The sequence below is a fragment of the Pocillopora verrucosa genome, chromosome 11 (genome assembly GCF_036669915.1).
Source record: "Pocillopora verrucosa isolate sample1 chromosome 11, ASM3666991v2, whole genome shotgun sequence".
NCBI classification, from domain to species: domain Eukaryota; kingdom Metazoa; phylum Cnidaria; class Anthozoa; order Scleractinia; family Pocilloporidae; genus Pocillopora; species Pocillopora verrucosa.
Window position 1 is genome coordinate 9,032,324 of NC_089322.1, and position 59,888 is coordinate 9,092,211.

Here is a 59,888-nt window from a genome sequence, read left to right on the forward strand (position 1 = left end):
AAACAATCCAGAGAAACATAAAGAGCAGTTTCCCAGCAAACAGGATTCTACGAAAGTAGTGGCTTTATAATATTTCAAGGAAGAATTTTCGTTTAACAAAGGGTTCGCGTGTGCAATGCTCACTTCGAAAGGACACAAATCATACCAAAACAACGAGCTAACAATGGATTCTCTGCAAAAACCAAGGTGACAATAACACCAAGAGGATCGCATTTTCGCGTCGAAGATATTGAGAAAAACAGAGCCAATCTGTGCAGAGGAAAATCGAGACTGTCGTCAATGAACTCTGTCACGCATACCAAATTGTCACACTCGTGAAACGAATTGTAACACTTGAATTTCTTGATCTCATGTTGTTGCATGTAGATAAATACTACACTTTTAAAAACGCCACAATATGAATGCACATTTAATCTATTCGCCAGAAAGTTGAATGTTTAGATATAAAGATTTGTAGATGCGATTTGACCGAAAGTAGATAATATGAAATATAAATATCTAAGTACAAATATGGCAAATACAAGAATAACGACAAAGCTACATGAAGTAGGAACGAACTTACAATTTGTGGCGTATCCAGATCCGACAGTAAAACTCCTAAACAAAAACAACACGGCGCTTGCAAAAACTAGCAAAACGACCTACCGCGTTGAAATAAGCTAACAATGAGAATTATTTAGCGAAAACAACGATCATACTGACGAGGAAGCACTCGAGAGACCGCGATCGAATTAAAGTAAAATTTCTTCCCTTCTTTTTGGTCAGCGATTTCTAAGAAACGAGTGAAAAAAATCTCCACGTCTGGAATATCATTTCTCACGTTTTACTTCACTCACGTTTATTTAATCCAGCATGCAATCTATTAGCTGCAACTGAAAAGAGTGTTTTAATGAACTGTCTTGGACCTTTTAGCTGTAGGAAAAACTGAACTGAAGTAAAGGTAACTCTGGAAAGCATAGAGTAATTTTTTTCTAAGAATCCTAAAGCTTCATCTGTTTCCGCGAAGTGCGCGATAGCTCTTGGCATGATGACTGCTTAAAAAAAATTCAAAGAAACATAAAGAGCAGTTTTCCTTTAATAGCTTCTTAGGAAATAAGATTCTACGAAAGTAGTGGCTTCATAATATTTCAACTGAAGAAGGACTTTTCGTTCAACAAAAGATCATCGCGTGTGCAATGCTCACTTCAAAAGGTCACAAATCATACTAAAACAACGAGCCAGCTGTGGCAAAAATCTTACTCTAGAAGACAATAACACGAAGAGGGTCTCTTTTCGCGTCGAAAAGATTGAAAAAAATCAAACCAATACATGTGGAGGCAAATCGAGACGGTATGGTCAATGAACTACTTGCTCTGCACAAACCGGTGAGTGGTTAACAATTTAAGAAAAACGAAGTCAAGAAATGTGATACACGATCTTTAAAAGAAAGAATAATCTGCATACAAGTCTCGTGCTAATTTAGTAGCACAAAAAACAGTAGTGATACAGCGTTAGACTGATAATCCAACCAGTCGACATTTTTATACAAACACATAAGAAAATCATCGCTATCGTGATTTAAGTCTGCAGGAAAAGAATAAGCTGTGTGTAAAGTATTAATCCATGAGTACATCGGGTTTTCCCGATCACATTTCAAATAACCCATCGCTTGAAGTCCAGTTTTTCTTGTTTAGTTTCATAATCCACAGGAAATCCAATGACGGTTTGATCAAAGGCTCTTGGAAGCCACCTGATGCATTGTACAATTACCGTAGAGATCTGGCACCGCTTAAGAGGAAAACGTGTTCTCTCGTGCAAATTTGATGTCAAACTCGGGGGGCGTTTCACAGCCAAGTATCAAAGTGAAAATGATTCAAAAAATCCATATATCCTTGCTTATATTTAGTTAATTTAAGTACTCAAGGCGATGACTGTAGTTTAATAACTTTCGTAAGATGTGGTGCAGCTGAGAGACTGAGCAGAGGGTCTGAATGGGGATACATCGATAACACTAAACACTTATTTTTTTACTGTATAACATTAAACAGTTAATTTTCAGCCATTTTAACATTAACATTAAAAAATTCGTTGTAACATTATTTTTTTCCCATAAACAAACAAACCACACCCTAAAAGGGGAAATATCTATGTTGGGCCTATGTTTATTTCTCAAAGAGGTTTTTTTGGCCATTTTCCAACAATTCGGGATTATTTCAAGACTTCCGAAGAGTGAGGAAGATATCCGAAAGCTGCCGAATATTTCCGAAAGCTGTTGAAGATGTCTGAAGGCTGCCAAAGATGTCCGAACACTGCTGAAGATGTCCACTGAGACTGCCAAAGATGTCCACAGACTTATGACCGTCGATATTTGAAGACTACCGCAGATTTGGCTTGTATAACTCATAACAATTCTATTCTTAAAGCGCTTTTACAGCAAGGATTCACCAACTGTGACCACTTAGAGAGAATATATTAGTAACAAATCAGATTACGATATGAGTCTATATTGGGTCTATGAATTGTAACTTCTTCGGTTACATTCATTACATCTGCAAACCAGAGTAGCATCAAGCTATGTCTGATTGTCCACCTGGTTGCCGCGTGAACTTTAATATATCCTCTCGGAATGTTACTCTAGTACACGATGGCGTACTGGAATATACAGCTGGCGGCAGGGCTCCCGCTTTTTCTTTAGTTGATTCACTTCTTACCGTCCTTGACAGGTCGATACCTGTCAACCAATTCCTTCATGGCTGCCTCAATGTTGGGGTCAACGTTATCAGCTGGAGGAGGTTTCATCAAATCTACGTCCCGTAACTCCACACTGGATTTAGGCACTGGATAATAAGACTTCTCAAGTGTGAAGTACTTCGCGCCCCACTTCGTTGTTCTCTTTAAAGATTCCTTTGAAATTGTTCCAAAGTCTTGAGCATACTGAAGAGCGGTGAAAGTCTCGTTTCGTGAAGTGGGAGACTGCATGAGGGTTCTCCACCTAAGTTGTTAGTAGCGTACGCAGGTCAATGTCACCAAGATAGTCCTCGTTTAGATTCTTAACGTTATCTCGTAGCTGTTCCATACCTCTTTCGAGAAGTACCAATGACTCCTGTGTTTGCTGGAAACAGTTCCCTCAGGGCCGTTTATTGTTGCCGTTTCTTTCATTTTATAGTGCTGCCTTACTTCAGCGACTGTGTTTTTAATATAAGCATTTACAGATGAAACATTGCACACAGCATCTTGAAGAGATAATTAGACCGCGTCGATCGCATATGCACCAATTCCAAAACTATCATAGAGACATTCGAGGTTGTGAAGAAAGGACACTTTGCCAGTAAGCCCCGAAGTTAGTTTGATTGTTTCAGCAGCTATATCGGAAACAAAAAAAATTTTCTACAAGGAACAGATTGCATGAAATTGTGTACATGAGCAGCTTTCTTCAGTTCCATCAACGGTTTCTTCATGGCCAGTACCCAACAAGGTCTCACCTGTTGCACTTAAAGGATTAAAGGTCTTAACCTTTTGATCTTTGTTGTCGGTGAAAACAATGTTGCCCTCATAACCATAAAGCCTCCTGATTTCCTTAAAAGAATCTGAAGAATTCCGCAAGAGTCGCTCAATCGAGGTTACAACCATATAACCCTCCAACCATTTAACTATACAACCATATAACCCTCCAGCTGCGCTAGTTGCAGCCAAGTATGCTGATTGCCGCAGAACATTAAGAGATTCAACACTTGTCACGTCATTGGAGTAGTTTATCTGTCTCAGCCTACTACCGATGATAGCCACTCCATTGTACTCTAACTCCAGCTGCATTATGCTTCTCTGCTCATCATCTGCACACAAGAGGATATCCTTACTTGCCATACAGATGGTTTGATTTATTTAAAGGTGGGTTAATCTGGACAATTTTTTTATTCAGCTCTCGACTTGTGCAGCCAAAGATCTCAGATGTGTCGTCAACCGCTTCTGTAGAACTGGACCTTTACCCTCAAGTGACAATCTGAAACGACCAAGTTGCGAGAGCAAATCAGGTCGCGATTTTAGGCGTCCGGGTTTGAAAATTACTTCGCCTTTCAATTCAATGAAACGGATTGCTGAGGAGCCTCTCTCTGCAGCGAAGACTACGCCATTGGTAAAGCATAGGTCCCGCGCATCCTTGAATACTTCCCTTCGAACATTTACATCGACTGGTCGGTGTAAAAGCAGTTCTACGAGACTATCGAGAGTCGAAATCGTAGTCTAACGCCAGCACTTTGCCTTGGGGCCCAATTTCAAGTGCAATTGGTCTTTTGCAAACACTACTTTGGTTGGATTTCCAGAAGCGGTACTTTTCAGGAACTATTGTGTGAATTACCAAACGTATCCCCTTGAGTACATCCAGTACTGAGGGTCTAGTAAGGCGGATTATCGGTTCTAAGGACAAGAGCATTTCAGCTTTGGCTCACTGTTCGCGAGTGATTTTCTTGATTTTCTTGCAGAATTTAAAAAAGCAGATAAAATTTGAAAATCCTTAAAAAAAACTTGGTCTCCTTTCAAACACTAAACAGTATTTTTTTTCAAGAACAGTAAACATTAAAAAAATGGCCAATTTAACAGTAAACACTAAAAAATATGGGCAAATAACACTAAACACTAAACCCCATTCAGATCCTATGAGCAGGGCTGGCTCTTAAAAAAGAACCGTTTAACTCAATTTTATCTCTTTTCTATTCGTCGCTTTCGCTGTCTGTTTGAGTCTGTTTCGAACTCGTTGTTTATGAAGTCTTCATCGCCATTTTCTTCTCTATTGCCACTTTAATTAATTCAATTCTGTCTCTTCTCTATTCTTCGCTTTCGCTCTCTATTAAAGTCTGTTGCGAACTAGTTGTGTATGAAGTCATCATCGCTGTTTTCTTCCCTATAACCACTTCTTTCTCACACTGCCTCGCCTTCGGGTCTCATCGAGAGTATTCTAAATGCCACAGGTCTTTAATGACTCCATGATCAACTCTGCTGGAATTTTCGAAACTCCGATGCGAATGTAAGCAGCTCCGCTGAAAAGCAGATGCACAGTAACGTGAGACTTGAGTGCATGAAGTACCCTTAACATAAATGAGCAGATGAGAGTCCAAGACAACTTTCATTCGAAAGTCAGATCAATTTCGGTATCTTGACAACTGGGATCCATATCAGTCTCTGGGCAACTGCCCACCTACCCCTCCCCTAACTTAACAACGGTCAAGGTTAATATTGGGTTAGGGGAAGGGTAGGTAACCAAAGGCTCCTTGGCGCTACCTCATGCATAGGGTTTCAACATTCAAACGTACCCTATAGATGACTCGTTGATAAATGACTTTAAAAGCGTCATCTGCAGCACTTAAAAGAAACGATGCAAAAACGCGTGATTCGTGAAATTGTAAACCAGCCTAAGGCGTGATTTGCCTCTTCAATAACCTTGAAACTTAAGATCTCCCTGAACCTTGGTTCTTAGGTAAAGAGATTTGAAGACTTCTCCTTTAAATACGTCACGCGTTGGCCTGTGTGACGCGTGAATTTTTTGTGTCTACTGCTTTTGAAAGCATTGAACATTACAGTCGTTGAAAAAGTCGAGCGCGTAAGTAAACAATAGAATCACTCTGTAAACAATCAGTCTCATGCCTAAACAATTGAAAAAAAGAACCGCTTTGCGAATTCGGGAATTTTCGCTTGCAATCAAAAATGTTCCAACCGATCTTCGTTCCCGTTGGGTTAGCACATAAGTCGCTGAGGAATGCCAGGTATAGCGCGTCCCTGCGGCCAGTTTCAAGTCGGATTTTCCGTTTTTTTCCGATCGAATTAGCTCTTTTGGAGCTCAAAATGAAAGGGAACAATGTTACAGACTACTCTGCGTAAAAAGAAAAAAATTGATATCAAAGTCTTTAAAGCCACAGAATAAGCTTTCGAGTTAAACGACAATTCGATTCACCGAAGTGATGCGAATTATGGCTTGAAGGGAAAATTGGAGTTTCGGACTTCGTGTGAGGCTTAGTGAAAATTTGACGAATCCAAGGCCCGCTAAATATTATATTTAAATAATGAAATGTCGGAGAGGTTTTATTTTTTTTATTATTATTTTTTTTTAATAGAAGAGTTTGTGAAAGCGTACAACTTTCAGAATTTTCAACATGATACTACGCAACTTCTGGCTGTGAGGTCAAGTACATAATGATCTAGGCGTGGTGAAATCTACAGCGTGGGTTTCTTACCCTGTAGAAGTTCGTTTTTCGCTTTTAACGGCAAATCATAAAACTGTTTTTGAAATCTCCAATACCACATTTTAAAGATCACTTCATGGAGTATACATAATGGTGATGCTTTCTATGACCAGCTCAATTATTGCGGTTAACGGGCGTCTTGTGAACGATAGGTTTTCCAGACTCAATTGCTTAGCCAGCGGTGTATGAAATACAAGAAGAACCAACTTAAGCAACAGTAAAGTACAACGATAACAAGGCAGGTAAATGAAAGGCGAACAAAGAAAAGATAACAAGGACATACGTAACAGTTAGGATACTTGTATAAAACGACATACAGATACTCTCTAGAAAAATTTGACCAATTGGCGCGAAGCTTATTCGATCTACAAATGTTGCGTGGAGATGGAAATTAGGAAACCGCTGAAAGACTTTTCAACAGGATCCATTTTGAATCCTGGTCAATTCTAGTTACAGGGGGGGTAGGGAGAATTCGAGAAAGTTCTGGGAACCCAAAACGCAGTCGAGGGTTTTCATGACTTTCTTTAGCGTCTCACGGCTCCCCAACTCCAATTAGCTGAGGCTATGTAAACACGGAAAAGCCCTCTGATGTTCAAATATCATGTATTTCTTCCTATTTCTGATAAAAAAAATATATTTCCACAAATGATATATCCAAGGACTCGCCTGGTCGGCTGTTATGGGAAAATCTCAACCGGCATAGCTGTTTCGGCTTCGCTGCTTGCTGATTAACATCATTCTGGTTAATAAGAAGTTAACTGGTTATGCCTTTATTTTTATTCCCTTTTTTTGTTTTGTATTTAATGTTATACAGTTTTTCTCGTCGGAAACGTTACCACCTTTACTGACGTCAACGTAGGCTCCTGTACTTTCAAGGAGTACTTCTGCAGAAATCGTAAATGCCAGACTTCTTTTCATAAAGCATTTCAGAAAGACCCAAACGCAGATTGTAGGTAAGTGGGTTTAAAGAGCGGCGTTTCCTAAAGATGTTTGCATGCCGAATACCAAACAGCTTTTGTAAGAAATCTGTGGAGCTCAGAGTAGCATTTTTTCCAGGTCTGATTTATTTCTGTAGTTTATTATATCCGTTCGCTTAACTCTTCTCTATCCTCAGCCATTCTGATTTCTTTTTGTGAGATTTTGTCTTTTTTATATTCTCCTTTTTTTTTAACCTCTCTGTTTTCTTTTCTTTCTTTCTCTCTTTCTCTATTCTTCCTTTCTCTCTTTCTTTCTCTCTTTCTTTCTTTCTTTCTTTCTTTCTTTTCTTTCTCTCTTTCTTTCTCTCTTTCTTTCTTTCTTTCTTTCTCTCTTTCTTTCTCTCTTTCTTTCTTTCTCTCTTTCTTTCTCTCTTTCTCTCTTTCTTTCTCTCTTTCTTTCTCTCTTTCTTTCTTTCTTTCTCTCTTTCTTTCTTTCTCTCTTTCTTTCTCTCTTTCTCTCTTTCTTTCTCTCTTTCTTTCTCTCTTTCTTTCTTTCTTTCTTTCTCTCTTTCTTTCTTTCTCTCTTTCTCTCTTTCTTTCTCTCTTTCTTTCTCTCTTTCTCTCTCTTTCTTTCTTTCTTTCTTCTTTCTTTCTCTCTTTCTTTCTTTCTTTCTCTCTTTCTTTCTTTCTTTCTTTCTTTCTCTCTCCTTCTCTTTCTTCTTTCTTTCTCTCTTTCTTTCTTTCTTTCTTTCTTCTTTCTTTCTTTCTTCTTTCTTTCTCTCTTTCTTTCTTCTTTCTTTCTTTCTCTCTTTCTTTCTTTCTTTCTTTCTTTCTTTCTTCTTTCTTTCTTCTTTCTTTCTCTCTTTCTTTCTTTCTTTCTTTCTTTCTTTCTTTCTTTCTTCTTTCTTTCTCTCTTTCTTTCTTTCTTTCTTTCTTCCTTTCTCTCTTTCTTTCTTCTTTCTTTCTTTCTTTCTTTCTCTCTTTCTTTCTTTCTTTCTTTCTTTCTTCTTTCTTTCTTTCTTTCTTTCTTCTTTCTTTCTTTCTCTCTTTCTTTCTTTCTTCTTTCTTTCTTTCTTTCTTTCTCTCTTTCTTTCTTTCTTCTTTCTTTCTTTCTTTCTTTCTTCTTTCTTTCTTTCTCTCTTTCTTTCGTTCTTTCTTTCTTTCTTTCTTTCTTTCTTTCTTCTTTCTTTCTTTCTTTCTTTCTTCTTTCTTTCTTTCTCTCTTTCTTTCGTTCTTTCTTTCTTTCTTTCTTTCTTTCTTTCTTCTTTCTTTCTTTCTTTCTTTCTTCTTTCTTTCTTTCTCTCTTTCTTTCGTTCTTTCTTTCTTTCTTTCTTTCTTTCTTTCTTTCTTTCTTCTTTCTTTCTTTCTTCTTTCTTTCTTTCTTTCTTTCTTCTTTCTTTCTTTCTTTCTTTCTTTCGTTCTTTCTTTCTTTCTTTCTTTCTTTCTTCTTTCTTTCTTTCGTTCTTTCTTTCTTTCTTTCTTTCTTTCTTCTTTCTTTCTTTCTTTCTTTCTTCTTTCTTTCTTTCTCTCTTTCTTTCGTTCTTTCTTTCTTTCTTTCTTTCTTTCTTTCTTCTTTCTTTCTTTCTTTCTTTCTTCTTTCTTTCTTTCTCTCTTTCTTTCGTTCTTTCTTTCTTTCTTTCTTTCTTTCTTTCTTTCTTTCTTTCTTTCTTCTTTCTTTCTTTCTTCTTCTTTCTTTCTTTCTTCTTTCTTTCTTTCTTTCTTTCTTCTTTCTTTCTTTCTCTCTTTCTTTCGTTCTTTCTTTCTTTCTTTCTTTCTTTCTTTCTTCTTTCTTTCTTTCTTTCTTTCTTCTTTCTTTCTTTCTTACTTTCTTTCTTTCTTCTTTCTTTCTTTCTTTCTTTCTTCTTTCTTTCTTTCTTTCTTTCTTCTTTCTTTCTTTCTCTCTTTCTTTCTTTCTTTCTTTCTTCTTTCTTTCTTTCTTTCTTCTTTCTTTCTTTCTTTCTTTCTCTCTTTCTTTCTTTCTTTCTTTCTTTCTTTCTTCTTTCTTTCTTTCTTTCTTTCTTTCTTTCTTTCTTTCTCTCTTTCTTTCTTTCTTTCTTTCTTTCTCTCTTTCTTTCTTTCTTTCTTTCTTTCTCTCTTTCTTTCTTTCTTTCTTCTTTCTTTCTTTCTTTCTTTCTCTCTTTCTTTCTTTCTCTCTTTCTTTCTCTCTTTCTTTCTCTCTTTCTCTCTCTTTCTTTCTTTCTTTCTTCTTTCTTTCTTTCTTTCTTTCTTTCTTTCTTTCTTTCTTTCTTTCTTTCTCTCTTTCTTTCTTTCTTTCTTTCTTTCTTCTTTCTTTCTTTCTCTCTTTCTTTCTTTCTCTCTTTCTTTCTCTCTTTCTTTCTCTCTTTCTTTCTCTCTTTCTCTCTCTTTCTTTCTTTCTTTCTTTCTTTCTTCTTTCTTTCTTTCTTTCTTCTTTCTTTCTTCTTTCTTTCTTTCTCTTTCTTTCTTTCTTTCTCTCTTTCTTTCTCTCTTTCTTTCTTTCCTTCTTTCTTTCTTTCTCTCTTTCTTTCTTTCTTTCTTTCCTTCTTTCTTTCCTTTTCTTTGGAATTGAAGACACTTTTCCGTGCCGCAAAAAATACATCATACCCTCGCGGCTCGACTCTTGGCCATCATAGTTTTTGTCTTATCCCTACAGCGCGGAGGTCAGCAAATTTAAAAATTGTATGGTTGACGTGATGAAGTTTTGTATGAAAGACCTCTTGAACGAAAGCCAAATCAAAGTGATCGTTAAAGCCAGCGTGAAGAAAGATCAACTTTGTGACGGAGGTTATTATGCGGAATCCCCCACTACGCCACCAGGCAGTACCATTTGCTCCGAATCATATAACAATGGTGTACAAAATTGCATGCGATCCTTTCAACAAAAATATATCAAGGACAGATCAGATCCCGCTCTTTGCCCGTAAGTTGAATGAATATGCATTTATATCTTTGATTGGAAGTGAAGTGAAATGAGATGAAGGGGAAAGCGGAAGGAGGGGGGAGAGGGGGGTGAAGGGGGATGGGGTTAATGTAACCCGGTGCCAGTTTTTGTTTGCTATCCTTGCTTGAAACATATGCGATTAATGTTGAGCCCAACTTCACACCAACCAGGCAAAAGACAGAATACCTTTCAAATTGGGTAAATACACAGCTTTTTTACACAAGTTAAATGTCGCATCACAACGTTATCTTCAATATAATCCCGTTCTTCCTCTCTTCCAATCCCTTCATTGTCATCATTGGATTCTATTGCTTTTCATCCAATTAAGATTCGAGTCCGTCATGGTAAACACTTATTTCTTTCCTCCCTTCTCCCGCCGAATTTCCTTCGATTTCTCTGACAGTTCACCTGTATTCTTTCCTATTCCTGAGTGGGTGGGATAAGGGTGAGAATTCAGTATATTCCAATGACAACTTACAATGACCAACCGAGGGCTGGACATTTTCCGCTCTTTAAAGAAGCCAGCGCGCCTAACAGTATGCCACCACTTTACTCTTTAGAGAGCTTTCACTTTTTCAAGTAATCTTCCTGAACAATTTATTTATCAGAGGATATGCTGAAACAAAGAAGTGTTTAAAGGACCTGATCGATTCTGCCTGCAACTACCCAGCCGAAACCAAAAAAATGTTGGACTTTACGTCTTATGGTGTCTACAATCCTTTCTGCGCGGACAATCGGGACCCTGGGGCCACCAAAAATGATCAGTGCTATGGCGTGCTGGATGATGACAATGCAGCCGCTGGAACCAAGCCAAGCGTATTCCAGACGCTGATGCTTACTATCTTTCTGTTTTTGTTCCTCTTTAAAGCTTAAAAGACCTAAGCATCTTGTTTATCTTAATTTACAGAAGAGTTTCTAGTCTTATGGGTTTAGTTTGAACAAAATACAAAAAAAAAGCAGCAACAACAGCAACAACAGTGAAGTAGAATTTTTAACATGATCACAGAAGTGCAGTTCATTTTAGAATCTGAGTTAGCAACAGTTGTAAAAGTTAAGTTTTAGAAGTAACGAACTCCTGGTTTCAGTAAAATGTTTGCTTTCATGTTTTGTTATCCTTCATTTTTTTCAAATAATAAATCATCATTTATCGACGGGCTTCTTGCCAAACAAATATCAGAGGGTGTATTTTGGGATTACTTGAGTTAAATTTGGCAACTTTTGTTAAAGGCTTCTTTAATTTGATTAAAGATCTTTTAGTGAGAATTATATTTCTGTGTACAAGTGAACTTTTTTCTCTGTTTTCTTTGACAGAGGACAGATCCGATCTAGAGTTTTTCTTGTGCTTTACAGGTCCATTTTGTTTTCCTTTCCTTTATCCACTGACTTGTGACTATGGCTGTTCTTCCCTCTCCTCTCCAGAATTTTCCATAATATTTATCCAGCGCAAGTGATCGCACCAAAAAACACGAATCCAACAGCTATGATAGCCATAGTAAGGCGTTTTATTTAACCGTCAAACGTGAAAGCTACCCCCGCTGAAAGGGAAAGCTGAAATTTACAGCTTAGCAACTCAACAACGATTCGCCTTAGAAGTAACACAACTATTGTCCAGAGACGGACAACAGAGCTAGTTAAGCGCTAAAACGTTTTCTGAAATAATGGCTAAATGTGTACAGTTAATCGTTGAATCATTTTATTTTTTAATTATCGAACTAGAGGCTCGCAGTGTGAGCTGTAAAAGCAAACTGAAACACTCCGCGTAATCAAGGGAAGGAGGTCTATACTGATAGATGATACGACCGAGTTCGAAGAGCGTTTGCTCGAAACTGGAGTTCATACCCTTTTTCCGTTATGTAATCCACAATTTTGAATTGTTAGCTAGGCTGATTAACAATGGACTCTCCGTCTGACTCCCGTTATTTTCTCCCCGTTTCCCGTGTGCTGTTTCTCTTCTCCTTTTCTCGTTTGCGGTTCCTGTTTCCAGTTCTCCATTCTCTATTTTCTGTTCTCCTTTCTCCGTTCTCTGTTCTCCGTTCTCCGTTCTCCGTCCTCCGTCCTCCGTCCTCCGTCCTCCGTCCTCCGTCCTCCGTCCTCCGTCCTCCGTTCTCCGTTCTCCATTCTCCGTTCTCCATTCTGCTTCCTCCGTCCTCCGTTTTCCGTTCCACGTCCTCCATTCTCCGTTCTCCGTCCTCCGTCCTCAGTCCTCCGTTCTCCGTTCTCCTTTCTCCTTTCTCCGTTCTCCGTTTTCCATTCTCCGTTCTTCATTTTCCGTTCTCCGTTTTCCGTTTTCCGTTTTCCGTTTTCCGTTCTCCGTTCTCCGTTCTCCGTTCTCTGTTCTCCCGTAGACTGTTCATAAGTCACCTTACATAAAAAATAATCTATCCAAGCGTTGCTTAGCTAAATTTGGCCTTTTGCCTATTGTCCATAAGCGACGAAGCGTACACTAGTTGGTTTTATTAGTCGATAATATTGCGCAAGAATTATCGTGTGTGCTATTGTTTCGTTTCATCGCAGATCTTCCCGAATTTTTTTAAAGCGGGCGCTTCAAAATACTGTAGCTTACTAAAGGCCGTTTGCACTTGGATTTCTGCCAAAGGCACTTGCATGCCAAAATTTTGCTGAAAATTGTAAAATCAATAAAACGTCACGTCATTGCAAACTTTCCCGGCAACTTTTCCCAGTTCAGGATCTAAACATCTACAGAGTTTAGCCGCTCGATTTGTGGTCGCATGGGCTGGAGGGCAATTTAGAAATAATTTGTCCGAAAAAAATTACAAAAATTGCGAAAATTCTTGTGAAATTAAGCAATTACTAATTTATCACATAAAGGGCAAAATTTTTGAGGGAATTGCATTCGCGCACGATGTCTGCGCGATGTGGCTCTTTCAATGCTTCCAAAAATGTCAAAACAAACGTAACTGACCAAGTGATTCAATGAACAATTTATTTTAAAAATTCAGTTGAAAACTTTACATGGTTTCAATCGTAGTTAAACTGTAATCCATAAATCGTTGCCGCAAACAGCAAACAAGCTCAATCAAAATCAGCATTAAGTAATCATGCCCTCTTGATTACCAAAAGTGCCCTCGTACTGTACGATACGTTAATTATTCTCAATTTGATTGACATTTATATGGGATTTCGTTTATTTATACATAACTAAATAAACCTGTATGTATCACGTGTTTTATCGTCCCATATATGGCATTGTTCCTCTACCTCTACCTCTGAACGATGCCTTGATTCAAGTCTGGATAATTACCGCTAAAGATGGAACAATAAACTGCGCTCATTGTTTGGGATGCAAGGCAGGCCTCACCGAATCATGCTCGCGCATAGCTAGTGTGCTATTTTACCTTGAGGCTTGGACAAAGGTCAATGGAAGGCTTTCTTGTACGCAAATTAAGTCCCCTTGGATACTTTCCAGTTTTGCAAACAAGGTGGAATACTCTCGTGTCCGAAATATTAACTTTAAATCCGCTAAAAGAAATGAAAGCTGACCTTGACGAAACGATAGAGAACCTCAAGGAGGGAATAAAGGTCGAAGTCTTTACTGAAAGCCCCGTTCAGAAACCGGAAGTGCCAGTGCCGACGCAAGCGGAAATGGCAAACTTTTACCTTGACCTCAGCAAATGCAAAACAAAGCCTGTATTGCTGAGCTTGATGTCCTTTGTTACATAGCCGAAAACTCCCAACTGTAATGGATTTGTTTGTTGAGAAGAACTTAAAAATGCCCTACAGTGAGCTGATAAAAATTTGTCAAAGCATCAACATTCAAATGACCAACCAACAGATTGATCAGGTGCAAAAAGACACTAATGCACAGTCAAGTGGCACAAACGTTTTTAAGCATAGCGCAGGCAGGATTGGTGCCTCACATAGTAAGGCTGCAGCTCACTCAGACCAAGCATTGTCATCACAGTCACTGATACAACGGATTTGTTACCCTGAACTGCACAAAGTAAATACTAAGGCTGTGCTTCATGGGTGCCAGCATGAAGCCTCTGCAATCTGTGCTTTTGAGGAATCTTTAGAAGAACTTTTTGAGTCATCAAATGTGGTCTCTTTGTTAATTAAGAGCATCCTTGGTTGCATGCTACCCCAGATTTTCTTATGTTCATGTGATTGCTGTGGGAAAGGTTGTGGAGAGATTAAGTATTCCCTCTGTTTAGAGAACAGTGATTTTAATTCTCTTGTTTTAAAGCCCTCCACTCGTCTAATTAAAAAAGAACAGTGCTGGGGAATTCATACTGCTCATTACACATGAATATTATTACCAGGTTCAGCAACAACTATTTTCAACTAAGTTGAACTATTGTTACTTTGTTGTTTGCGCTGTTTTCTCAAATGAACTTACGCAACTATCACAAAGATTTCTTCCATACAGAGACCACTGGAGTAAAGTTGTACCAAATTTTGGAGGATTTGTGTTTTGCCTGAGGTACTTGCTCGATGGTACACAAGAAGAGAGAGTCTTGTAGAGGATGGGTTCCACTGGCTAATGCAGTGTGCTATTGTAGAAAGGAAACTGACGAGGATACTGTCAAGTGTTGTAATCCGAGTTGTGCTATAGGGCAATTCCTCTTGTCTTGTTTGGGTATCAACACTTTTCCCAAGACCTGGTATTGCCCCAGATGTAGAGCTTTACCAGAATTTAAGAAAAGAGGCTCTAAACAACACTCGGCAAATTCCAAGCCAAAACTCACATATGTCTCAAAACACACCAAGCAAACAGTCACACAAACTTCAACAAACACGAGGCCAAACCTCACACATGTCACCACAAACACCAATCAAACAGTCACACATGTCACATCACACTCTAAGCAAACAGTCACACATAACACAATACACACCAAGCAAACAACCACACACATCTCAACCAACACCAGGCCAACAGTCACACATGTCACAACAAACACCAACAAAACAGTTACTAATCCCACAGTCAGTTCTGGCACTGAAGAAGTAACAATTCTGTAAACCGTCTTTACAAACACGCCTCCTCGTGACAAGCATGAGACAGAAGGAAGACTACGACATCATGAATATGGCCTTATTGCTTCCCCAAGTGGATGGTTGGACTGTGTAATCATACACGAGGCGCACATGATACTGAGGAGAATCAATAAAGGCATACAAGGAATTCAGAGGCCTACTCTTGGCTGAGTTCGACAATTTAGTATTATGACTGGACCATTTTTTCAAATAGTCCACATTAATAACAATCACTGGGTATGTCTTAGTAACATAAATAATCCTCCTGGTTATGTTGATGTCTATGATAGCCTTTCACCCCCTGTGACTCAAGAGTTGGGGGAACTAGCTTTTGATTTGACCGGACCAGCCTTTCAGGGAATTCATTGTGTTCCAGTGCAACATCAAGCAAATGGTTCTGACTGTGGTGTGTTTTCAATAGCGTTTGCGACAAGTTTGGTTTATGGACAAAATCCTGCAAGTGTAACATTCATTATTAGTCAGATGCGTCCACATTTACTGCACTGTCTAAGAAGAGTACTAGTAGTCATGACTCCTTTCCCTACCACTTCAACTTCTATCGCAGAAAAATGTCATGATTAGACGAAAAAAATCATGTGGCATGGTTGGGATATGATCATCGCATAGCCAAAGTTGTTTGACAAAAATACTAACTTTTTTAGGACATGGACTGTACAGTAAAATCCTTTGCAATCATACAGAGTATGTCTTATCAGACTTAAATAACAAAAAAATATCAGAATACAAGTAAATGTTAAGTACCATGTCATTCTCTTTAATAAAAATATGTTATTTCATCAGGAACCTCTGTCATCTCCTACTCATTAGTGTCTTGTAGTGACAATAATACCAATACAAATAATTTATTTATCAAGGGTGAAATACCTTATTACTGGTGGCCCAGTAGTTTACATAATGGCCCTCAACTAAAACAAAAAAACACAAAAACAAAAATCATACTGATCCTACTAATTATTACACTTTCAAACAAATTAATAAAATTCATTATAAAAACCAAAAAGTCCTGCTAATCTTAAAATGTTCTTGTGAAGAGTTTTCTTTGATAAAATTATTCTGTTGCATTTTTCTGAAATTTGAGTGGGAAATTATCTTTCTGTATGTGCCACCTAGATTATTCCATAGACAACATGCACTTGAGTGGAAATTCCTGAGCCCTGAGTTTCTTTTACATGATGGTGTCAAATTGCAGATCTAGTTTAATAACCATGTGTAGACCTAACATCTTTAAAATATGAGGTGAAATATTTAGGACACTGACCCTGGCTAACTCTGTGTAGCATAAAAAGTTTTCTAACAATACTAATAATAATAATGTTAATAATAATAACCTCTTAAAACAAGGTAAGGATTTAAGCATTGCAGCTTGTGGGGTCATGTGCAAATAGATAAAATGAATAGATAGTTGCATAGTTCCAAAATAAGGCTGAAAAATCTACTTAAATGTTTAAACGTAAAATAAAATATCTACAATGTCAGTTCCTATCTGATTAATGTTCAAATTTATGATTAATAATTTTACTTAACTAATAAAATTACTTAGCTAGAAACCTCTTAAAAGGAGCAGCTATCTTCTGTGATATAAATTAGTAAAGTCAATGTTCCTGACCAAGGTTCATGTGAGATAGTCAATCATCCTGGAAAATTTTCACACTGTTCACCTTACGACACTCGATAATAACAGTAACGAGAATGATCTTTAAATACCCTGATATTTTAATCCAAAGGTACAATACCACTGAAAAGGTTTGTCAAAGCTGCACGAACTATAATAATTCTGTCAATCATTGGAATTTGAGCCTCATGGAAACCATTAGGGTAACACTGTAAGAAATCAATGGGTAAAATTCCAGAAAGAATGTAGTACTTTCCCCTCAGTAAGCCAATGATCCTTTCCACATGTATTTGAACGTTTGCGATTCCACGGGTCCGCTCAACATCTACAGGGTCTAGCTGGTCTTTTCCTTTAATGAATGCTGGTATAGCAAGCTCAGCTCTGTGGTACATAAGGCTTTCCCGAATAGTAAAGCCACGGTCTGCCATCACCTAATCTCCAGGTACTAGCTGTTCTAGAATGCCACACCTCTCAGTTAAATACTTATCTGAGGTCCTTCCTCCTCAAGCGTCAGAGACGAATAAAATACTCCCTTGTGGAGTTATTCCAACCAAAATTTTGACCGTATTTTGATTCCTATAGATGGAGAAAGTTTGTGCCCGGGCCATTAGATTTGAAGGTTTAGAGATAAACATCTCAAAACAGTCGATAATTACTGTAGTTTTGTTGCCAAAAACAGCCTGGAAACATTGAGGCATGGTTCTCCACAAATCCTCACGTTCTGGCCACCTTATTAAAGGTGCTAAACGTGCAGAAAGAACAACCATCTAAGCCGAAAATATTCTCGAAACAGTTGATAGAGAAATTCCAAAGCGGTAGGCAAGATCCTGCATTGGCATGTTTAACTTAAGTTTCATCAGCGTGAGAATAAATTCTTGAAACTTGGATAAAGTTAGAGACTTCCTAATGACAAATGTCGAAACATTCGTGCACACCGTTTGTAGCACGTCATAGGCAGGCAATCCAATGTAAAACCGAACCTTGTCACTGTCATGGGCAAAATAAACTTCATCGAATGGCTGTTTCACAGCTGGGGTGTGAGGCTTTGTTTATATTTTTTTTTCATCGACGGTCAAGTTTTCTTTAGTAGATTATGTATAATGTTCGTCGCCACTTAGCATCGAGGTTGCATGTCTACCAAACTCGCTCAGTTGTATATGTCGTTCACAAAGTTGGCTAAGTAACTTTCGTTGATCTACTGGCATTTCGAGATTATATTTTTCTGTCTTTTCGGTCAGTGATTTCTAGGAAACGAGTCTTAATGTGGCATGTCAAGGCAATCATCTCTTGAAACACTAGAGTGATCGCAAATTGAAGCAAAAATTTCCCCCTTTAGTAATTTCTAAGAAACAAGTCTTAAAATTGCATGTCCGGACAACCTAGTTGCACGTTTTTACTTTAATTCAGCCGTTTATTTAAATTTAAAAAGCCACTTACACATAAAAAAACGAGTGTTTTGATGCCAATGTCTTGGATTTACCATTGTAGGTGAAATTAACTGAATTCAGAGGCAATTTTGTAAGTCATAGAGTGTTTTTTCCCAAGAATCATAAAGCGTCATGTCTTTCCACAAAGCACGCGCGATAGCCCTTTGTATGACGACTGCTAAGACAATTCCTAGAAACATATAACGCAATTTTCCTTTAATAGCTCCCCTAAAAATAAGCAGAATGTTTTTAATGTTCTTCATCCTAGAGCGTGGAGGTTAAACGAGTAAAAAATTGTCTCTGAAAAATCATTTCTCAAGCTCATGTTTTCAATCCCGTTTATTTAATCCAGCATGCAATTTATCAGCTTCGAAAAAAAGTGTTTTAATGACACTGTCTTGAATCTACGAGCTGTAGGTAAAATTAACTGAAGTAAAGGTACCTTTGGAAAGCAAAAAGTATATTTTTTTTCCAAGAATCGTAAAGTGCGCGATAGCTCCTTGCATGCTGAAAACAATCCAGAGAAACATAAAGAGCAGTTTCCCTTTAACAGTTCCCAGGAAATAAGATTCTACGAAAGTTGTGGCTTTATAATATTTCAAGGAGAAATTTTCGTTTAACAAAGGGTCATCGCGTGTGCAATGCTCACTTCGAAAGGGTACAAATCATACCAAAACAACGAGCTAACAGTGGATTCTCTGCAAAAACTAACGTGACAATAACACGAAGAGGATCAAATTTTCACGTCGAGGATATTGAGAAAAACCGAGCCAATCTGTAAGGAAAATCGAGACAGAGTTGCGTCAATGAACCCTGTCACGCAGACAAAATTGTCACACTCGGGAAACGAATTGCAACTCTTGAATTTCGTGATCACAGGTTGTCGCATGTAGATAAATACTACACTTTTAAAAACGCCATAACATGAATGCACATTTAATCTATTCGCCAGAAAGTCGAATGTTTAGACATAAAGACACGTAGATGCGATTTGACTGAAAGTAGATAACATAAAATATAAATATCTAAGTACAAATATAGCAAGTACAAGAATAGCGAAAAAGCTACATGAGGTAGGAACGAACTTACAATTTGTGGCGTATCCAGGTCCGACAGTAAAACTCCTAAACAAGAACAACACGGCGCTAGCAAAAACTAGCAAAACGACTTACCGCGTTGAAATAATCTAATAATGAGAATTATCTAGAGAAAACAACGAGCATACTGACGAGAAAGCACTCGAGAGACCGCGATCGAATAAGACTAAAATTTCTCCCCTTCTATTTGGCCAGCGATTTCTAAGAAACGAGTGAAAAAATTCTCCATGTCTGTCCATGTCATCATTTCTCACGTTTTACTTCAATCACGTTTATTTAATCCAGCATGCAATCTATTAACTACAACTGAAGAGTGTTTTAATGAACTGTCTCGGACCTTTTAACCATCGGAAAACTTAACTGAAGTGAACATAACTCTGGAAAGCATGGAGTAATTTTTTTTTCGAAGAATCTTACAAAGCTGCATCTATTTCCGCGAATTGCGCGATAGCTCTTGGTATGATGACTGCTAAAACAATTCAAAGAAACATAAAGAGCAGTTTCCCTTTAATAGCTTCTTAGGAAATCAGATTCTACGGAAGTAGTGGCTTCATAATATTTCAACTGAAGAAGGACGTTTCGTTCAACAAAAGATCATTGCGTGTGCAATGCTCACTTCGAAAGGGTATAAATCATGCTAAAACAACGAGTCAGCTGTGGCTTCTCTGCAAAAATCTTACTCTAGAAGACAATAACACGAACAGAATCCCTTTTCGCGTTGAAAAGATTGAAAAAAACCCAGCCAATACATGTGGAGGAAAATCGAGACAGTATTGTCAATGAACTACTTGCTCTGCACAAACCGGTGAGTGGTTAACAATTTTTAACTGTGATGGAGGTAAATATCCACTACTTTCACCAAAGCTGGGGTAAATAATTATTTAGTATATACTACACAGAAACCAAGGTTAGTTAATTCCAGTCGATAGACCAAAAAATGGTGGGAAATTAAACTCTAGAGTGGAAATTTGTCTCCTCGGTTGCATGGAAGTGAATACCCGAGAGAAGATCTGGAGCGTAACAGAGCCGTAATCCGGCCTGACTGCGATCCCGCATTTAAGAGATTGAGAAAAACTAAGCCGATCTGTGCGGAGGAAAATCGAGACGGAATTGTCAATGAACCCTGTCACGCAGACCAAATTATCACACTCAGAAAACAAGTTGCAACACTTGAATTTCGTGATCCAATGTTGTTGATAAATACTACACGTTTAACGCTACAAAAACGAACATTTAATCTATGTGCCAGATAGACGAATATTTAGATGTAAAGATGTGTAGATGTTATTCGACTGAAAATAAGTAATTTGAAATATAAATATCTAAGTTCAAATATAACAACAACAAGAATAACGATAAAGCTACATGGAATAGAAGCGAACTTGTAGCGTAACAAGGTCCAGCAGTAAAACTAAAGAGCAACACAGCGCAGGCAAAAATTAACGAAACAACTTCTCTCCAGTCTTTCTGATGATTTCGATGTTTTCAATGGCTTCCTTTCCTTTTTTTTTTCCATCGAGTATCAAGTTTTCTCTAGCAGATTACATGAATAATGTTCGTCACCACGGCGCATCGAGGTCGCATGTCTACCTAAAAAAACTTCTACCAAAATCGCCCAGTTGTGTATTTCGTTCACAAAGTTGGCTAAATTACTTTCGTTGATCCACTGGCATTTTAAAGTTTCACTTTGTGGTAAACATATTTCTTCAGACCTTTCTTAAAGCGCTGGAAAGATCGCAAATCGAAGTAATATTTTCCCCCTTATTATCGGTTGGTGATTTCTCGGAAACGAGTCCTAAAATCGCATGTCTGGATAATCATGTCGCATGTTTTCACTTCAATTAAGCCGTTTAATTTAATTCAGCATGCAATTTATTATCTAAGAAAAGAATGTTTTGATGCCACTGTCTTAGATTTACCATTGTAGGTTAAATCATCTGAGGTAAAGGTAACTTTTGAAGGCTTAGAGGTTTTTTTCCCCCAAGAATCCTAACGCGTCATGTCTTTCTGCGAAGTACGCAATAGCTCTTTGCTTGATGACTGCAAAAAGAATTCTAAGAAACATACACTGAACGCAGTTTTCCTTTGATAGTTTCCCTGGAAATAAGCAGAATGTGTATAATTTATTTTTGCATTGTTTCGAGATTTCACTTTCTTGTTGACATATTTTCTTCAGACCTTTCTTAAAGCACTCGAGAGATCGCAAATCAGAATAATATATTTCTGCTTTCTTTTCGGTTGGTGATTTCTAGGAAACGAGTTGCATTGCGTCGGGACAATCATTTCTCACGTTTTACCTCACGCACCTGTATTAAATCCAGCATGCAATTTATTAGCTTCAAAGAAGATTGTTTGAATGGCATTGTCTTGGATCTATGAACTTTTGGTAAAATGAACTGAAGTAAAGGTAACTCTGAAAGCATAGAGTATTTTTTTCTAAGAATCCTGAAGTGTCATCTCTTTCCGCGAAGTGTGCGATAGCTCTTTCCATGATGAATACAAAAACAATTCTAAGAAACATAAAGAGCAGTTTCCCTTTGATAGCTTCCCAGGAAATAAGATTCTACGAAAGTAGTGGCTTCATCATATTTCAAATGAAGGAGGAATTTTCGTTCAACGAAAGGTCATCGCGCCTGTAGTGCTCGCGAAAGGGCACAGATCATACCAAAACAACGATTGAGCCAACTGTGGCTTATCTGCTAAAATATTACTCGAAGGTGACAATAACACGAAGAGGATACCTTTTTGCGTCGAAGAAATTAGGAAAAACCGATCCAATATGTGCGAAGGAAAATCGAGACAGTATGGTCAATGAACTACTTGCTCTGCACAGACCGGTAAGTGGTTCATACTTTTTCACTGTAATAGAGGTCAACATCAACTTCTTTCATCAACACTTAGATAAATAATTATTTAGTTTATACCACAGAGAAACCAAATTTAGTTAAAGTCAGTCGATAGATCGAAAAATGGCGATGGGAAAATTCTTTGTCTGGAGCCTAACAGAGCCGGAATCCGGCCTGACTGCGATCCCTTTTACGCTTCGAAGAGACTGAGAAAAACCGAGTTAATGTGTGTGGGCGAAAATCGAGACAGTATCGTCCATGAAACCTACTACGTAGACCAAGTTATCGCACTCAGAAAACATTAATGTACATTTAATCTATTTGCCAGATAGAAGAATATTTAGATGAAAAGATGTGCAGATGTGATTCGACTGAAAATAAATGATTTGAAATATAAATATCTAAGTTCAAATACAACAACAGCAAGAATAACGACAAAGCTTCATGAAATTGAAACGAACTTGTAGCGAACCAAGGTCCAGCAGTAAAACTCAAAAGCAACATGACGCTACCAAAAACTAACGAGACGACTTACCCAACTAAAATCAATTAAGAACTATCTATAGAAGACAACGAGCATACTGGCGAGAAACAAATCGCTACCGGAATTACTTAATTCTTTCATATACTCATGCAAAAACGCGACCTGAATTGGATGGAAACAGACCATCACAATAGTAGTTCAGTGGAAAGAAAAACAATATAAAATCATTTCGCAGTTATTTCATAATAAATAAAAATGTATATTCTAGTAGCTACAGTGCGGATTGAGATTTGGATGTAATAAATTGAAGCCTTCAGATGACGAATTCAGAGTTATATTTACTTGCAACTCAGTTACGTCTGACAAAGGATATGAGTTTCAAGATTTTCTGGTGTCAAAGAAAGTTTCCTTAAGTATTCCTCATTCGTGAGATACAAGAATCAGTTGGATCCAATTGGATCCAGGCGAAGAAACTTGGTAATTTGCTTTACTGCTTGGCCATGTAGACAAGGCGATAGAAAAGTGAATGATACTCAATATTCAAAAATAAATTTTTCCTTACGCCATGGCTGAAGATATAAAAAATGTGGATGGTACACTTCATTTAAACTAAGGCCTCCTAATTCTTTAGAATTTCTTATACAAATAAAGGTTCGAAAGCAAGTATGACACCGTAGACTGTATTGTCACCTTTGAATGTCAGAACTGTTATAGTCATTGGTCAGATTACTAACTAAACAATTAGTTTATTTCTGTCTATAGACTGAAAATAGGTGAGAAATTAAACTCTTGATATGTAAGTTTTGTCTCTTCGGCTGAATGGAGGTGAATACTCGAATGAAGATCTAAAGCCCGATAGAGCCGGAATTCTGCATGATCGTGGCCTGAATACTGTTTATAGATCTAGACATCGGCATGACACGAGCCGTACAAAAACACTGCGTGGACTTGTGAAAAAAAACAAAAACAAAAAACAAAAGACAAAAGACAAAAACAAAAAACAAAACAAAAAACTAACATTTGAATCGGTTTTTGTGCGAGAGCTTTAAGTGTATGCATATCGTAAGCGTCTATAGCTGAATAACGGGCAGCCGGCCAAGATAATCATGTAACGGTCGGGAAAAAAAAAATGACAAATCGGGAGAATCTAGACAGTTCAAACTTTTATACATCTACGAGTAGACGATCGGAACTGCTAAGCGTTTCCCGAGGACATTCATAAATCGCTTGTCTAACGCTCCGTTTTCGCTGGACTCAGAATATACCCATGGATATTGACACTTTGCGTGAGGTTGACTGCTAGTCACGGTTCTCAAATTTCTAATTGACCGGCGGTCGGAATTTTTTCTAAGATTTTTTTCCTGATAGGAAAAAGCATATGCCAATTTTATAATAACACAGTGAACCTTTAGGTAGCTTTGTACTCCAGTTAAATCGAGGTTCCGTCCTTGCATTTTGCATTTATACATTAAGAACTTGACTACTAAAATGCTATAGTTAAAAGAATATTTACATTGCGAACAGTTTGGGTAGCCTCCAAGGGAACAGATTTGAAGTTCCTCCTGCGGTTAATGTATGTCCACTTTCCTTTGCCGAAGCCAATAGTATCAATGTTCAGTGTTGCGACTCACGAGGACTAGATTCGCTTTAACCAAGTTATTTAAAGCGAAAAAATTCATAGCAAAATGACTTATAGCGAAACAATTATGTCGATCTAAAAAAACAGCTTTTAGAGACTTAGCTGTTTCCTTAGTTCATCCCAATGTTTGAACCTGACCAGCCACGACTAGTTGAAGGTATGAGGCTTTCCGCAGATACTAAAAAATTAATCCTCTTTTTGTTACTGAAATAGAACCATGGACGCCTTTCTATACCGACACTTGAGGAACATCCTCCACTGAATCTCGGATTTCCCCCTCTCTTGGATAGCCTCCTCGTCCGATTTATCAGCAGTCCTCGTCCGAGCTTTACCCTTTAGGGCTTTTTTTTCCTTTAAACCTTAAAACACCTCGCCAGCTAGCTCTCCTGTAATGACTTTTTTAAAGGGCAAGTATGCCCTTTGATTTAAACGGTTTAGCTTTAATATTTTCACGTTTTTTTTTTTGTTTTCCTGGTTTTTTTTTTTTTTGATGCGCGATTGCGGATCCATCTCAACTGATGCGAGAGCGAAACTTCCTTTTCAGGTGTATTAGGGTTGTCGACAGCCTATTTGAGGCCTCTTGAAATTCTTCGTGAATATTTTGTGATGTTTTCTTGTAATATTTCGAGAGCACTAATCGATGACGATTTCACAATTAATAGACCTTAGCTAACGCAAGGAGAGAAGATCATTAGTATATTTTATGACCAATTTCATAGTTATTCAGACAAAATCCTTTTCTGATAAAACCGCGGCGAAAAATCATTGACCTCTCGTCAAAATCGTTACCACGGACGTCAAAACAACCCTCCGCCATATACTTGAAATGTTTGCCATCCCACAGTTCCAGAAACCTTTGCGCATGACACAAAGATCCAATTAGTAGCATTTCAAACATTTGACTTAACCCGACGCTTAAATTGGGTAGTACTCTTAACAGAACTCAGTCTGAGCAGAGATCAAGTCCACAACGAACAGGATGAAAATGATTTGCTTCAGCATTTTATTTGCCTTTGGTAAGTCAATTCACCTTTGCAATCAATTTCAGATTATTATCGTTGTTTTGCGTTTCGGGTGCAAAGCATTTGCAGAGGGGTAAATACTTTAAACAGAGGTTATCAGTGCATGCAAACAAATAAACCATGGTTTACAGTCGAGTTTGTCAATGTAATATTTCTCCATTAGTGCTATTGGCTTATTTTCAGTCTGTACGATGATATCGATTTTTGCGATGGCTTCGTTTCTAATTTTTCTATCGAGTCTAAACTCTTATGTAGCATAGTATGAAGAATGTCCGTCGCCCTAGAGCGTTGAGATTGCATGTTTTCTTAACTGGCTTGGTTACGTATTTCATTCACATAGTTGGCAGGGTTACTTTCGTTGATCCACTGGCAATTTCACTTTCTTGTTAAAATATTCCTCCAGAAATTTTTTTAAAGCACTAGAGAGATCGCAATTTAGAGTAATTTTCGGTAAGTTATTTCTAAGAAACGAATCTCAAAATTGCATAGCTGACACAAACGTCCCCACGTTTTTACCTGATTAAGCCATTCATTTCAATTCAGTGTGCAATTCATCATCTAAAAAGAGTGTTTTAATGGCACTGTCTTGGATCTTTACATTTTAGGTGAAATTTACTGAAATAATGGTACCTTTGGAAAGAGTAGAGTATCTTTTTCCAAGAATCGTAGAGCGAATATGTAAAACGTTCGTCATCCTTCAGTCAAGGTTGCATGTTTACCTAACTCGCTCACTTGCTTATTCCTTGTACAAATTTGTCTTAGTTACTTTTGTTTATCCGCCGTCATTTTCAAATTTCACTTTCTTGTAAACGTGTTTATTTAGACCTTGCTTTAGACACTCGAGGGATCGCCAATCGAAGTAGCATTTGTTCTCTTCTTTTCAATCAGTGATTTCTGGGAAACGAGTTTTTAAATCGCATGTCTGAACAATCATTCACATGATTTTAATCGACTCCCCCCTATTTAAATCCAGTCTGCAGTGTATTTTCTACAAAAAGGGTGTTTTTATGTCACTGTCTTAGATCTATAAACTGTAGGTGAAATTAATGTAGTAAAGTTGGGAAGGCATAGAGTATTCTTTTTCAAGAATCCTTATTCAATATGTCTTTCCCCGAAGCACGCGATAGCTCTTCGCAGATGATTGGAAAGGCAATTAGGGAGAACCATTCAGAGCAGTTTTCCTTCAATAGCTTCGTTGGAAATGAGGAGAATTTGTCTCGTGTTTCTCGTTCTAGAACGTGGGCAGGTTGCATGTTCGCGTTCAGTTGCGTATTTCGATCACAAGGTTGGCTAAGTTACTTTCGTTGATCCACTGGCATTTTAAAATTTCACTCTCTTGTTAACCTTTTTTAAAACACTCAAGAGATCTCCAATTAGAATGATATTTAAAGATATTTATCCCCTTCTTATCGGTCAGCGATTTCCACGAAACGAGTCAGAAAATCGCATGTCTGGAGAAGCATTTCGCAATTATTTCTTCTTCACTCACGTTTATTGAATCCAGCATGCAATTTATTATGAACAAAATAAAGTGTTTTAATGGCACTGTCTTGGATCTATGAATTTTAGGTAAAATTAACTGAAGTAAAGGTACCTCCAAGAATTCTAAAGCGCCATCTCTTTCCGTGAAGTGCGCGATAGCTCTGCGTGATGAATGCAAAAACATAAAGAGCAGTTTTCCTTTAATAGCTTCCCAGGAAATAAGATTCTACGAAAGTAGTGGCTTCATAATATTTCAGAGAGGAATTTCCGTTCAACAAAGGGTCATCTCGTGTGCAGTGCTCACTTCGAAAGGGCACAAATTATACCGGAACAACGAGCCAACTGTGGCTTCTTTGCAACAATCTTACTCTTAGGTGACAATAATGCGAAGAGGATCCCTTTTTTATTTGTCGAAGAGATTGAGAAAAACCGAGCCAATCTGTACGGAGGAAAATCGAGACAGTATGGTCAATAAACTACTTGCTTTGTACGGACCGGTGAGTAGTTAATAACTTTTTACTTTAGTGGAGTTGTATGAAATAATTATTCAGTATATACCACGCAGAAACCAAATTTAGTTGATTTCAGTCTACAGACCGAAAAATGGTGGGAAATTTAAATCTTAGCATGGAATTTTGTTTCTTCGACTGCATCAGGAGGTGAATAGAGATCTGGAGTTAACAGAGCCGGAATCCGGCCTAACTGCGGCCTGAATACCATTCATAGATCCAGATATCGGACTTACAAGAGCCAGACAAAAAAAATTGTCTGGCTCGCAGTTTCTGAACCGCAAGAAAACGTTACGCACTTGTCAGGGTCATGACCGGCCGGAGAAAGCTTATAGAAGGAGATGGATAAGAGCCAAACAGCGCTGAATACCTTTGCACATTTATAAGCTGACATGAATCCATCAATGGGCTTGCTTTCAGAGCCTAACAAGACACTGCGGCGAGCCACACAAGTTAAGTTTTAAATATAAACTGTGCCCAAGAAACCTGCTGTTACTTGAATAACATGATATAATCACACAACAAGCTTTCCGTGGGTTATTGAGTTCTCAGAATGAAAATGAAATTTATATCAGAGTCGTTGAAAAAGCTTATGCATTCGAAAATTCTATGAAAAGTGCAGTCATTTTTAAGAATCCGAAACTGTGATACGATTGTGAAGAGCTCCACTGAAAAGCAGATGTACAGTAACGTGAGACTTTGCCATCTCCTCTCAAAATTGCGTGACGTACACTTGACATCAATGAGCAGATGAGAGTTCAAGACAAAGTTTATTCGAAAGTCAGATAAATTTCGGGATCTCAGTGACAACCAACCGCTTTATACGGTGCCGCTAAAAACAGGTTTCACTGTTGTGTTACTGGCGTCATACCATGAGGTAGTCAAAGGCTCTTTGGCGCTACCTCATGCATAGGGTTTCAATATTCAAACGTACCCTTTAGATGACCGGTCGATCAGTGACTTTAAAAGCGTCATCCGCAGCACTAAAATGAAACGACACAAAAAGGCGTGATTTGTGAAATTGTAAACCAGCATGAGGCGTGATTTGCCTCTTCAATAACCCTGAGATAAACGTGACCCGTGAATTGAGATTTGAAGATTTCTCCTTAAGATACGTCACGCGCTGGCCTACGTGACGAGTGAATTTGTTATGTCTACTGCTTTAGAAAGCAATGGACATTATAGTCATCGAAAAGTAAACAATAGCATAACTCAGTAGACAATTATTCTGATGGGTAACAAGTTGAACCAAAAAAAAACTGCTTTACGCATTCAGGAATTTTCGCTTGCACTCGGCGATGTTCCGACCGATCTTCGTTCCAGTTGGGCTAGCACATAATTTGATGAGGAATGCCAGGAATAGCATCCTCGCGGCCGACTTTAAATAATTTCAAGTCGTATTTTCGGTTTTTTTTTTTTTTCCGATCGAGTTAGACCTTCTGGAGCTCAAAATGAAAAGTAACAATGCTACAGAATACTCTGCGTAGAAAATAATGGATATCAAAGTCTTTAAAGCGACAGAATAAGCTTCCGAGTTAAACGACACTTCGATTCACCGAAGTGATGTGAATTATGGCTTGGAGTGAAAACCGAAGTTTCAGTCTTCATGTGACAATTTGACGCTTCCAAGGCCCGACAAATACTGCATTAAAGTAATGATGTGTCAGAGAGGTAGAAGACTGTGAAATCTACAGCGCGGGTTTCTTAACCTGAACAAAGTTTGTACTTTTTTTTGCTTTTAACGGCAAATAAAAAACTGTTTTGAATCCAGCTTTTGTCGAGAAATATTTCTCGTCTAATTAATTATTCATGTAAACATGAGATCACTTCGTGCACTAGAAATATTTGGAATTTTACTGTGAAATACGATCCGTTTCACTCAAAAGCGAAAAATTCAGCAATTTTTACCTTGACTTCTGATTGAAACTCTAGACGTAACTATCGTTTTTGTCTCTGAAAATAAGTAATTTAAATGATCTACTTTCATCGGAGCATTTTGTTGTTAAAGGTACTATATATGAATTTACTGCGCATTTTGTTTTAACGATTTCTCGGAAATTTTAACATGTCCATAGGCAAGCCAAACACTCAGGTGCTAATTTGCCAATGAAACTCAAAGTTTGACAGGTATTGAAAGAAGTGGAAAAAATTAGGACAGCTTGAACGAAGAGCAAATCAGTCACAACCTTTGGTAGATTCGATTTCATACCATTGCATCTGAACGATCACTTTACATAGCAGTTTCTGTGACAAGTGGTGGCGTTAAAATATAACAATGAAATATCATGAAAAAAAAAACACCCTCTCAACAAAGCATTTAAGTGCGGAGGATATTTATTTATTCATTCATTATTTTTTTTTTTGGGGGGGGGGGTGGGGGGAGGTTGCAAATGCCCTGAGAGAGACCAGACATGAAACAGTAAAAACAGTGAATAAGTTAGGGCACAAAAAGTAACTTTTATAGTAGCTGTAAGTCAACAAAAGGAGGTTTTGCTGGGAGCTGCATCCCATTTTTGGCAGCACATACTGGAATTTCAGTTAAATTCCAACCGGCTGCAAACATCTGGACCACTTGTCATTTATCTGGACCCCATACAAAAGTTTCAGTTCGATTAAGGGTTGTAAATCCTACTAGGAATTATTTGTGGGGTTTTGAAATGTAAAAGACCACTGCATGGAGTTTACATAGTGGTAATGCTTTCTCTGACCAACAGCCAGTGGTGTCTGAAATGTATGAAGAACTGACTTGAATAACAACAATGTACAACGATAACAAGGAAATGAAAATCGAACAAAGAAAAGACAGTAAGAACATGCCTGACAGTTAAGATACTTATATGAAACGACATACCAACACAATAGGAAAATTTGACCAATTGGCGCGAAGCTTATTCAATATGCAAATGTTGCGCGGATATTGGAAACTAGGAAGCTGCTCAAAGACGTTGCAACAGTATAGGGTTTGCATAAATTTCTTGAATTCTCCCAGCTTCCTAACTCTAACCTGCTGAGCTTATGTAAACACGGAAAGTCCTCTAATGTTCAAATATCATACATTTCGTCCTATTTCTTATAAACAATATATTTGCGTGAACAATATATTCAAGAACTCGCCCAGCCGGCTGTCATGGGAAAATCTCAGACGGCATAGCTGTTTCGACTTCGCTGCTTACTGATAAACATCACTCTGGTTAATAAGTAGTCAACTGTTGATGTCTTTCAATTTTTATTCACCTCTGGGTTTGTTTTGTATTTAATTTTAAACAGTTTTCCTTGTCGGAAGCGATGCTACCTTTTCTAACGTAAGTTTGGGCTCATGTTCTTTCATGGAATACTACTGCAGTGCTCGTAAATGCAATACTGCTTTTTTTAAAGCATTTCAGAGAGACCCAAAGGCAGATTGTAGGTAAGTGGATATAAAGAGTGGCGGGTTCTAAAGGTGTTTGTATGCGGAATACCAAACAGGTGTTGCAACAAATCTGTGGAGGAAGGAGTAGCATTTTTCAGGTTTAATTCTTTTCTGTAGTTTGTTATATCCATGGCTTAACTCTTCTCTATCCTCAGTCATCCCGATTTCTTTTGGTTAGTCATTGTCTCTATTAAGTTTTCCTTTTTTTTCTTTTCACCTAGCTGTTTCTCTCTCTCTCTCCCTCTCTCTCTCTCTCTCTCTCTCTCTCTCTCTCTCTCTCTCTCTCTCTCTCTCTCTCTCTCTCTCTCTCTCTCTCTCTCTCTCTCTCTCTCTCTCTTTCTCTCTTTCTTTCTTTCTTTCTTTCTTTCGTTCTTTCGTTCTTTCTTTCTTCCTTTCTTTCTTTCATTCTTTCTTTCTTTCTTTCGTTCTTTCTTTCTCTCTTTTGTTCTTTCTTTCTTTCTTTTGTTCTTTCGTTCTTTCTTTCTTTCTTGCTTTCTTTCTTGCTTTCTTTCTTTCTTCTTTCTTTCTTTCTTTCATTTTTCTTTGGAAGAGGAGGCATTTTTCCGCGCTGCAAAAAATACATCAAAACATCGCGGCTCGAATTTTGATCATGATGTTTTCTGTCTTGTCCCTACAGCGCGGTGTTCACCAAAATGAAAGATTGTATTGGCGACCTGATTAAGTTTTGTTGGAAAGACCGACTGACCGAAAGCCAAATCAAAGGGATCGTTGACGCCAGCTTTAAGAAAGAAGAATATTGTGGCCAAAATTATATGGAACTCCCCACTTTGTCACCAGGCAGTAACCTTTGTTCCGCATCATATAACAATGATTCGCAAAATTGCATGCGATCATTTCGACAAAAATTTATCAAGGACAGAGCAGATCCCACTCTTTGCTCGTAAGTTGAATGAACATGGCTTTTAGTTCTTTGACTGGAAATGGAGTGAAATGGGCAAGGGGGGGAGGGTGGGGGTGATGGTGGTAAACAGGAGGAGTGATTAATGCTGAACCCAACTTCACACCAACTAGGCAAAAGAGAGAATACCTTTCAAACCGGGTAAAATACACAGTTTTTTTTACACAAATTAAATGTTGCACCACAACTTTATCTTCAACATAATCCCGTTCTTCCCCTCTTCCCATCCTTTAACTGTTATCATTAAGTTTTCATAAGTATTGCTTCTCACCCAGTTAAGATTGGAGTCCGTCATTGTAAACTCTCTCTTTTTTCCTTTCCCACACCCACCTCGAATTTCGTTAGATTTCTTTACCAGTTCACCCGTATTATTTTGTATTCCTGAGTGGGTAGTCCGATGTTCCTGCCATCAAGCTCTCGAGGGTTCAATAGTCGACCAGCGGGCAAGTTTTTATTGCTCTTTTTGAACTGACCTATCATGCCAAATGCAATTCTATCAATCGCTGGAACTATTCAACAAGGTCACGAACATTTACAGTTTTGAATGTGATACATAGCTTCTAAAATTAACTAGTGATTTCCTCATTTGTTCTTGTTCTCTCCAAGAAATGTTAGTTATAAGACGAACAAATCACAGATATATTAAATTACCGTCGTATAGCTCTTACCAATTTCTACTTCCTGTTAAATTAGCTAATATGGTTAGCAATATTAGTATAATAATTTAAATTTCGTTCTTAGTGTTCACACAATGATCAAAATCCAGAACAAAAGAAAATAAAAATACCTTCAACATCGTAGAGGCTATTTACCTTTACTATCAATGTTTTATTTTGCTTTGATGTACATGACAAATCGTTAGCGATGTAACTTAGAAAACCTGAAATTAAAAAAGAAATGAGTTGACTTTTGCAATACTTTTTGCAAATGTATGCGGTTGTGCAAATAAAGCTTGTTGTCATTGCTTTTATATTTCTTTCGTCCCCTCACAGCACTTTACCTGCTATTAGCAACCGCTCGTATGCATTTTAAATCTTTAATTGGAGGGGGGTAGGGAAAGGGAGGCGTGCGGACCAAAAGAGCTTGATACTCGTTCTTACAGCTTAACTATATATGCATACAGTGGTGGGACTCTCGTTAGATGGCCAGTCTGAGTGGAGCTGTAAAGAAGTAGACAATGGTTTTCTAACCAATTTGTCGATGTGATATTTGTTTCATATCTGTATGTAAGTGTCAGCTGGCTTCTCTCCAGTCTTACCAATGATTTTTATAATTCGATGACTTCGTTTCTAGAACTTTCATTGAGTGTCAAGTTTTCGCAGGCAGATTATCCATAACGTTCGTTGCCACGGGAGTATTGCGGTTGCATGTCTACCAAACTCACTCAAATGCGTATTTCGTTTACAAAGTTGGCTAAGTAACTTTTGTCGATTCACTGGCATTTCGAAATTTCACTTTCTTGTTAACATATTTCTTCAGACTTTTCTTAAAGCACTCGAGAGATCGCCAATCAGAATGATAATATCTCCTTTCTTTTCGGTTTGCGATTTCTTGATGACTGCAGAAACAGTTAAGGAACATGAAAAGCAGTTATCCTTCGAGAGCTTCCCTGGAAATAAGCATAATGTGTATAATGTTTGACATCCTACAGCGTCGAGGTTGCATGTTTACCTAACTCTCTCAGTTGCATATTTCGACCACAAAGTTGATCAAGTTGCATTTGTTGGTCCAGCAGCATTTTAAAATTTCAATTTCTTGTTAACATTCAGACCTTTCTTAAAGCACACAAGAGACCGCGAATTAGAGTAACATTTATCCCCTCCTTTACGGTTGGCGATTTCTAAGAAACGAGCAAAAGCAAAAAAAGATCGCATGCCTAGAACATCATTTCTCACGTTTTACCTCACTCATCTTTATTTAATCCAGCATGCAATTTATTAGCAACGAAAAAGAGTGTTTTTATGGCACTGTCTTGGATCTATGAACCGTGGGTAAAATTAACTGAAGTAAAGGTACCCGGCTCTGGAAAGCATAGAGTATTTTTATTTTTTTCAAAGAATAATTCTGCGAAGTGTACGACAGCTCTTGGCATGATGCCTGCAAAAACCATTCAATGAAACGTAACGAGCAGTTTCCCTTTGATAGCTTCCCTGGAAATAAGATTCCACGAAAGTGGTGGCTTCATACTATTTTAAATGAAGGAGGAATTTTCGTTCAACCGGAAAAAGTCATCTCTTGTGCAGTGCTAGCTTCGAAAGGGCACAAATCATAACAAAACAACAAGTCAACTGTGGACTCTCTGCAAAAATATTACTCTAAGTTGACAAGAACACGAAGAGGATCCCTTTTTCGCGTCGACGAGAGCGAGAAAAACCGAGCCAATCTGCGCAGAGGAAAATCGAGACAGTGCTGTCAATGAACCCTGTCACGCAGACCAGATTATTTCATTAGTTCTGATGGATTTGTTTCTAGTTTTTCTATTCATTTTTTAGTTTTCTTAAGCAGATTAGTATAATGTGCATCGCCCTGAAGCCTGAAACTTGTATGTTTACCTAACTCGCTCATTGCGCATTTCACTCGAAATATTGGCAAAGTTCATGTTGTTGATCCGCCAGAGAGATTGATTACTTTCTTAGATCTTTCTTAGGCCAATCGAGATTTCGCGAGTCGGAGTAATTCTTCTCCTTTGTTTTTGGTAAGTGATGTGGAAGGAACGAATCTCAAACTCGCATGTTTGGAGAATCATTACTCTCGCTTTTACTTCAATTTATTTTAAACACGTATGTGCTTCATTTTCTACAAAATGTCACTATCTTGGATTTACAAATTGTTGGTGAAATTAACTGAAATAATCAACAAAATGTCACTATCTTCTCTATAAACTGTTAGTGAAACTGAAATAATGGTACCTTTGCAAAGCGTAGAGTATCTTTTTTCTAAGAAACCTCGCGCGTCACTTCTTTCCGTGGAGAATCAAAACTGAAACTGGCCTCTAATACACCTCGTGGTGGATTTCATTGCAGTCTGTTTCTGGCAGCAACATAATCATAGAAACTCAAACTGAAATTTTCCTTTATCGGCCTCTCAGGAAGTAAGAATCTACAAAATAAGTGCCTTCATAATTTTTCAGGGAAGATTCTTGTCCAACGAAGAGTCAATAAATGCAGTGCTCACTCCGAAAGGGGCATTAAATCGTTCTGAAACAACGTGCCAATTGTATTTTCTCGGTAAAAGTCTCTTACTAAAGTGACAAGATCCCTTGTTCACCATGAAGGGGAGAGAAAACTCGAAGAGAAAGAGGGAAACGAGCCAATCTGTGCAGAGGAGAACTGAGTCAGTATTGTTAATTCAGTTAACTGAACCAGTCAAGTCGCCCTAAAGTTATCTCTCCTGTAGTTTTGTCGCCCGGAATTAGAGTTATTTCACCCGAGAATTTAGATCAGGCTAACCGACTTAAATTTGGCAAGAAGATTTGGTTGAGAAATCCTTATCACTTAAGTTGCAGTTTCCGTTTCCTAGCGTGGGCTCTTGTACTTTCATGGAGTACTACTGCAGTGCTCGTAAATGCAGTACTGCTTTTCTTAAAATTTTCCAAAAGACCCAAAGGCAAATTGTGGGTAAGTACATTTGAAGAGCGATCGTTCTTAAGGACATAAGTATACCAAATACTGTTTGCTACAAATCTGTTAGGCTACGAGTAGAATTTTCCTCATATTTGCTGTTGCTGTCATTCATTTACAGAACTTCATAGCTAGGTCGCATTTGCTTCTGTAGTTTCTAATTGCCCATTCCTTCCCCATCCTGATTTCTTTTAGTTGGTTATTGCCTTTTGTTAGTTTTTCTTTTATCTTTAGCTGTTTTTCTTTTATTTTTTTAAATAAAGGTCAGTGTACTGCCCCACGTATTGATACATCAAAACATCGCAATTTGGTTCGACTGCTTGACCATGATAATTTTTATCTTCTTCGTATTACAGTGTGGAGCTTAGCCGAACTGAAGAATTGTGTTGTCGACGTGATGATGGTCTGTATGGGAGATTCACTGCGAGAAAGTAAAGTCAGAGATGTCGTTGATAAGATTCGTTTAATGTGAAAAAAGGCTTTAAAAGAGGTGGGGGCACTATGGGTGTGGGCACCCCAACCCCCCCCCCCCCGCCCCCATCCCCCCGTCCCAAATATGCCCCTGACCCTGCATTTATAAATGTCAATCATTGCATATTTAACTCTCTGTTGGTTTTTCTTATAGTGTCTCCTTCAGCATGCTTAGGGACACGATACAATTACTCAGACGAGACCCAGTGAAAACTTTTCTTTATATTAAGGCGCCAGCGCACCAAACGGTATAGCACCATTGTGCTCTTTAGAGAACTATCATTATTTATTTATTTATTTATCTTATTTTATTTTTTAATGAACGTTGTGAATTTTTTTCTTCCAGGGAAAATGCAAAAGTAAAGAGGTGTTTAAAGAACCTGATAGATTCTGACTGCAACTTCGCCGCCCCGGCCAAGGAAGCGCTAGAATTGGCTTACAGCGACTACAGTCCTTTCTGCGCAAACAATCGGGATCTTGGGGCCACCGGAAATGATCAGTGCGATGGCGTGCAGGATAAGAACGGTGATGCATTGAAATATTTGAGGATGAAATATTTGATGATGATGTTTGTTAGTTAAATGTTAAAGTTTAGAAGGCTTTAGCCCCTTGTTTGTCTTGAGTTACAGAAGAGTTTCTGGACTTAGAAAATTTAAAATGACATTCGACACTTGTAAGAGGCGTGTTTCAATAAATTGTTTGCGATACTTTTTTGTTTTTGTATTGGTTCGTTTTCTTTCGTTCTTCAAGGAACACATCGTCATTTATAGGTCGGGGTTATAGCATGACAAATATCTAAGATTATTTCGTAAAAAAGGTTGTGGTTATTCATCTTGGTGAATAACAATAAAAGCTAAGTTTTTTCGTTTGTCTCACGATGTAATCATGTGTGATGATGTTGATGTCGTTAGGGTGAAGTCTTATATGAACTGCCTCTTTGACTCTGCGCGTGTAGTACTAAGGGTCACGATCAATGAAGGCAAGTCTGACACCACAATTTTAAGAGAACCAGACGGCCAACTCGCCACCAGCGTATACAGGAAGCCCACGCACACCGATCAATACTTAGCGTACGATTCACACCACCCTCGATCAGTAAAACGCGGTATTGTCAAGTGCCTTTACGAGCGCGCCAAAGGTCTCGTCGCACGTTGTTTTCAAGTCGGAGACTACGCTAAGATCTCAGTTAGTACAACCAAAAGACGACCAAAAGTCATCTATTGAAACACTCGAGAGCTTGCAAATCGAAGCAAAAATTTCCCCCTTCAGTAATTTCTAAGAAACAAGTCTTAAAATCGCATGTCTGCATGAAAATTAAAATCACTCTTTTGTTAACCTAATTCTTCAGACGTTCCGACTTGAAGCACTCGAGAGACCGCGAATTAGAGTAATATTTCCACCTTTCTTTTCGGTCAACGATTTCTAAGAAACGAGTGAAAAAAATTGCATCTCTGAAAAATCGTTTCTCAAGCTCATGTTTTACTTCACTCCCGTTTATTTAATCCAGCATGATTTTTATCAGCTTCGAAAAAGAGTGTTTTAATGGCACCGTGACTGTCTTGGATCTACGAACTGTAGGTAAAATTAACTGAAGTAAAGGTACCTCCAGAAAGCAAAGTGTATTTCTTTTTCCAAGAATTCTAAGGTGCGTGATAGCTCTTTGCATGATGAAAACAATCCAGAGAAACATAAAGAGCAGTTTCCCAGCAAAGAAGATTCTACGAAAGTAGTGGCTTTATAATATTTCAAGGAGAAATTTTCGTTTAACAAAGGGTCCGCGTGTGCAATGCTCACTTCGAAAGGGCACAAATCATACCAAAACAACGAGCTAACGATGGATTCTATGCAAAATCTATGTGACAATTACACGAAGAGGATCACATTTTCGCGTCGAAGATATTGAGAAAAACCGAGCCAATCTGTGCAGAGGAAAATCGAGACTGTCGTCAATGGACTCTGTCACGCAGACCAAATTGTCACACTTGAATTTCCTGATCTCATGTTGTTGCATGTAGATAAATACTGCACTTTTAAAAACGCCACAATATAAATGCACATTTAATCTATTCGCCAGAAAGTCGAATGTTTAGATATAAAGATGTGTAGATGCGATTTGACTGAAAGTAGATAATATGAAATATAAATATATATATATATATATATATATATATATTTATATTTCTGAGTACAAGGTCAGCGATTCCTAAGAAACGAGTGAAAAAAAAATCTCCACGTCTGGAATATCATTTCTCACGTTTTACTTCACTCACGTTTATTTAATCCAGCATGCAATCTATTACCTGCAACTGAAAAGAATGTTTTAATGAACTGTCTTGGACCTTTTAGCTGTAGGAAAAACTTAACTGAAGTAAAGGTAACTCTGGAGAGCATAGAGTAATTTTTTCTAAGAATCCTAAAGCTTCATCTGTTTCCGCGAAGTGCGCGATAGCCCTTGGCATGATGACTGCTAAAAAATTCAAAGAAACATAAAGAGCAGTTTCCCTTTAATAGCTTCTTAGGAAATAAGATTCTATGAAAGTAGTGGCTTCATAATATTTAAACTGAAGAAGGACTTTTCGTTCAACAAAAGATCATCGGGTGTGCAATGCTCACTTCAAAAGGGCACAATCATACTAAAACAACGAGCCAGCTGTGGCAAAAATCTTACTCTTAAAAAACCAAACCAATACATGTGGAGGCAAATCGAGACGGTATGGTCAATTAACTACTTGCTCTGCACAAACCGGTGAGTGGTTAACAATTTTTCACTTTATTGGAGGGAAATATCCGCTACTTTCACCAACACTGCGGTAAATAATTATTTAGTATATACGAAAGAGAAGTTAGCTAATGTCAATCGATGGACCGAACAATGGTGGGAAATTAAACTCTTGACGTGGACCGTAATCCGGCCTGACTGCAATCTCTTTTCGCGTCGAAGAGATTGAGAAAAACTGAGCTGACCTGTGCGAAGGAAAATCGAGACGGAATTGTCAATGAACCCTGTCACGCAGACCAAATTATGACGGTCAGAAAACAAATTGCAACACTTGAATTTCGTGATCTGATGTTGTTGATAAATACTACACGTTTAGCGCCACAAAATGAATGCACATTTAATCTATTTGCCAGATAGACGAATATTTAGATATAAAGATGTGTAGATGTGATTAGACTTAAAATAAATTATTTGAAATATAAATATCTAAGTTCAAATATAACAACAATAAGAATAACGTTTTAAGCAAATGAAGATCATCGCAGTATATACTCAACTTAAGCAGTTGAGAAATAAGGCCTGAAAAAAAAAAAATTCAGGCCTGAACGGGAATCGAACCCATGACCTCTGCGATACCGGTGCAGCGCTCTAACCAACTGAGCTATCAAGCCAACTGGGAGCTGGTCAATTGTGAGTTCGTTATATACCCGTAGATGGAGAAGGTGTGATAAGAATACATGAAAGTCATATATTTGTACTGCGGAAAATACATTTTAAGCAAATGAAGATCATCGCAGTATATACTCAACTTAAGCAGTTGAGAAATAAGGCCTGAAAAAAATTCAGGCCTGAACGGGAATCGAACCCATGACCTCTGCGATACCGGTGCAGCGCTCTAACCAACTGAGCTATCAAGCCAACTGGGAGCTGGTCAATTGTGAGTTCGTTATATACCCGTAGATGGAGAAGGTGTGATAAGAATACATGAAAGTCATATATTTGTACTGCGGAAAATACATTTTAAGCAAATGAAGATCATCGCAGTATATACTCAACTTAAGCAGTTGAGAAATAAGGCCTGAAAAAAAAAAAAAAAATAATAAGGTCTATAATAAGAATAACGACAAAGCAGTACATGAAATAGAAACGAACTTATAACAAGGTCCAGCAGTAAAACAAAGAGCAACACGGCGCTGCCAAAACTAATGAAACAACTTCTCTCCAGTCTTTTGATGATGTTGATGTTTTCCATGGTTTCTTTTCTTTAGCAGATTTTATGTATAATGTTCGTCGCCACGGCCCATCGAGGTCGCATGTCTGCCAACTCGCTCAGTTGCGTATTTCGTTCACAAAGTGGACTAAGCTACTTTCGTTGATCCACTGGTATTTTTGTGGTCAACATATTTCTTCAGGCCTTCTTAAAGCGCTCGAAAGATCGCAAATCGGAGTAGTATTTTCCCCCTTGTTTTTGGTTGGCGATTTCTCGGAAACGATTCCTAAAGTCGCATGTCTGGACAATAATGTCGGACGTTTTCACTTCAATTAAGCCGTTTATTTTAATTCAGCATGCAATTTATTATCTAAGAAAAGAATGGTTTGATGCCACTGTCTTAGATTTACCATCGTAGGCGAAATCAACTGAGGTAAAGGTAACCTTTGAAGGCTTAGAGTATTTTTTTCCCCAAGAATCCTAAAGCGTCATGTCTTTCCGCGAAGTACGCCATAGCTCTTTGCTTGATGACTGCAAAAACAATTCTAAAAAACATACACTGAACGCAGTTTTCTTTTGATAGTTTCCCTGAAAATAAGCAGAATGTGCATAATATTCGTCATCCTGAAGCGTCGAGGCCACGTATTTCGACCACAGAGTGTGATTGAGTTGCATTTGTTGATCCACCGCCATTTCGAGATTTCACTTTCTTATTGACATATTTCTTCAGACCTTTCTTAAAGCACTTGAGAGCTCGCAAATTAGAATAATATATTTCCTTTCTTTTCGGTTGATGATTTCTAGGAAGCGAGTCTTAAAAGTCGCATGTCTGGACAATTGTTTTTTCACGTTTTACCTCATTCACCTTTATTCAATGCAGCATGCAATTTATTAGCTTCAAAAAAGAGTGTTTTAATTGCACCGTCTTGTATCTATGAACTGTTGGTAAAATTAACTGAAGTAAAGATACCTCTGAAAAGCATAGAGTGTCTTCTTTCTAAGAATCCAGAAGCGTCATCTCTTTCTGCGAAGTGTGCGATAGCTCTTCGCATGATGAATGCAAAAACAATTCAAAGAAATATAAAGAGTAGTTTCCCATTGATAGCTTCCCAGGAAATAAGATTCTACGAAAGTAGTGGCTTCATAATATTTCAATTGAAGGAGGAATTTTTGTTCAACTAAAGGTCATCGCGTGTGCAGTGCTCACGAAGAGGCACAAATCATTACAAACAACGATTGAGCTAACTGTGGCTTATCTGCTAAAATATTACTCGAAGGTGACAATAACACGAAGAGGATCCCTTTTTCGCGTCGAAGAAATTAAGGAAAACCGAGCCAATATGTGCGGAGGAAAATCGAGACCGTATGGTCAATGAACTACTTGCTCTGCACAGACCGGTGAGTGGTTAACAATTGTTCACTGTAATGGAGGTAAATATTCACTTCTTTCATCAACACTTAGGTAAATAATTATTTGGTATATAACACAGAGAAACCAAATTAGTTAATTTCCGTCGATAGACCGAAAGATGGCGATGGGAAAGTTCTCTATCTGGAGCCTAACAGAGCCGGAATCCGGCCTGACTGTGATCCTTTTACGCGTCGAAGAGACTGAGAAAAACTGAGTCAATGTGTGTGGGGCAAAATCGAGACAGTATCGTCCATAAAACTTGTCACGCAGACCAAATTATCGCACTCGGAAAACATTAATGCACATTTAATCTATTTGCCAAATAGACGAATATTTAGATGTAAAGATGTGTAGATGTCATTCTACTGAAAATAATGATTTGAAATATAAATATCTAAGTTCAAATATAACTTCAATAAGAATAACGACAAAGCAGTACAAGAAATAGAAACGAACTTGTAGCGCACCAAGGTCCAGCAATAAAACTCAAAAGCAACACGACGCTAGCAAAAACTAACGAGACGACTTACTCAACTAAAATTAACTGAGAAATATCTAAAGAAAATAACAAGCATACTGGCGAGAAACAAATCGCTACCGGAGTTATTTAATTCTTACATATACTCACGCAAAAACGCGAACTGAATTGAATGGAAACAGAACATCACAATAGTAGTTCAATGGAAAGAAACACAAAATAAAATCACTTCGCAGTTATTTGACAATAAATAGAAATGCAAATTCTGGTAGCTACAGTGCGGATTGAGGTTCGAGTGTGATCATTTTAAGCCTTCAGATGACGATATTCAGAGTTCTATTTATTTGGAATTCAATTACGTCTAACAAAGGAATTGAGTTTCAAGATTTTCTGATGTCAAAGAAAGGTTCCTTAAATATCCCACATTCGTGAGATACAAGGATCAGTTGGATCCAATTGGTCCAGACGAAGAAGATGAAACTAGTTTATTTGCTCTACTGCTTAGCCATGTAGACAGGGCGATAGAAAAATGAATTATATTCAATATTTAAAAACACATTTTTCCTTACACCATGGCTAAAGATCTAAATAAGATATGGATGATACACTTCACTTAATACAAGATAAAGATTCGAAAGCAAGCAAGACATAGTAGACTGTATTATCACCTCTGAATGTCAGAATTGTTTTAGACATTGAATCATTGATAAGTTACTATCAACTTTCTCTATAAAGTTCAGTGAAGATTATTTACCTAAGTGGAGGCAAATATTCAGTTCTTTCACCGACGCTGAGGTGAATAATTATCTAGTCTATGCCACACGGAAACCAACGATTAGTTTATCTCTGTCAATCGACTAAAACTAGGCGAGAAATTAAACTCTTGATATGCAATTTTTGTCTCTTCGGCTGGTGGAGGTGAATACCAGAATAAAGATCTAAAGCCGAACAGAGCCGGAATTCTGCATGATTGTGGCCTGAATACTGTTTATAGATCTAGACATCGGCATGACAAGAGCCGTACAAAAACACTGTGTGGACTGAAAAAAAACAAAGCAAAACAAAAAACTGAACGTTTGAATCGGTTTTTAGGCGAGAGCTTTAAGTGTTTGCATTCCGGAAGCGGCTATGGCTAAATGACGGGCAGCCGGTCAAGATTCTCACGTAACGATCGGAAATCAAAAACAAAAAAAAAGAAAAGAAAAAAATGATAAATAAAGGGAATCTAGACAATTCAAACTTTTATATGTCTATGAGTAGAGGAACTGCTAAGCGTTCCCAAGGACATTCATAAATCGCTTTTCTAACGCTCGGCTTTCGCTGGGCTCAGAATATAGAGCTATGGATGTTAACACTTTGCGTGAGGTTAACTGCTGGTCACCGTTCTCAAATTTCTGATTGACCGGCGGTCGGAAATCTTTCTAAGAATTTTTTCTTGATAGGAAAAAGCACATGCCAATTTGTTAATATCATAATGAAACTTAAGGTAGCTTTGTACTCCAGTTCAATTGAGGTTCCCTCATTGCATTTTACATTTATATATGAAAAACTTTACTACTAAAATACTATAGTTAAGAGTATATTTACATGGCGAACAATTTGGGTAGCCTTCAAGAAAAAAGATTTGAAGTGCCTCCTGTAGTCAATGTATGTCCACTTTCCTTTGCCGAAGCCAATAGTAATGATGGTCAGTGCTGTGACTCACGCGGACTAGCTGCGCTTTAACCAAGTAATTTAAAGCCAAATAAGTTGTAGCAAAATGACTTATAGGGAAACAATCATGTTGATGTAGCAATCAGCTTTTAAAAAGGCAAAGGCTCGGCTGTTTCCTTAGTTCATCCCGATGTTTGAACCTGACCAGCCAAGACTAGTTGAAGGAATGAGGCCTTGCACAGATACTCAAAAATTAAGCCTCTTTTTGTTACTGAAATACAACCTTGGACGCCTTCCTCTAACAACCCTTGAGCAACATCTTCTACTGAATCTCGGATTTCCCCCTCTCTTAGATGACCTCCTCGTCCTATTTATCATCAGTCCTCGTCCGAGCTTTACCCTTTAGGGCTTTTTTTCGTTTAAACCTTAAAACTCTTCTCCAGCTAGCTCTCTTGTAATGAGGTTTTCGAGGGGCAAGTATGCCCTTTGTTTTAAATGGTTCTCCTTTAATATTTTCACCTTGTTTTGTTTTCCTCCTTTTTGTTTTTGTCGCGATTGCGGATCCTTCTCAATGCGAGAGAGAAACGTCCTTTTCAGGTTTATTAGGGTTGTCGTCAGCTTATTTTGAGGCCTCTTGAAATTATTCGTGAATATTTAGCACTATTTTCTTGTAATATTTCGAGAGCATTAATCGATGAAGATTTCACAATTAATAAACCTTAGCTTACGAAAGGAGAGAACTTTACCGGTATATTTTATAGCCAATTTCATAGTTATTCAGATAAAATCCTACTCTTCCCTCGGATGAACATTGCCAAAATCCATTTCTGATAAAACCGCGGCAAAATAATAATTGACCTCTCGCCAAAATCGTTTCCTCGAACGTCAAAACAACCCTTCACCAGATACTTAGAATGTTTCCCACCTCGTGATTCCAGAAACCTTTGCGCATGACACAAGGATCCAATTACTAGAATTTCAACCAATTGACTCAACCTACGCTTAAATAGGGTGGTACCCTTAATAGAACGGAGTTTGAGCGGAGATCAATTCCACAACGAACAGGTTAAAGATGATTTGCTTCAGCATTTTATTTGCTTTTGGTAAGTCAATTCACCTTTGCAATCAATTTTCAGATATATTATCGTTGTTTTGTGTTTCGGGTGCAAAGCATTCGCAGATGGGCATGTAATTTAAACAGATGCTATCAATGCACGCAAACAACTAAACCATACCTTACAGTCGAGTTTGTCGATGTGATATTAATTCATTAATGCTATTGGCTTATTTAAACCCTGTGCATTGATTTCGATATTTGCGATGGCTTCGTTTCTAATCTTTCTTTCGAGTCTTAACACTTCTTTAACGGAGTATGTAGAATGTTCGTCGCCCTGGAGCGTTGAGGTTGCATGTTTCTAACTCGCTCGGTGGCGTATATCATTCACAAAGTTGGCAGAGTTACTTTCATTGATCCACTGGCATTTCAAAATTTCACTTTCTTGTTCAGATATTCCTTCAGAACTTTTGTTAAAGCACTGGCGAGATCGCAAATTGGAGTAATTTTCAGTCAGTTATTTCTAGGAAACGAGTCTCAAAATCGCATATTTGACACAAACGTCCACACGCTTTTACTTGATTAAGCCATTTATTTCAATTCAGCATGTAATTTGTTATCTTAAAAAGAGTTTTTAATGGCACTGTCTTGCACCTTTACATTTTAAGTGAAATTTAGCGAAATAATGGTACCTTTGGAAAGAGTAAAGTATCTCTTTTTCCAAGAATCGTAAAGCGATCAAGTAAAACGTTTCGTCGTCCTTGAATGTTAAGGTTCCATGTTTACCTAACTCGCTCACTTGCTTATTCCGTGTACAAAGTTGTCTGAGATACTTTTGTTGATCCATCATTTTAAAATTTCACTTTCTTGGAAACATGTTTCTTTGGACTTTGCTTTAAGCACTCGAGGGATCGCTAATCAAAGTAATATTTCCCCCCTTCTTTTCAGTCAGTGATTTCTATGAAATGAGCCTTTAAATTGTCTGAACAAGCATTCACCAGTTTTTACTTCACTCCCCCCTATATTAATCAACTCTGCAATGTATTATCTACAAAAAGAGTATTTTTTATGGCACTGTCTTGGATCTATAAATTGTAGGTGAAATTAACTGAAGTGAAGGTACCTTTGAAAAGTATAGTGTATTTTTTTCCAAGAATCCTGGTTCATCATGTCTTTGCGCGAAGCACGCGAGAGGTCTTTGCATGATGACTGGAAAAGCAATTCAAAGAAACACTTAGAGCAGTTATTCTTTAATAGCTTCCCTAGAAATGAGTAGAATTTCTATCATTTTCCTCGTTCTAGAACGTGGAGGTTGCATGTTCGCGCTCAGTTGCGTATTTCGATCACCAAGTTGGCTGAGTTACCTTCGTTGAAACACTGGCATTTGAAAATTTCACTCTCTTGTTAACACATGCCTTCAAACCTCTCTTAAAACACTCTAGAGATCGCCAATAAGAATAATATTTATGCCTTTCTTATCGGTCAGCGATTTCTACGAAACGAGTCAGCAAATCGCATGTCTGAAGAATCATTTCGTACTTTCTTCATTACTCACGTTTATTTAATCCAGCATGCGATTTATTACGACAAAATAAAGTGGTTCAATGGCACTGTCTTGGATTTGTGGATTGTCGGTAAAATTAACTGAAGTAAAGGTACCTCCAAGAATCCTAAAGTGTCATCTCTTTCCGCGAAGATAGCTCTTTGCATGATGAATGCAAAAACCAATTCGAAGACACATAAAGAGCAGTTTTCCTTTAAAAGCTTCCCAAGAAATAAGATTCTACGAAAGTAGTGGCTTCGTAATAATTCAGGATGTCATTTCTGTTCAACAAAGGGTCATCTCGTGTGCAATGCTCACTTCGAAAGGGCACAAATCACACCCAAACAACGAGCCAAGTGTGGCTTCTCTGCAAAAATTTCACTCTAAGGCGACAATAATACCAACAGGATCCCTCTTTTATGCTGCAAAGAGATTCGGAAAAACCGAGCCAATCTGTCCAGAGGAAAATCGAAACAGTATGGTCAATGGACTACTTGCTCTGCACAAACCAGCGAGTAGTTAACAGTTTTTCACTTTGGTGGAGGTAAATATCAATTACGTTCACCAGCACCGAGGTATATGAAATAATTGTTCTTTGTTTACTTCACAAAATTTCAGTCGATACACCGAAGAATAGTGGGGAATTTAATTCGTGGCGTGAAATTTTGTTTCTTTGGCTACATCAGTGGAAGTGAATACCCGAATGAAGATCTGGGTTTAACAGAGCCGGAATTCGGCCTGACTGCGGCCTGAATACCGTTCATAGATCCAGACATCGAAATGACAAGAGCCGCACAGACAAAAATGTTTGGCTCGCAGTCTTGAACCGCACAAATGTCACGCTCTTGTCACGGCCATGACCGGCCGGACAAGGCTAATAAAAGGAGCTGGATAAGAGCTAAACAACGCTGAATACCTTTGCGAATTTATAAGCTGACATTAAGCTATCAATGGGCTTGCTTTCAGAGCCTAGCAGGCGACTGCAGCGAGCACGAAACCAGCTGTCACTTGAATGACATGATATAGTCACACAACAAGTTTTCCGTGGGTTGTTGAGTTAGTATGAGTTTTTTTTGGGCAGGAAATCTAAACAAATGTTTTTTTCAGGATAAAGAAATTATTGGGGCCTCTATAAGTATTATAAGAAGCAAATTGAAATCAGTGTTTAGGGAGAGCCTTGTGTGTTTACTTTACACAAGGGAAAAACGTTGAACCACTAGCGAAAGACGAAGTCACGAAATGTGATACACGATCTTTAAAAGAAATAATAACCTCCACACAAGTCTCGTGCTAATTTAGTAGCACAAAAAACAGTTGTGACACAGCGTTAGACTGATAATCCAACCATTCGAAAACCGATTTGACAAAGGCAGTGCATGAATAGAGAAAGAAAATAATGACAATTAATTCAGGGAGAGTAAATTGAAAAAAAGAATAAAAATATTGATAATAAGTGAGCAAAAGAATGAATTAATCGATTATGTAAAGCTGATCAAACACGTCAATTCGATGCTCTAAGACTATTTTATTAATTAATGACGAAAAAGGAAACAAAAATGTGTTACGAAAAACTGTAGTGCGTGACAGCATGACCTTTCTAGAAGCTTCGCGAGAGGTCATAGTTTGTTTATTTTAGTGTATTGCGCAAGCGTTTCGTTAAGCGGTTTATTTTGGATTCTTTCAATAATTAGACTATTTAGAAAGTTCTAGATATTCATTGTGTAAGTATATAAGTAGGCGAGTTCAAGCGAAGTTTGAACCAGTTTTCACAGGCGAATAGAGCTTGACTCTAGCGTGTTCATTCAAGCGTGACGAAGCAGTATTTATTGAAGTTGGTGGAGGCCGTCTGAATTTATCAAGATTAAGTGCAGTTTGGCGGAGGCCGAGTAGGTGAGAGTTTTACTTCATGGAAACGACGTTCATTCTCTAGAATAAATCTTTTTGTTGCTGTTCCGACAACCCTGAGTTCAGTTTGGTCTCCGAGCTACCCTTCCTCTAAAAGATTACCCGCGTAACAAAATGACTCAGTTCTAATTGGCAAGAAAAGAGTGTCTCCCATGTAAAACGGATGCAAATTTTAATACGAATACGAAAAAAAATTGATGGATTATAACCGCAGTTTTTATTTTTCCCATGATCGTGGTGTTATGAGATTTTCCTTGCAGCGTAAAATAAAAAGATCTATTGTTCCATTGTTCAAAACAGGTGAAATGCAAAATTGAAAGATTCCTGAGTAGTGCATGAAATATAATTTTCCATCAAAAAGGTATTGACCTTGGCATATTATCTCATACCATGGGTTTTTTCCAGACCAAAAGGCAGATTCCTCTTCCCGATCTTCTCTTATGCCGCTAGTAGTGTTTAGTTGGCAAAGAAAGGTTACGGCTAACAGATAAGACAATCTCGCTATCGTAATTTAAGTCTGGCAGGAAAAGAATAAGCTGTGTGTAAAGTTTTAATCCATGAGTACATCGGATTTTTTCGGATCACATTTCAAATAACCCATCGTTTGAAGTCCAGTTTTTCTTGTTAAGTTTCATAATCCACAGGAAATCCAACGACGGTTTGATCAGAGGCTCCTTGAAGTCACCTGATGCATTGTACAATTACCGTAGAGATTTGGCACCGCTCAAACTCAATTTTATCTCTTTTCTATTCGTCGCTTTCGCTGTCTGTTTGAGTCTGTTTCGAACTCGTTGTTTATGAAGTCTTCATCGCCATTTTCGTCTCTATTGCCACTTTAATTAATTCAATTCTGTCTCTTCTCTATTCTTCGCTTTCGCTCTCTATTAGAGTCTGTTGCGAACTCGTTGTGTATGAAGTCATCATCGCTGTTTTCTTCCCTATAACCACTTCTTTCCCACACTGCCTCGCCTTCGGGTCTCATAGAGAGTATTCTAAATGCCACAGGTCTTTAAGGACTCCATGATCGACTCTGCTGGAATTTTCGAAACTCCGATGCGAATGTAAACAGCTCCGCTGAAAAGCAGATGCACAGTAACGTGAGACTTTGCCATCTCCTTTAACATAAATGAGCAGATGAGAGTCCAAGACATCTTTTATTCGAAAGTCAGATCAATTTCGGTATCTTGACAACTGGGATCAATATCAGTATCTAGGCAACTGCCCCCCCCTACCCCTCCCCTAACTCAACAACAGTCAATTGACGACAAGTTAAGGTTAATGTTGGGTTAAGGGAAGGGTAGGTAACCAAAGGCTCCTTGGGGCTACCTCATGCATAGGGTTTCAACATTCAAACGTACCTTATAGATGCACTTAAAAGAAACGATGCAAAAACACGTGATTCGTGAAATTGTAAACCAGCCTAAGGCATGATTTGCCTCTTCAATAACCTTGAAACTTAAGATCTCCCTGAACCTTGGTTCTTAGGTAAAGAGATTTGAAGACTTCTCCTTTAAATACGTCACGCGTTGGCCTGTGTGACGCGTGAATTTTTTGTCTCTACTGCTTTTGAAAGCATTGAACATTACAGTCGTTGAAAAAGTTGAGCGCGTAGGTAAACAATAGAATCACTCTGTAAACAATCAGTCTCATGAGTAAACAATTGAAAAAAAACCGCTTTGCGAATTCGGGAATTTTCGCTTGCAATCAACAATGTTCCAGCCGATCTTCGTTCCCATTGGGTTAGCACATAAGTCGCTGAGGAATGCCAGGAATAGCGCGTCCCCGCGGCCGACTTAAAACAGTTTCAAGTCGGATTTTCCGTTTTTTACGATCGAATTAGCTCTTTTGGAGCTCAAAATGAAAGAGAACAATGCTACAGACTACTCTGCGTAAAAATAAAAAAAAAAATTGATATCAAAGTCTTTAAAGCCACACAATAAGCTTTCGAGTTAAACGACACAACGATTCACTGAAGTGATGCGAATTATGGCTTAAAGGGAAAATTGAAGTTTCGGAGTTCGCGTGAGGCTTAGTGAAAATTTGACGAATCCAAGGCCCGCTAAATATTATATTTTAATAATGAAATGTCAGAGAATATATAGAAGATTTTGTCAAAGCGTACAACTTTCAGAATTTTCAACGTGAGGCTACGCAACTTCTGGCTGTGAGGTTAAGTACATAAAGATCCAGGCGTGGTGAAATCTACAGCGTGGGTTTCTATCCTAAAGCAGTTCGTTTTTCGCTTTTAATGGCAAATCATAAAACTGTGTTTGAAATCTTCAATACCACATGTAAAAGACCACTGCACGGAGTTTACATAGTGGTAATGCTTTCTATGACCAACTCAATTATTGCGGTTTACGGGCGTCTAGCGAATGCACCGGTAGGTTTTCCAGACTCAATTGCCTAGCCAGCGACGTATGAAATACATGAAGAACTGACGTAAGCAACAGTAAAGTACAACGATAACAAGGCAGGTAAATGAACACCGAACAAAGAAAAGGAAAAGTATGTCGGACACATATATTCACCAAAAAGTAAATATTTCTTTGGCTACTACAATAACGACAGGGGATTAAATTTAGATGATGAAACAAAGGCTTATGTTCACAGAAATACCGTAGGTCTAGTACATTCGTTACATGAGGTCACACAACTCGGGTAATATTCACTGTGAAAATTTGCACATTTGAGTTGTCGCACGAAAAAAATTATTTCTCGAAAACTAAAATATATTTTTACAAAAAGACTACACCACAAAATATAAAAGTAGGAGGGAAAACAAATCTGGCTGACTTGCCGCTGTTTGTTTGATTCATGCTGACATTAGCTCTTAACTCGTTCTAATGCGACTCGGCTCATAATCTAGCCAGCTTGTAGCTTTCATGTGCCCTGCTAAAACAGCTGCGTTGCAGGCTAAACATAATCTGACAAGCGTTCTCATGTATATGTAATTCTATCTCGTATGAATTCTGATCGTTTCCCGTGTGGAAAGTCCTCATAGATCACGCGATATTAAGGTCGCGTTCAATGAAAACCTTTGATTCTTTGGTTTCATATAAAACAAACAAAGGTTGTTTGTTATCAGAAACGGAAACTGCAACTACGCAATAACGACAGGGGATTAAGTTTAGATGATAAAATTATGTTCACAGAAATACCGTAGGTCTAGTACATTGAAAATAAAAGACAACATATTCAATAATTAAGTTCAACTTAAGTTCGGCCGTGGTGGGAAAATCTGAGATCTGGGCATAGCTGTAATGACCGTGTTACGTACGTGTTGACATCATTCTAGTTAATACGTAGATTGATGAATTCAATCAAATGACTTTAATTTGATTTTTGTTTTCGCTTTTATATAGTTTTTCTCGTTGGAAACGATGCTGCCCTTTCTAAAGTGGGCTCTTGTACTTCCATGGAGTACTACTGCAGCGCTCGTAAATGCAGCACTGCTTTTTTTAAAATTTTCCAAAAAGACCCAAAGGCAAATTGTGGGTAAGTACATTTGAAGAGCGAACGTTCTTAAGGACATACGTGTGCTAAATACTGTTTGCTACAAATCTGTTGGGCAACGATTAGCATTTTCCTCATATTTGTTGTTGCTGTCAGTCATAATCATTCACAAAACTTCATAGCCAGGTCGCATTCGTTTCTGTAGTTTCTAATTGCCCATTCCTTCCCCATCCTGATTTCTTTTAGTTGGTTATTGCCTTTTGTTAGTTTTTCTTTTATCTTCGGCTGTTTTCTTTTCTTTTTTCTAATAAAGGTCAGTGTACTGCCCCACATAAAATACGTCAAAAGATCGCAATTTGATTCGACTGTTTGACCATAATAGTTTTTATCTTCTTGGTATTACAGTGCGGAGCTTAGCAAACTGAAGAATTGTGTTGTCGACGTGATGATGGTCTGCATGGGAGATTCACTGCAAGAAAGTCAGGTCAGAGGTATCGTTGACATGGCTTTCACGGAAAAACAGCAGTGTCTGGATGGTTCTATGGAAATTCCCACCATGCCGCCAACTGGCGGATCAATTTGTTCAGCATCATTTAGCAGTGATGCAGACACTTGCCTTCGATCCTTTCACCAAAAATTTGCCAAGGACAAATCAGATCCCGCTCTTTGCTCGTAAGTTTAACGAATGTGCATTTGAAATCTTTAATTGAAGGGGGAAGGGAAGGGAGGTGTGCGGACCAAAAGAGCTCGATACTCGTTGTTACAGCTTTTCTATGCACATGCGGTGATAAGGTTCATTTAAGGTGAAAAAAGGCTTTAAAAGAGGTGGGGAGGGTTATGGGCAGAGATCCAGTGGAAAATTTCCTTTCCATTAAGGTGCCAGCGCACCAAAAAGTATAGCACTACTGTGTTCTTTAGAGGACTTTCATTTTTTATTTATTTCATTTGATTTGATTTTTTAATGAACGTTGTGAATTATTTTTTTAGGGAAAATGCCAAAGCAAAGAGGTGTTTAAAGAACCTGATAGATTCTGCCTGCAACTTCCCCGCCTCGACCAAGGAAGCGCTAGAATTAGGTTACAGTGACTACAATCCTTTCTGCGCAAGCAATCGGGATCCTGGGGCCACCGGAAATGATCAGTGCGATGGCGTGCAGGATAAGAGCGGTGATGCATTGAAATATTTCAATGCAGCCGCTGTAATCAAGTCCAGTGTGCTGCAGACGCTGATGTTTGCTTTCTTTTTGTTGTTTTTGTTTTTTAAAGTTTAGAAGGCTTTAGCCCCTTGTTTGTCTTGAGTTACAGAAGAGTTTCTAGACTTAGAATGGTTAAAATGACACATGACACTTGTAAGAGGCGTGTTTCAATAAATTGTTTGCGTTAATTTTTTTGTTTTTATATTGGTTTGTTTTCTTTCGTTTTTCAAGGAATACATCGTCATTTATAGGTCAGGGTTCTAACCTGACAGATATCTAAGATAATTTCGTAAAAAAGGTTGTGGTTATTCATCGTGGTGAATAACAATTAAAGTTTTTTCGTTTGTCTCACGTTGTAGTCACGTGTGATGTAGATCGCGACGTTTCGACTGCATACTGCTAGTCTTCTTCAGGCGATGAGGTCGACTGGTCATGCGTGATCTTATAAGCATGATGCTCTGTTGTGATTAGTTCCTTTTCAGTAGCTCTGATTGGTGCATTTCGATCCTTGCTGTTTCACTCATGAGTGATTTGCTCCCTCGGCGGTCTGCAGTCGCACGGCTGTCATGTTGTTGTGTTTCTTGATCGTGGGCATCCACGCTTCTGGAATTTCTATTCCACTCACCCTGTTGATGTTGTTAGGGTGAAGTCTTCTATGAATTGCCTCTCTGACTCTGCGCGTGTACTAATAAGGGTCACGATGAAGGAAGGCGAGTTTGCCACCGCAATTTTAAGAGAACCTGACGGTCAACTCACCACCAGCGTATACAGGAAGCCCATGTACACCGATCAATACTTAGCGTATGATTCACACCAACCTCGATCAGTAAAACGCGGTATTGTCAAGTGCCTTTACGAGCACGCCAAAGGTCTCATAACAAAACCCTCCGTCATCTCCGAGGAGAAAAAACATCGGCCATCTGTTCCGGTTTCGAATGGTTATCCTTTTTCTTTCTTGCAGAAACTTACCAAGACCGGATAACCAAACAACAGTGCCGAAGCCGCCAACGAGCTCAAAGCTATTGCGGTTTTACCTTATGTCAAAGGTCTGTCCGAACAGCTTCGCCGTTGCCTACAACAACAGGGCGTACGCGCTGTTTTCAAGTCGGAGACTACGCTAAGGTCTCAGTTGGTACGACCAAAAGACACTGTCGACCCGGATAAACAAGATGGCGTAGTTTACAGGATTCCCTGTAAATGCAGCAAGGTGTACATCGGAGGGACTGGAAGACCTATGCAAGGCAGGATTAAGGAGCACGATCGAGACATCCGACTCGCCCGTACCGAGATCTCAGCCGATTCAGAGCATGCTCACAAAACCGGACGCGAACTACTCTGGAACGAAGTAAAGTTTATTGATCGTGACCCTTATTGCAACACGCGCAAAGTCAAAGAGGCAATTCATATAACATCAACAGGGATAGAGGAATAGAAACTCCAGAAGCGTGGATGCCCACGGTCAAGAAACACAAAAACAGGAGAGTCGTGCAAAAAATCCATTTCTGATAAAACTGCAGCGAAAAAATCGTTTACCTGTCTCGTTTTTCGGACGTCAAAAAAACCCTTCGCCACATATTTCCTTTGCAACGCAGCGATCCCCATAACCTTTGCTCTGCGCATGACACAAGGTTCCGATTACCGGCAACTTAAACATTTGACTCAACGCACATAGGGTGGGACTCTTGTTTATAGCCAGTCGGAGCGGAGATCAATTCAACAACGAAAGGGATCAAGATTGATTTCCTTCAACATTTTATTTGCCTTTGGTGAGTTAATTAACATTTGGAATCAATTCTCAGCGTTTTATTGTTGTGTTGTGTTTTAGGAGCAAAGCATTCGCAGGTTAGGAATATAATTCAAACACTAAGTGGCTATTGATCGTTTTTACGTGACGTCACAGAATTATTTTCCGCCATGTTGGTGCACATCTGAGTCACGTGTTTCAGTTATTATTATGTGCAAACACGGTCCAAATTTATAGTTCCTTCCAGTTTACAATAGAAAAAAATTATATGTATGGCATCTACCGCAAAAATTTCTATTCCTTTGTCTGATCCAGACCGTGTTGTCCAAATTCCACTGTCTGATTACATTAGAAAACTGGATGTACAAGTTAGAGAGCGTTATCTAAGAAGATTTCGACTATCGGAATCGATCCTGTTTTGATAGATGAGAACGTTTCGAGCCTGATTGCTTACCGCGGGTGGAATCGACGGATTTGCTCTGCTATTTGTTTCTCGAGACTAGCTATTATACGCAAAAACAATTTAAGAGCTAATGTCAGCATGCATCAAACAAACAACTCAGGTTAATTAAGGCCTGGGTCACCCTGCCTTCAATCCACATTTTTCACAAAATTGAGAATAACTAGCTATTTTGCGAAGGATTTTTCTCATACTTGGCAGAAATGTGTATCACTACCATCTCTCTCGGACTGAATTGTGGCAGCGTAATATGATACTCTCAACAGCCAAAAACAGTTCATTTAGGCGCCAAATTCGTCGGTTGCTTTCTTGAGCAAATTCCCTGCACTAAACACAAGGCAAATCAAAATGCAGTTATCGCTATGAATATTTGAGACGTTTTTCATTGTTTTCCCACTTGGAATGGCTGCCAAAAAAAAAGAGAGATGTGCTAGGCAGATTAAAACAAGTTTTGTCTCTGCGAAGCTGCTTCCTCTATCATGGTTTTCGCCCGAAAACATCTTAGCCTTTACCTGGTTCCAACCGCTATCAATGAAAGTAATCCCAAAGTTTTCTATTTATTTGGAAAAAAGACAAGTTAATACTGTTTAAGGGGTGGGAATTTTGAAAACTCGCAGTCACGTATTCAACTTAGTGTCCGCCATTTTGACACGCGAGTGTTCAGAAGCAATAATTTAACGGCTGATACACTACCAAATAGTACTTGGAGCAATCTTAGAAGTAATACAGGCAAACTTTGTATACTTTTGATGATATTTATTTCTTTTTTTCATTTTCTGAGGTCGATTGGATCTCTGTAAATCCAGGGTTAGATCGCCTTTGACAGTTATAATAAAACACAAGAAAACAGCTTCTCGTCTCTTAACTTGCAAATTTGGGCGGTAAGAATAAAGAACGTTTGTAATTTTATCCCAAGAAGTATCATATAACGAGACTGAATTACAATTTTGGCGCAAAACTTGAAATTTATCGCGATATACGCACACTGATTCCATCAAACTCTTCAAGGTTTTGTTCCCTAACAACGGTGCTACTAGATAACAAGCTAAGTGTATTCGTGTGAAACGAAAATGTTCGTCACTTTTAATTGTGGATTTGCAAGAGTTGCTGTAAAGGAGAGCTTTCGTAAGGTTGAAAGTGCTTCGGTTGAAACTAACCCTAGTGAAAAGTGGAAGAACTATCTTGCAGCGTTCAAGGGTGACAGTCAGGAAGTCTTTGCGGTCGAACATTCCACCTACGTCAAGACATCCAAAGCAATTTACAGCGCAGAAGATATATTCCATAATCTTTTCCCCAATAGAGAAACTTTCAAAACCCGAAAACTTCTAAGAAGCCCTTATTGAAAGTGGGGTGAAGACACAAAGCAAAGTGAAACCAACGCAAAAAGCCATTAAAACTGCTGTAAAACACATTTATTCAGAAGCGAATGGCCACTTTGAGAAAATATTTAAAGTAAGCTTTGCTGAAGCACAAACAAAAGTAAAGGAACTTCAGCTCCAAAAAAAGAAAGACGCAATTGATAAAAAGCGGCAGCGTCGAGAGAGAGTACGCCAAGAAAAAATAAAATCCAATGCTAATGTCTGGTCCATCTGGAGGAGGAGTAATGTTTCTAGTTACTTTGCAGTAATTTGCATGCCAGAAAATGAGATCAACAATCTTCACCTTTACTTGTGTTGCAATCTAGCATTTATTTAAGCACACCCTCTATAATATATTTGCCTTCATTTTTCAGTTTTTTAAAAGGAATGCAAGTACCAAATATTCCACTGTAAACTTAATCAATCATACTGAACTTCTTCCAACCAATGGAGAGAATATAATACTGGGAGAAGGATCCTATGGTCGATACCTTCTGAGATGGTACACACGATTTGATATTTAAAGGGGAAGACAATACATCTGTAACAATAAGCAAACTATTGTCTTGTCAGAAAAACGGTGCAACAATACAGAATGTGCAAAGCTCACTCATAACAAATGACTGGTTAATTATTTCACATTATTTGACAGAGGCCCTTTCGCATATTCACACAAAAGGCTTTCTTCACTGTGATTTGAAGGCTAATAATGTTCTTGTGAGTAACAAACATGGCTACATCATCGATTTTGGAAAAGCGTGTGAGAGCTTCTTTCCTCCTGCAAGAAGTACAGCATCTGTTATCCTCATATTGCACCTGAGGTTCTTAATGGTTCTCCCTGTAGCAAAGCCTGTGATATCTTTTCCCTTGGCAAAATTCTGTTCAAAGTAGGTGTTAAGCAAAACATTCCACTTTTGGTTTCCATGGCTCAAGAATGTTTGGATGCCAGCCCTCTAAGAAGACCAACAACAACAGGCATTATCGCAACACTGGCTTCCATAATATCTCACTGAATACTATAAGCTTAAGCAGGGGTTTCACGGGCCTGACACCGGGAAAATTGACTGACTGGGAACATAATTTTTCCTGCATGTTGTGACTGACATAAATCAGAATCAAAACATACTTTGCCTGCTTAAGAAAGTAATAATTAACATTCTAATCAGGTAAAGTGACCATAGCCATGTCATGCCCAATAATTAAAATTATTATTATTATATATTTATAGCAATTCAGTAAGTGACCTCGGAATAAACTAACACACATTAGTACAGCTTTTTTCTCTTAGTTTTCAAGGGACAATTTATGACAAAACAATCTGCATCTTACATGTCAGCAATTAAACTTACCTAACAACTGCTTTGGGGGATTACTTTTGTAAGTAAATTCATCTGCTTCTTGGAGAAATTGTTTCCAAAGCATTCAAAAGCCTAAATTTTGATAAACACCATAAGTTTACACATAATGATATGATAGAGGATTTATCAAGCTAAATTTAATTTCAAAATTGAATGGTATATCCACAATGAAACTTTTTTCTATGCATTTGTTAGAAAGCATAGAACTTTTTTCTATGCATAAATTACAAATATTATAAAACGCTATTGAGCTCTAGAAATGAGCGCTATATTATAAATTCATGTTGCATTGTATTTGCAGTGAAGTCAATGAACATGTTGAGAGCGCTGTTTAGAAATCTTTGTAGGTTCAAAAGTGTTCTCTTTGGCTTTAAGATAGCGATATCATGCCATTTTTTGAGGAAATGAAGATAGCAAAGAAAATGTTATTACCTTCTTCTGATGTCTTTCTCTAGATTGTCGGATTCACCAGCGAAGATGGGAAAAACCAATGCAAAGCCGACACTTCAAAATGGCGGATGCCGTTCACGAACTACGCGATCTTGATTCCAAGTAGTTATGGTTACTCGCGCAGTCCACGCAAATTCCGCGAACCTTGCTGGGGGGGCACTGGAGGCGAAAATCATTTTCGACCCAATTAATTTGTCTGAAGACTTTGTTGGCTTTCCGCCGTCTGGGGGGACGCGTAGTAAGGGCCCTTACCATGTATATTTCATAGTCGCTATCAAGTAAATTTTGCTGGACTTTGTGTTCGTCTCAAGATAGAATAACACAAATACACAAGGAAATCTTTATAGTAACTTAATACTCATCCTTTGATCTTTTATAAGCTTGAAACTCAGTAGATTTTGTCATATCAGTCATTGTTAAAACTGTCTTTGTTTTGATGCTACTTTTCGATATAGGAAAAGTATGTCAGACAAAAATATTCACTTAAAAGTAAATATTTCTTTGCCAGCTTCAATAACGACAGGGGATTAAGTTTAGATGATAAAACAAAGGATTATGTTCACAGAAATACCGTAGGTCTAGTACATTCGTTACATGAGGTCATACCACAATTATTAGAACATATTGGACTACAAAACATGAAAGTAGGACAGAAACGAAGTTTGAACGACTTGCCACAATATTTCAAATTTGTTCGATGGATGCTGGCATCCTCCCTTAATGCCTTCCGCAGTCTCTAGGCCTACAATCCAATGTTGTCGGGCTTTTTTTGCAACGTTCAAGGACATATCATCGCAAACAAGTTCGTAGTGTTGGCAAAAGTGCGGCACTCGCAGCGGATGAACTGGATAATTACCGCTAAAGATGGAACAATAAACTGCGCTCATTGTTTGGGATGCAAGGCAGGCCTCACCGAATCATGTTCGCGCATAGCTAGTGTGCTATTTTACCTTGAGGCTTGGACAAAGGTCAATGGAAGGCTTTCCTGTACTCAAATTAAGTGCCCTTGGATACTTTCCAGGTTTGCCAACAAGGTGGAATACTCTCGTGTCCGAAATATTAACTTTAAATCCGCTAAAAGAAATGAAAGCTGACCTTGACGAAACGATAGAGAACCTCAATGAGGGAATAAAGGTCGAAGTCTTTGCTGAAAGCCCCGTTCTGAAACCGGAAGTGCCAGTGCCGACGCAAGCGGAAATGGCAAACTTTTACCTTGACCTCAGCAAATGCAAAACAAAGCCTGTATTGCTGAGCTTGAAGTCCTCTGTTACATGGCCGAAAACTCCCAACTGCAATGGATTTGTTTGTTGAGAAGAACTTAAAAATGCCCTACAGTGAGCTGATAAAAATTTGTCAAAGCATCAACATTCAAATGACCAACCAACAAATTGATCAGGTGCAAAAAGACACTAATGCACAGTCAAGTGGCACAAACGTTTTTAAGCATAGCGCAGGCAGGATTGGTACCTCACAGAGTAAGGCTGCAGCTCACTCAGACCAAGCATTGTCATCACAGTCACTGATACAACGGATTTGTTACCCTGAACTGCACAAAGTAAATACTAAGGCTGTGCTTCATGGGTGCCAGCATGAAGCCTCTGCAATCTGCGCTTTTGAGGAATCTTTAGAAGAACTTTTTGAGTCATCAAATGTGGTCTCTTTGTTAATTAAGAGCATCCTTGGTTGCATGCTACCCCAGATTTTCTTATGTTCATGTGATTGCTGTGGGAAAGGTTGTGGAGAGATTAAGTATTCCCTCTGTTTAGAGAACAGTGATTTTAATTCTCTTGTTTTAAAGCCCTCCACTCGTCTAATTAAAAAAGAACAGTGCTGGGGAATTCATACTGCTCATTACACATGAATATTATTACCAGGTTCAGCAACAACTATTTTCAACTAAGTTGAACTATTGTTACTTTGTTGTTTGCGCTGTTTTCTCAAATGAACTTACGCAACTATCACAAAGATTTCTTCCATACAGAGACCACTGGAGTAAAGTTGTACCAAATTTTGGAGGATTTGTGTTTTGCCTGAGGTACTTGCTCGATGGTACACAAGAAGAGAGAGTCTTGTAGAGGATGGGTTCCACTGGCTAATGCAGTGTGCTATTGTAGAAAGGAAACTGACGAGGATACTGTCAAGTGTTGTAATCCGAGTTGTGCTATTCAGCAATTCCTCTTGTCTTGTTTGGGTATCAACACTTTTCCCAAGACCTGGTATTGCCCCAGATGTAGAGCTTTACCAGAATTTAAGAAAAGAGGCTCTAAACAACACTCGGCAAATTCCAAG

At 38.3% G+C, this 59,888-nt stretch overlaps 3 protein-coding genes and 2 pseudogenes across 3 annotated transcripts; 4 read left to right on the plus strand and 1 right to left on the minus strand.

The window, feature by feature from the left end:
- Window positions 1-12,044: 12,044 nt before the first annotated feature.
- LOC136284136 (uncharacterized) lies at window positions 12,045-17,885 on the minus strand (annotated as a pseudogene).
- A 7,273-nt stretch (window positions 17,886-25,158) lies between these two features.
- Window positions 25,159-36,186, plus strand: LOC131769235 (uncharacterized). The gene is made up of 4 exons (XM_066173963.1): window positions 25,159-25,189; window positions 30,454-30,592; window positions 31,233-31,496; window positions 35,952-36,186. The coding sequence occupies exons 1-4, from the start codon at window positions 25,159-25,161 to the stop codon at window positions 36,184-36,186; spliced, it is 669 nt and encodes a 222-aa protein (XP_066030060.1).
- A 7,935-nt stretch (window positions 36,187-44,121) lies between these two features.
- Window positions 44,122-52,417, plus strand: LOC136284472 (uncharacterized). The gene is made up of 4 exons (XM_066174814.1): window positions 44,122-44,179; window positions 50,944-51,076; window positions 51,440-51,706; window positions 52,022-52,417. The coding sequence occupies exons 1-4, from the start codon at window positions 44,149-44,151 to the stop codon at window positions 52,302-52,304; spliced, it is 714 nt and encodes a 237-aa protein (XP_066030911.1). The 5' UTR covers window positions 44,122-44,148; the 3' UTR covers window positions 52,305-52,417.
- Window positions 52,418-52,929: 512 nt separating this feature from the next.
- Window positions 52,930-53,661, plus strand: LOC136284137 (uncharacterized). Its single transcript, XM_066173964.1, has 2 exons — window positions 52,930-53,065; window positions 53,276-53,661. The coding sequence occupies exons 1-2, from the start codon at window positions 52,930-52,932 to the stop codon at window positions 53,659-53,661; spliced, it is 522 nt and encodes a 173-aa protein (XP_066030061.1).
- A 584-nt stretch (window positions 53,662-54,245) lies between these two features.
- LOC136284138 (uncharacterized) lies at window positions 54,246-58,910 on the plus strand (annotated as a pseudogene).
- The last annotated feature ends 978 nt before the right edge of the window (window positions 58,911-59,888 follow it).

Coding starts and splice junctions, on each gene's coding strand:
- LOC131769235 (XM_066173963.1), top strand. CDS start 25,159: ATGATTTGCTTCAGCATTTTATTTGCCTTTG. Junction 30,593..31,232: donor GACCCAAAGGCAGATTGTAG/GTAAGTGGATAT, acceptor TTGTCCCTACAG/CGCGGTGTTCACCAAAATGA. Junction 31,497..35,951: donor GCAGATCCCACTCTTTGCTC/GTAAGTTGAATG, acceptor TTTTTCTTCCAG/GGAAAATGCAAAAGTAAAGA.
- LOC136284472 (XM_066174814.1), top strand. CDS start 44,149: ATGATTTGCTTCAGCATTTTATTTGCTTTTG. Junction 51,077..51,439: donor GACCCAAAGGCAAATTGTGG/GTAAGTACATTT, acceptor TTGGTATTACAG/TGCGGAGCTTAGCAAACTGA. Junction 51,707..52,021: donor TCAGATCCCGCTCTTTGCTC/GTAAGTTTAACG, acceptor TTATTTTTTTAG/GGAAAATGCCAAAGCAAAGA.
- LOC136284137 (XM_066173964.1), top strand. CDS start 52,930: ATGAAGGAAGGCGAGTTTGCCACCGCAATTTTAAGAGAACCTGACGGT. Junction 53,066..53,275: donor ACCTCGATCAGTAAAACGCG/GTATTGTCAAGT, acceptor CTTATGTCAAAG/GTCTGTCCGAACAGCTTCGC.